Here is a 72089-nt window from a genome sequence, read left to right as displayed (position 1 = left end):
GTAACTTAGAATAAATAATTTGATAAAGAGATACTCCTGCTTATCAATTAGATGATTTTCTAGTGATGCAGTTTACATATGACAGGAAGAATGTTTGATTTGTTTATGCACCAGTGTTTACTGTAATGCATTAGTTTCTCACTCGAAGTGATTAGTTAGTAGTACCAACACGCACACATACACACACAGGGACATGAGTTGTTACTATGTGTTTATATACACATACATGTGAACCCATAGGTTTAAATATTTTTGATAAATTTAAATCCATCGAAAGCATTCTCTTTACTGAAACAAAAATGTTTTCATCTTTAGCCACTGAGAGTCTCTTCAACTTGTTTCTGAAGCTCTTGCAAAAGGACCCTGGATGCTTCAGGCTTACCTTGTAAATTTCCTGCTCTAGACTTAGAATCAATTGTTTTTCCATGAAGTTCTGTTTTCTTTTAGTGAGAAGACATAGTTGGAAACCAAAGTTTAAGTAACAGAAATGCTCATTTTATTTGGTTGTTCATCATTTATACACTTTCACAAGATACTTATATATATTTTGTCCAGAATTTATTTCTCTGCAGGACAATTGCTGAGGTTATTTTCTTAACACATTACAAGAAAATGAAGTCCATTGTCTGCTGGTTAACTGGAGTGTCATACTATATTTCTACATCATGAATATTAATTTAACATTTAATATACATATGCATGGCTAAATTATATTTTTAAAGATGATCCTTTTTAGTTTTTTTATTCCCTGCAAATATTGGATTTCTATAAGCAATGCTTCCTGTAACTAAATATTTGTAAAGTCCTAATGATTTCCTTAGTTAAAGTTTCTTTAGATGCAATTGCAGGTACAAATTTGCAGAGTATTCTAATGGCTTTGAAATAGATTTCAAGCTTCTTTCTGCCTTACGGATAAAGAATGTAGAAGACACGGACCATGGAGCAAGAGTATGCTAATATTTTCCACAGTAAAATAACCGAATAGCAGTCTGTTTTATCCATAAGTAAAACAGGAACTTGGTCAATATATTAGATGCCCCTAGAACCTAATCAGCACTAAGCAAACTGACAAACGTCAATTCCCGAATCTTTCACTAGAAGAAGCAAGCCTTGGATCTAGGCTGATCCAGTTACGGGAGGCTTAGCGAGAGCAGCCAGACAGTACATAAGGCATGTTCCTCTCTTGGCTGGGTCAAGAACCAAAGCGATAAATATGTTGAAACAGACCCTTCAGTGAGGAGGCTCCAAACAGTTACCTATGGAGTCCATGTATGCGTCTCTTCCTCTGCTGCTCCACCACCAAGAGGCCGGTGGGCTCCAGGAGTGACTCTCTCCTCACCCCACTCCTGTTCCTAACCTTTTCTCAGTGCCAGCAACACAGATTTCATTTACTTAGTTGCTCCATGCCCCTCAAATTAGCAGGTGGTAGTGTGTACAAGGGCATGTGTGCACACAGCAATTGGGATGAAAATCTTGCTTTTTCCTTGTCGTGGAGCCCCGAGTCCCGGATGTTAAGAAAGTCATAGATTTCTGAGGAGGGGGGGCATGGGCTCCACATCTGACAGCCTTGTCACAAGGCGCGACATCACGAAGGAAGGGGGTCAGGCATTAACACAGCTGGCAACCCACAGTGTTAAATTGTCCGTAAAAGCGGTTGTTAAAGCCGGAGGAAAAAAATAAAAAATAAAATAAAAATGCAGCCCTTCTGCAGACATTCCATGGGCTGCTTATTCAGGAATTTTACAAAAGCTCAAGGCCGTAATGAGGCCTCTGGTACTCCTCAGCGGCCGGCTCAGCGACCGGCAGGCCATGTGATCCCTGCACATTGAGGCCTAATTGATGAGGTTTTGATGCTTAAATGGAGCGCTGATTGCGGGAGTTTCAAGGAACTGCTGCCAGTTAGGGCTCCGAGGTGAGGGGAGATTTTTACACTTCATTCCCAGAGCTTAGCTAATGACTGTTATGAAATGAAAACTAACTTAGGGAGAAATGGAAAAGGGGAGAGGTAGGAATGCCTCTGGGTCCGATTCTGTAATCTGATAGTCCTTTAGCTGAAAGCAGCTGGAGAACAAAATACCCCTGGAATACCTTTTGCTCATTCTACTCCTGAAGAGCAGTCAGCTTCATTTCAGATTGTAGACAGCGCATTTGGTTCTGGAAGGTTACATTAATTGGAAAAGCAAACACCTTAAAAATGAGGTGCTATGGTCGCATCTTGATGAATTGTAAGATGCTTCCCCTGCGGTGTAGAGGCAGACAAGCTGGTTCCAATGCTGGTTCAGCTGCTTGCTAGCTTTGGGCTGGTTTCTTCCTTCTTTAAGACTCATTTTCCCCTTCGGTGACTTTTGAGGTGAATTGCTCCTTAGACTTACAGCAATTATGACAATTCCTCACCTTCATTTCTTGATAATCAGCACCCAGCATCTATGGCTGAAGGCTCTGCCCAAATCAGCGACGATTCCTTTCAAGACATTGACATCCATCTGGATCAAGCCAAGACACTATCTCTTTTGCTGTTAGTGGTGGCAGGGGAACTGGTTGTTCTGTATGAAGAACAATATCAACCACCAACACAGCAATCACAACTTACTTTTATCTTGTGCTTGCCATATACCAGGCACTGTACTTAAAATGGATTATCCTGTTATCCCAGTATGATTCCAAGATGCCACTGTGTGATTAACACCGTTGTCTTAGACACATCTTGTCAAGAGCTGCGTAAGGTCAGACATAACCAGGTCCATGCATGTTGGTGTCATTCCACAAAATCAGACTCTTATTGTGCAATTTCAATCATAAAAGCCACAAGCTACAAGGAATTCCCAAGAGCATTTCTCTTTAGGACTTCCTGTTCACTCAGTAGTCAGAGCTGTGGTCATACAGTCTCAAGCCACTTCACAGGTCAGTCAGTATTTGCAAACCATACATAACAGTGTACTTAATCCATATATAAATGTTATAGATAAAACATTTCCCATCAAACAGAGTAACATTTAACATGAAGAAAAAATAAGATAGGGAAAAAAGCTTAATAAACCAGTCCAAGGAGAGTGATGTGGATAAGTAGAGTGTATTGGCCTGATCCAGATGGATGTCACTGTCTTGCAAAGAACAGTCTCCGATCTGGGCAGAGCCTTCGGCCATAGATGCTGAGTGCTGAAGATGAATGACAGTAAGATGGGGTCAATCAAGACAGCTGTCTCAAGCTGGTAAAGTCCTGCTGTTTTTATTGCCACAGAGTGCTCTGGTGAGGACTGATAGTGAAAAAGGGTGCCTGTTTATGGTCTTATCTGGTTGTGTGCAATTTTTATTGGTTAGGTGAATATCTGGTCCTAGCTGGCATGATGATAGCATTTGAAATGTAAAATGGAGTATTTTTCTAAGATGGAGTCACTTATGTCAAAAGTGTTCTATACACCCCTCTTCGTACCATTTGCTTTCTCCCTTTCTTGTCTCTCTTCTCCATTCCCGGGCTAGACCTTGCTCTAAGCCTGGGCTCTGGCAGCCATGGTTGCTGTGGGGACAGTTAGGCTGCTGCCATTGTGGTGCTTGACATCCAGGGCTGTGGATGTCCAGGTTTTCAGTGAAGCTGTGTCATGAAGCAAGGGAAGCTCTGAATAACAAGGTCCATGTGTAAGGAGGTTCAGATCTGATGTTAAAAATCTGCAGTACTCAATTGTCAAGGTAGCTCAAAGAGGAGTCAGGGAAGGGTCCTGGCAATATTCCAAAAGCCAGCCATATTCAGGGCACAGGAGTCTTCACGCTGTGTCTGTGGTTGAACCTGTGAGGAGAATGGATCTGAGGTGCTTCGCACAGTAACAAGCTTCCAGACTCCTCGGTGAGACATGGCGGTTCTTCCCTATGCTGATGACTTTCATGATTTGCAGTAGAAGTGTAGCTTGAAGCTTATCTCATTACAGGATCTTGTACCATTGCAGTTTCTTTATTCAAAAGTATCGTCCCCATTCACTCTTCTGCCCACTTCAATTTGGTGTCCCCTACACTATCCAAGCTGCCCTTGCAAGGTTACCAACATCCTCCATGTTGAGAAGTTAATGAGAGTTCTTAGCTCTTATCTCATTAGATACCTCAATAGACTTTACCTTAATTAACACCAGCCTTGCTCTCTTCTGTTAGTTCTTGGAATACCCTAGTGTCCTTCTTAGTTCTTGGAACCTCTTAGTGCCTTTTTTAGTTTAGTTCAGTTATTGCAGAAACGTTAGTTCATTGTAAGCATATTGCATGAAAGGAGGGTTTCTTCAATCTCTCCCCGAGGCTGAACCTTTCTGGTAGACTATGATGGACAATGAAGCCACCTAGATTCATCATCTGCACAGCGTACTCCTATTCACACCTACATCCCTGGAAATAACATTTTAAAAGGTAGCCAAAGGCACTTTCTCACTTTCTCATTTATCTATCGCTACTCAGCCCAGCACCATCTGGGTTCTCCCTCTATGTCTGCTAAGAAACTTTGCTTGCCAAGTTTCTAATGACCAACAACCTAAATCTAACAATTGCGTTTTCAGCTTTATCTTATATGCCCTTGTTGTAGCATTTGAGACAACTAAAGTGAAGCTCTCTCTCATGTTTTCTTTTCTAACACTACAATTTGCTAGTTTTCTTCGCACGTGCTATCCTCTTGACTCACTCGTTCAATCACCTCACAGCCCTGATTATGATCCTTTGGTATCACAAGGACCTCAGATACAGTGACCTGGCTGTGATCATCTATCTTTATACTACTGGGACTGGTCCTCGAATTTCCTCATCTTTGCTTTCCTGTTTTCCATCTCCTTTTTACTTTCTGCTACATATTTTGTAAGAGATTCTCAATGTTGCTTTCAAAATTTCTCTTTAGTTTTTCCTTCCCAGTACGTGATTTTTTAGAATGTCCAGGGCCTCCTTTTGGAGCTCCTAGTGTTTCTTTACTTGACATCTGTTCCTGTTTCATGGTTGCAATTTTTTCTTATTTAAAAGTATAGAGATAAGAGTTTTCTTCTCCTTGCAGAGTCACTGTTTTCTTTGAACTGTGTCTATTTATATTTGTTTTGAACTGTATTTTTCGTTAAGTTGAGTATATCTAATTCAAAACTCTGAAATAGGAATGCTACCAAATCTAAAGCCTTTGAGTGCTGATGTGATGCCACAAGTGGAAAATTCTACACCTGACCTCATGTGATGAGTCTCAGTAAAAATGCAGTCAAAACTTTGTTTCATGCACAACATTATTAAAAATATTATATAAAGTTACCTTCAGGCTATGTGTATAAAGTGCATATGAAACATAAATGAATTTCATGTTTAGACTTGGGTTTCATTCCCAAGTTATCTCATTATGTATATGCAAATATTCCAAAATCCAAAAGAATTTTGATATTGGAAACATGACTTTCCTAAACATTTCAGTTAAGGGATGGTCAACCTGTATAAACTATCCTCAGATGTTTGGAAGTCCTTAATTACCAGATCTTGGTTTAGAGTCATTGTTACAAAGCTCATTGGAGGTTCTGAAATTGCAGCTGTGGCATGTAGACTTGGGGTAAATCAGACTCAGACAGTTAGTGGGAAAATCTCTTGTGTCAATTTCTTTACGTAGTTCCTCTTGGCACAGTGAAATTCCCAGAGAAGACTCTATTAGTCTCTTGCTCAGTGAGTGAAGAACTGATTCTCATCATTTATGCGTCTGAATAGAAGTAAGGACATGCGCTATCAGTTTCCAGTGCTCGTGCATGCACTTAAACCTCTTGTTTTTAGTATACAGACCCACGTCCTAACTGAACCTATAATCCACAAGTACAGAGCTTCTGTTTTATTCTCTCAAAATGCAAGTCTCAGTTCTTTACCAGGGCGAAGAGAAGACTTGCTAGTCTGCTAACCTGAGTTGTTGAGAGGATCTGATTACTTCTCAAATCCATTTCCAACTGATCCCCCCCCTTAATTTAGCTCCTTTCCTTCAAACTGGCTTCTGGCATGGGTGATTTCCTCAATTGTTGAGACTTTTGGAGGTTCTAGTACAAATTGTGTTTGTGTCTGCTGTTGGATTTATCTCCTGCTTGTTTGGAATTCAGTCTTCTCAAGCTCCCCAAATATTGTATTCATTGTCCATCTGATTTATGCCATGCAAAATTTGTTATTGCTTACTCCTTTCTCATTTTTTTCTATCTCTGGAGAATTTTGCTTTTAAAATACATTTACAGTTATTTTCATGAGATTTTGGGAGAAAAAAAGAAGTTGCTGTAGGTGCCCAATCTACTGTCTTTATCTCATCTTCTTTGATTTTTATTCACCTGAATTAGTAGATTACATTCAGAGCTACAAAATTCCTGAGACAATTTCCGAAGATATGTTTAGTTCTCATAGTTGAATGAGAATATGGCTGGGGATAACACATTTTTGTTCCAAAATTATTTTTCTTATTAATCTATAGATAATTTCCATTGTTTTCTTGAAACAAGTAGTGGCAGTAAAAAATCTTATTTTGATCTCATTTTTGTGTAGGTGATCTCTGTAAGCTATTATGATTTTCTTTATTTGCTGATGTTCTAAAATTTCTCTACTTTCCTCTTCTGAATTTGCTGTTGAATACAAAACTTCTGAATCTATCCCTCATAGTTCTAACTTTTCCTGAATTTGGGGGATAATTCCTCAGTGGGAGTTTCCAACTCAGTCATTGGCTCCATAGCTGTTTACTCTATTCCTTTCTTTAACATTGCCTTATAAGTGTCCTAATGGCACTCAGTGTCTCATGACACGAATCCCATCATATCATGTTGCTATGTTAAAAGTATCTCCATCAGTTGATCCCTGTTGAAAAGTCTGTCTTTCTGGGGCTACTCTTCCTCAGATATTGATGCATTATCATACCTTTCTCTTTATGGCTTTAAAATGTTGGTTTTCTGTGATGATGGGAAGATAGTGCTACTTGGGAGCTGCTCAGGTGGCTGCTCTGCTGTGAGCTCATGCTCCTTTCAGTTGTTTGTATTACCAGGCACAGGGCAATGCTCCCCTCCAGACCCAGCCTTCAGTGATACCTGAGGGTAGGGCTGGTAGAAGAGGCAGGAAGAGGCCAAATTGCCTGGCTGTTCTCTCTATTATTCTACAACCAAATACCCACCCACTGGTCTGCTTGCCCTACTTTTAAGATCCACGATCTTAGAGCATGGGAGGACTCTAGATTCACTCCTACCTTGCCTATCAGCACCCTCTTGCACGGTTGGACTTGGTGTTCTTATTCAGTCCATCCCATGTACATGCCATTGTGAAGACATTCTTTATAATTCCTGGCACATTGGTGGCACCTTTTCTCGTTACCTAGTACTGTTAAACATTCTTAAAGTAAATCTTTAGAAATAGATATTTTCTATAATTTTTATGATTTGTGGTATAAGTGTAGCCTGCAACTTACCTCATTACAGGATTGTGTACCATTGCAAAACCTTTATTCAAAAATACATACCCCCTTCACTCTTCTGCCCACTGCAATTTGGTGTCCCCTACACCATCCAAACTACCCTCCTGAGGTTACCAACATCCTCCATGTTAAAAAGTCAGTTAACGAGGGTTCTTATCTCATCAGACTCCTCAGTACACTTTCATTTAATGAACATTGGCCTCGTTCTTTTCTCCTACTTCTTGTAGCACCCTAGTGTCCTCTTCCTCCCACTTCTCTCGTTTCTCTTCCTTATTCTCTTCTGCTGGTCCTTCTGCTCCTATTAGAATGAACCTGGTAGAAGCCTTTAAGATCTCCATTCTGAGACTTTTTTCTTCTCTTTCTTGATGATTTTATTTGAATCATCTAGAATCTGAGGTGATGGCACCAAAGGACACACACACACACACACACATACACACGTATATGTCTATTCTCTCAAATGATTTTCTTCTGAGTTTCAACTCAAATATTTGATTTCCAGGGTCATATAGTCCATCCTTGTCTTTTAGGTTTTTCTTGATAAAATTAGCCAATCAATATTTCACGTTAGAAAATTGTCCGTCTTCTTTTTGTCCTGTTGGTCCCCCAATCCGTCGATACTATGACCACATACGTCTTGAATTAGTTTGTGCCTCCCCCTGCTTTGTAGCACCCATACCCTGGCACAGGTCTTTGTCCTTTGTCATGTTTCCTGGAGACACAGACCTGGAGATGGAGATTGGTGATTAGTGCACAGGTACTTGACTGAAAATGCTTTTGCTATCATCACCTTGGGAAGGAGTGGACAGAAGCAGGGCTGGGCTGGAGGAGAAGCCAAACCTCCATGCAGTCCCAACTTGGGCTGAAGAGACTCCATTATAGCCTGGGATGATCCCTCAGACTTGTTCCAAGTTAGGGGTGGAGAATCTGAGCCTTTCTGCACCACACTGAACAGATGTTAGATGTGAGGTGCTCGTGGAAGAGGGTGTGACAATGGCCACAGCCGTTTTCTCAGCCAAGGCTATCATCAGAAAAGGCTGATAGCTGAGGCCTGTCTTTTGGAAGCACTCTCAGCTGCTGAGGGCACAAGTTCTTGGTCCCTGAAGGTGAGTCTGAGTGGCACATCTTACTGTCCATCACACTTGTTTTCTGAGTCACTGAAGCAACCTTCTAACTGGTCTCTCTGAGCTCCCAGCTTTGCCTCCCCTCCAAACCAATTCTCACATAGCTGCTGGAATGAATCTTTAAAAGGTTATTTGAGCAGGGTGTGGTGGCTCATGCCTGTGATCCCAGCACTTTGGTAGGCTGAGGTGGGCAGATCATCTGAGGTCTGGAGTTCAAGACCAGGCTGACCAACATAGAGAAACTCTGTCTCTACTGAAAGCACAAAAAATTGGCTGGGCATGGTGGTACATGCCTGTAATCCCAGCTATTTGGGAGGCTGAGACAGGAGAATGGCTTGAATCCGTGAGGCGGAGGTTGCAGTGAGCCAAGATGACACCATTGTACTCCAGACTGGGCAACAAGAGCAAAACTCCATCTCACAAAAACCCGATCAGTAAGGGATATTTGGTTATATCATTTCAGTGGTTTCCCATTGCCTTACAATTAAAAAGCTGAAGCCTATTGACAGTATGATACAAAACTCCTTCAGGGTTTGTCACTTAACTTTGTCACAAGTGTATCTGTGCCTCTCACCACATTCACATTCCAGCCATGTGCAAATACTTGTTATTTTCCTAAACTTTGCATATTTTTTTTTACATTCCAGCGCATTTAAACATTCTGCTGTCTCCGATACTAATAATATTTTTCACTTCTCCACTTGACTAACTCCTATTCCCTCCTTTAAAATTCAGCTGGGGCACCATCTTTCCTAGACAGTCTTGTCTACTTTCCATATCTGATCAAATGCTTCTCCTCTGTGCTCTCAAGAATGACCTCTTTCATTACATCTATCACAATATATTTTGTCCCTGTTTGTCTAATTCCTTTGATGCACTGAAATCTCCTCAGGGACAGGGACTAACTCTTTTTCAACTTTGTGTAGTGTAATGAAGTTCATACCTCCTATTTATTTGTTGAATTAATTATCTCCCTTACACCTGCCGTGAATAAAGATGTCATAACCATAGTGAGCTAAGCCCACAGGTAGGTTATCAGTTCAACATACAACATGACATTTCTTTAGAGGTAGTTCAATTTTGCATGAACCAACTATTCTGAGCATACCAAACAATGCTTTATGAATCCAGACCCAGGCAGAGTATTCAGGGTCCTGAGTAGACTGCACATTGTGGTGAAGAAAGATGCAGGATTTTGAGCCAGAAGATCTGATATCATTTCCTCCTTTTTCATTTATTAGTAATGTGTCTTGGCAAGTAAGTCAACTTCTCTGGCTTCTTGTGACCTAATCTGTAACTAAGTGGGATTACATGATTCCTCAGTCTTTATGAAATCTGATGACTGGATTTTTTGTCCAGCAAATGTGTGATTGTCCTCTGTAAAGTTCCACTCTGAACTGAAAACTCCCAACTTCCTGCTGTGTCTTGTTCTGTATGGGCATTGCTCCTATCTTATCTGACAACTCTGGAGTGATTTTCTCTCCACTCAGCCAGACTTCTCTAGAGTGAGGCCACAAACATCTCTGAATTCCAGATATGCCTTTTCTGGTGCAGAAGACACAGCGGCTGTCCTATGATGGCCTGAAACACCTCAGGTCCCAGCGGGTGTAGGCAGAAACTCTACAGAGCTGCAGTATCGCCAAGAGCAATCTGGATGACCCTAGGGATGGCAAGTTCTCTCTGCAGCCACTTGCAGACTCTCTCTCTCCCAGGGAAATCTTATAACTGTTAGACTTCCATAGCATCTGTGGAAACTGACATGCATTGAAAACTCAATAAATAAGATATTACAGTCATGTTTGGTTCCATTCCATAATTAAAGGAAGAAGGGTAATTTATAATTCCAATTACAGAAATGTTCACTATATTTTTACATTTAAAAATACTTAAAAAATGTAAATACAACATATATTCCAAACTCAATGCTTTATTTGTTTGCCACTGTATATAATGCATATGACACATGGGTCACTTTTCCCTTAAATTTTTACAGATGGGGAAATTGAGAACCAAAACTTTATGCATCTTGCCTCTTGTCTTGGTGTTTGTTATGATAGAGATGGGAATATTTCAATTTATTGACACGAAGTGTGCTAACTGGTATGTATTTTTTCCTTAGAATTTTTCTCTTTCTTGGGAAAAACAATCCTGAAATAACTTTGGTCCAGCAGATTGCAAAACATGTTTTTGGCTGCATAGTTGGACTATCACATGAAAGCACAATTCTGGTAAAGAGAAAAGTTGTGAGGAAATCAAATTCTGCTCTCGATTCACTTGACATCCATGTAGCAATATGTCATGGGGTCTTTTGATCACCCACAAGTGTGATACTTTATGTTAACAGTATCTGAGTCTAATGAAGGGGCCCTCTACAAAGTGGCTGTGCCTGAGCCTGGGGGTCACCATGTCTCTCTTCTTTACTGCAAAATGTCCCTATGTTGGTTCTGTGCCTGCTTCTGCCCAGTGAGTAACTGAAGCCTGCAGATTGCGCAATTTGTTCCTGGAGTGGCCTACTTCTGATTACGTGCCAAGAGATAGCCACAGTTATTGGCCCTTAAACACAGTTCCAAATCTGAGACCTAATTCTATCTATCTATCATCTATCTATCTATCTACCTACCTACCTATCTTACACATACACATACAGCCATAGTTAAGACTTACCAGCATTGGCATCCAGAAAGGGAAATAATCAAGAATGTACATGCCATTATCCTTAGTGCATGAAGGCAAAAATGTTAATCTGATGTTCAGGACAGGGGATCACAAATCCCAGCTTAATAACAGTGTACAGAAAGTTATTAGACTGGGGTGTTGGGGATAGGGGAGCATGAAGGCAGTGCTTCTGTAAGAAAAGGAAACTCTCCAATAACCCTGTTCAGGATATAGTGACAATATTAGCTTTTGGAAATGCCCTTTGAGATCATGAATAAAGGTCTGAGATAAGTAGCAATTATAAAACTAAGAGTACATCCTGGATGTAATACATCTCACGTATTAGAGTTATTTAATAATATCCTTGCTGTGTCTCTCCAGCACACAATGTCTAGAATTCCCAAATTAGCCATTGAGGGTTTCAAAGAGTTTTCCCAGACACCTTTATTTCCCTTTATTTGTATGCTGGCTAGATTATTCTTCTGTGTTATCCATTTTATAGAAAGAAAATGTGCCCTACTGTATGACTAAGAGACCAATTTGTAATGTGAGGTGAAATTACCTAAGGTGTCTTTCTGCCATGCACACACTAAACCTACCTACGATGTTGATTTGATGTGTTTGTAATGGGCACAATCTACTTAGGGGATATTCCAGCAGGTTGTAAGATGGAGACACCCAGAGAACAGTCTCTCCCTCCTCCACCTTCCACCCCACAGGGAATCAGGATACTGTGTTTCAGTTACATTTAATACCTATTGCTTCCACAAACCTTAGCCTGTGATTAAATATTGATACTGTTCTTTCAGATTGGGCTTCTGTTTTACTTTTGAGTTGTATTTCTGGAGAAAGAGCGCTTCTTAAATTATTCCCTTTACTCTCAAAAATTACATAAATGAAGCCAGGACACTAACATTTGGCTCTTTTAAAGAAATTGATTCAGGCATCTTTATAACTAACTGTCACTACCTGTAAGTATCCACATTCAATACCATGCTAACCAAGGTCTGTGTTTAAAAGTGAAGTTCTTCATGGCAGGGCCATGCCCCTTCTTTGTACCTTTTCTTTGTATGCTTGCATAATTCCTGGCACATAACAGGTGATCAATAACTCTTCAGTTAATTTACTTAAATAAAAATCCAATATTTCTCTTCTATCTTCCTTTGTCATTATTCTTACAGAGATTTCCACATCATGTCCACCATGGCCAGTTTAATATTTCCATCCTTTCAGAAATGAACTAAGTGACTATCATGGTTAGTTTTAATGTCAACTTAACTACCCTAAGGGATACCCAAATAGCTGGTAAAGCATGATTTCTGGGCATGTCTGGGAGGGTGTTTTCAGAAGAGACTGGCATTTGAATCGGCAGACTGAGAAAGGAGGATCCGCCGTCACCCAGTGTGGACAGGCACCATCCAATCAGCTGAGGGCCTAGACAGAGCTAAAAAGGCAGGGAAGAGGTGAATTCACTCTCTCTTCTGGAGCTGGGACACTCATCTTCTTCTGAGCTTGGACATTAGAACTCCAGGTTCTCTGGCCTTCAGACTCTGACTTGCACTAGCAGCCCTCCTAGGTCAGGCCTTCAACTGTGGACTGAAGTTGTATCATCAGCTTCCTTGGGTTGCCAACCTGCAGACAGCACATCTTGGGACTTCTCGGCCTCTGTAATCATGAGAGTAAGCCAATTTCCTATATAAACTACCTTTCATCTACCTCTCTCTCTGTATTTCTATGTCCTGTTGGTTCTGTTTCTCCAGAGAACCCTGACTAATATAGTGACTTTTCCAAATGTTATATAAATAGTGCTGGTGCCGGGGTTAAAACCCAGGAGCTTCACAGCCTCACAGCTGTACAGCTGTTGTGTAAGATATTGATTTATTTACTAAGCATCTGCTATTTGCTACTCCCTACACAGAGGATAAAGAGATGAATAAGAAATAAACTATTACTGGAGAAGATTATTTCCTAATAGGGGAGATATCAACTTAATATATCTTAATGTCACGTGTATTTCTCTAATGGAAGTGGCACCTAGTGAACACATAATTATTGGCATTCAGTGGATATGCAGTAACTATTTGTTGATTGGTTGTTTTTGAATGTCTGGTTTGGTACAACTGTATCTTGATGTAAATACAGGCTTACTCTGTTTTATTGCATGTTACCTTATTGCACTTTCTAGATATAATTTTTACTGTATAGAAATTGGGAAATTAAAAACTGTGTATTACTCTTTTTATTATGATTGGTCTTTTCACTTTATTGTGGTGGCCTGGAACCAAACCCGTAATATGTCTGAACTATATATGTAGTTAATTCACTTTCACAGAGAAGGAAAATGAGACTCTGGAGGGAAAAAAAATAACTTATTACCATGGAGCCCTTGGTCCTAGAGGCATGGCCAGGGACATGTCCAGTCCATCCAGGAGCCATGTGATAGATACATAAGAATTTCTGTAGAGACTCTTGCATTTGTGATATTTTCAAAGTTTAAAGGCAAAGTAACGATATTAAAATCATTCTAATTAAAATTAGAGAATCATATGAACAGAACTCCAATTAAAACTGCAAAAAAGCCAAAACAAAAACAAAAACCTAATAAACCCAATTTCTTTTATCTCTACAGACCAGCCCCTCTCCACCTCTAACTTCTGCAGTAGATTGTGTTACAGGATCACCATTCAGCATAAAACACTTGTTATTTCTCTTTTTTCAGCATTTGCAGCAAGCTTTTGGTCAAGACTTACCCTGGGCTTTCCAGGAAAGATGCACATCGACTCACCAAACAGCCAGTTCATTTCTAGAGCCTCTTTAAACATTTTTGGTCTGCAGGATATAGCTGAACATTTTATTATGTATTGCTTCCACTAAGATATAGAAAAATACTGATTTGTAACTCCTGCTCTTTCTAAATTCCCCCTTTAGAACGATGAACATAACACGGTAATATATGATTGTTTACTTCTCTCGGCTTTCCTGCCTGTGCCAACATGTTAAGTGTGGGAGGGATTTGTGTTAAAAATAAACAGCCAGGCCAGGCATGGTGGCTCATGCCTGTAATTCCAGCACTTTGGGAGGCAGAGGCAGATGGATCACTTGAGCCCAAAAGTTTGAGACCAGCCTAGGTAATTGGCAAGACCCCATTTCTACAAAAATTAAAAAAACTTAGCCAGGCATGGTGGCACGCCCCTGTAGTCCCAGCTACTCAGGAGGTTGAGAGGAAGTAATTGTTTGAGCCCAGGAGGCGGAGGTGGCAGTGAGCCGAGATCATGCCTCTGCACTCCAGTGTAGGTGATAAGAAAAAGAAATAGAAATGAAGCACCAGTCATCATGGCTTTGGTGTTTGAACTATACACCAGATGAACCTTAATAGGTGCTACCTGCTTAATACACACAACAAAACTAAATGAAACACAATAATCAACATTATTACTATATTAGTACTTGAAAAAGTGACTTCTTTTTCAAGTGACTTCTCCCTTTAATTTTGAAACTTACGATCAAACTTTTAAATTTAAAAGTTTATTTTAAACAGTCATTTAGTCATTTTCTTTAGATCATTCAAGTGTCTCCTTACAGATTATAGATAAGCCACACAACAGAAATGGAGGACAGATACATTTAAAGGTTAAGAGGTAGGTGATGCTTTTAACTGGAAAACAATCAAAAGTGAAGCTAAAATATGCCTTTGCAAATAAATGCAAGTAAATGTAAAGTAGGATTTGGTTTACCAAAATTAAATTATACTTAATATTTTTGTTTTGACTGGATATGCTCTTTAAAGGGAAGTGCCTGTGTATTCATTTACCTAAAGAAGAAAGAGAAAAGAATAAGCTCCTTTAGGTGGCCTATTGATTTGAAATATAGTTTGAAAGTAATTTGTAGGGAAAGGGGCATCTCCAAGTAATTCACAACAGTGTCTGTTCCTAGCCAGTGTAAACAAGCTAGAGCAGTAATGAATTCTTGGTGGTTACTGAAATCAGCTTGCTGTGAAGAAGCAAAATGATTTGCTTTAGTGGATTCCTGATGTGTTGATCGGCTGCCCAGAATTGAGATCCAGTTGCCAGAGGGGTGCAGGGAGTAGAAAACTAAATCTCAGCTTTTCATGGTCCATAAATGTCTTGTGCAAAGACAGGGTGGAACAATTTGCTGCCCCCATGAGATGATATGAAATGAAGGATTGAAATGGTTATGCCTGTACCTGAAATAGGAGCCTTGATTATTAGAGACTGGTCACAACATAGGTTCCCCCTTTCAGATGCCAAGAGCAGCGAAAGGGGAAAAACACCCCTCCATTTGACCAGGGGTGGTGGATATATTCCTGCTGAGCTAGCCTACCTGTTCCCAAAGAGCCTCGACCTATGCCAGTGTAGACCTAGAGGATGCTTGGTCTCGTTTTTCACTCATTCATCTTCCTGGGAAGAAAAGCAATTTGTGTGATTAGTGAGACAGAAATAACTGAGAATGTGCTCCCAGCTCCTTCCTTTTTGTCTCTTTTGGGTGAGTCTGATGGTTGTCAATTCTGAAAGTACACCATCATCACCTAGTGAACTTTTGATTAATCCTCAAGTGCAGGTCCCACTTAGTTCATCTGGGGTGGAGCTCTGAGCATTGATCGTTTCCAGCTGCTTCCAGTGTGCAGCCAGTTCCAAGAAACCATGAGCCAACCTGCCCCCAAGACACATAGCTCCTCTGCTCTTTCTGCAGTGGTAGCCTGAACTTGTGGAGGGCTGTCTGTGATGTTCAGTAACTATAGCATGAGGTTGTCACTTTAGGAAAGGTATTAGCAAACCCAGTGTGGCAACACATTTGAGAAAAACTCTTAAATATATTTTACCTGTAATAAAGCTCAATATCTCCTTGTCTCTCTAACTGCTCTGCTGGGTTTTATTTTATCCCAACCTTAGAAATGTGAGAAATATGATTAACTTTCAGCCTCAAACCTGGGATAGGTACTTGCCATCTTTGGCTTAACTTCTTAAGTTTCTGTTAGTTATTTTTGCCCTTGAAGCTGCTCTACATCATGCCTTGCACATTCCTGAGAGGATGAAGAATGCCAGTCCTAGTGAGGGCTTGGAAATATGCTTAGTCTGTGCCAAGAGCATTTCTCCCTTACATTTAAGAAGTGTAGTAAAAATGGAATACATATTGGTATTCCATTTCTCCTAAAATCTTTAAAAACTTAATACATAGATATTTATGAAATATTTGTATAAAAGAAGAATGCATTTCTAAAGATAAATTAAAATGAAAAAGCTTAATGGCATATGCCATGAGGTAGAAGGCCGCAGTAGGAGAATTATACAATGTTCTTGCCCTCTAAGACATTTCAGGATACACTGCAACCAATCAGAAGCCTTGTATTTATTGAAACAGTTTATTTGAGAAAGTTGTGAGTCTCCTTACTTAACAGAGTCAATAAAGGCCATCCTATTTTTTTTCTTTTGTGAAAAGGCTCTATAACTCTGCTTTAAAAAATATTTACTTATTCTGGAGCTGTAAAGAAAGTCCCATCTTGGTAGAATATGTTTTCAGACATCCAGCCTACATAGAAAATCACAATTGTGTTATCTATGTTGGAAAATGATTGTAAACAGTGCACCAGCTCACTGCAGCGGTGCCAGCCCCTAATTCCATAAGTGGCTGTGCATGCTTTAACCAGGCAGCACTGTACAATGTGTCTAATCTGCTATGCAGCTGCAATGTTAATGGGCCAACTGCGTTATCTCACATTTGCCTGGAAGGAACAGCGGTTTCTAAATGAATTGCTATGATTTCTAGTATAGATAGAAGAGCCAGCCACCATGGGCCCATGTTAGCAACTGACAGACCATACACAATGATGGGGGCCTTGTGTTTATCTTGCTCCTCCCAGACCCTGGAGAATGGCAGATTTGATGCAGGAAGATAAATGAGGAGGAGAGCAGATTTTGAACGGGAGAAGGTTGTAGACTTTCCTTAAGTGCTCAAATGAGGGAGCAAGTTTCCCATTTGTACCACCTTTACAACAGGAGGGCAATTGTCTCTAGCTGATGGTCAGTATGTGTGGATGGATCAGATAATTCTGGTGGAAAAGTGGAAAGGCATTTGTAGTCAGAACTCAGGATTGGCTGTTGATTCTTAACGGTAACTAGGGATAATACCATCATATCTTTTCCATATGTGAAGAAGATATTTGTCTCTCATTAACTCCTGGGGAAATAATACTTATGCTTAATTAATGTTCTTTGTCAAACCTCAGCAGAGGATGAATGTCAGGTAGGTTCAACATCATCACCTGCACATATGGTCATTTCTGCAGCCATGTTTGCTGGCTGGTACTGGGCTGCAAAGGCAGAGCCAATGTCTATGCTAAGAGGAGGCTGGGTTTTAGGAGCTTTTTCACTTTTCTCTCTGACTTTACCTCACTACCACAAACATGTAAAACTTGTTATTCTTTTTAAGACAAAATTAGAGGAAAGTAAACAATTTTCTAGGGGAGCCCTAGAAAAGCCCTAGAATAAGTCACAGATGGCAGGATTCTGAGACGTTTGTACAGGAGGCATGAAGGCTAAGCCACCTATGTTTTTTTGGGTGATGGGAATCAGCTTGCCAACTTGAAGTGTAAATGTCAAGAAGATGAACATCATTGCCTTATCATTGGGAAGCCTTCAGCCTACTCCTTGGGCCCTTGATGAAGGAAGAGCTAGGATCATGGTTACATGTCCTGATAGTACATTGAACATCTTTACAATAATTAGGACATTTATGTTTAAAATATTGTGTAAACTAATTCATGAGGCTACATACTCTTTTTGAAATATTAGTCAACTTGTGTTTTGCATCTAGGTAGTTTTCTTCTTTTCTCTTTTCTCCCATTCAAATATTGCCCCAGGAGGGCTTATGAGAAGGTGAGAATAAAGGAATCTTCCTAGATTTGGTTTCTAAAATATGAATGGCTAAAAAAAGGAAAATCGAGTTTAACAGCATTGGTAAAAATATCATTAAAAAGATGAACCATGTAATCTGAGATAGATAATAATGAAATAATTTAAGATGGATAAGAAAAGAAAGACAAAAAAAGAGATGGGCAACATATTAGTTGAAAATAGATGGTTAATGGACTGAAAGTCTTTATGAATTCAAAGAACATGAATAGTGAGAAGAGGATGGGAGATTCTCAGATACAGCAGTTGTGAGTGATAACAAGGCCTGGGCTGTCATTACAGGAAGGGGTAGCCTATGGGAATGGCAAGCACCATTGGAAATGATGAGTTTTAGAGCCCAGGTGATGCTCATGTTGGAGCAGGTGGTCCACATGAACAATGATGCCTCCCAGTGTCCTGGAGAGCCCGAGGTGGATATGAAGAGCATCCTCCCGTGCTCAATCCCTCAGTAACTTGAAGCTTAGTGCACCCTGTACTGAGATGCTCAGTCTCCCTTAAAAGATCTACTTATTTAAAACTTCCTCCAACAACTTCCCTCATGCCTCCAGGCCCCTTTGAAGGCTGCACACGCTATCTTGCTTTCAGGATCTCCTGAGTATACACATGAGTCTTAAGTCTTTTTAAGCAACCAGTTGTAGAGCCACCCTTGTCTTTCAGTAATTTGTTTCTTAACAATGGTCCATCAATGCAGTAACATGGAGCTTCCAGAAGCAGGAAACCAGGGGAGGCCACTCTGGTTTACTGAACTAGCCCGTCAAACTCTGCTGGGTGAGATAATTTTAAATGTCTTATTATTGGCTTAACATTGAGGAGGTTTTAAAAATCAAGATTATTTTGTAATACTCTACTTTTGGTAAATTGTCCACAGTCTTCGTGCTTATAAGTCAGTATGTGTTTTCTGAATATGGCCACAACAAGCTCTTGTATCTCACAGCTTTTCCTCCAGTGGGACCTTGACATTCTTGCTATTAGGGGTGGTGTCTATGTCCTTCCTTTGAACCTTGGAAGAACTTTTTGGCTGCCACAATCAATAGAAAGTATCAAAAGTGACACTGATTTCTGAGGCCAGATTAAAAAAGAAAAAAGCTATGCATTCCTTGCTTGCTATCTTGGAACCCAGCCTCCAGGCTGTAAGGAAGCCTGAACTAGCCTCTGCAGAGAGACCACATGGAGAAGCCATGTGGAGGTGTTCTGGTTGACAGTTCAGCTGAAGTCCCAGCAAGCAGCCAGCATCAAGTGCCAGATGTGTGATTGCAGGCACTCTTGAGACGACTCCCAGCCCCAGAAAACAAACCACCCAACCCTTGAATTTTCTCAGTTGAGGCCCCAGACACCACGCAACTGAACAAGCCATCCTTGCTGTGCACTGTCCAAATTTCACATGCATCGCTGCCGAATTTATGTATTACATCACACATGACTGAAACTTATTTTGCCATAAAAATCTCAAGTGCCTGTATCCCATTTTGACCATTCTTTTATTATGAGTATCTTAACCACTTACATATGTATGTATCTCAGTACCTCTTTGCATATAAATGCATAAATGACACACAAAGTGACACGTGGGTTGACTCATTTTATATTTGCTTTGAGCATGTCATTGGATAGATAACACAAAACGAAAACTCCTTGGAATAGATCATAACATTAAGACTCCCTTAGGAACAGAGTCTCATGTCTTATTAACTTTAGAGTTTCAAAGACTTTCCAATTGTGTAGCTTAAAGATTTTATTCTAAAATTGAAATATATAGCCTCTTGGCTTGCTCTGAGTGGATACAAAGGAAAGGATCACAAAACCTGCTCACCCGTTCATGCATTATTCCCTCACATGCTCGTACACTGGCATGAGATGTGGTTTCAGAATGCAGAGCATACATAAACTCACTTGAGAAATTCACCCTTACCCAGTATTCCTACCTTGGGTGCATATCATGCTGCAGAAGTACTTCCCAGCATACTGTTCCACTTTCAGAATCTGTACAAAATACACTTAGTCCGTCACTTAAAAAAAAAAAAGCCTAAGAGAAATAATTCTCCTTCTTAGAAAGAAGCACATCACTGCAGTTATTAATGATATGCAAAGAGAAGAACAGAGGACAAACCTTTGTATTTTGACCGATCTATTCTTGAGAAAATCCCCAAGAGTTGTTGTTTGTCTGTTTTTTAAGGGTGGAGGACTGTCACTAAAAGGAATAAGCCCTAGCAGAAGAAACAGATGAATATTTCAACCTGGTGCTATTTTGCTTTGGCTCGGAAAGGCAAAATACACTTTTGCTAATAGATTTTTTTTTCTCCTGTCACATGTACAGCAGGTTATAGAACGTAAATTATGGTAAATCTCCTGCTCTTTGCATTAGAAACAAATAAACAAAAAATGCCAACCAAACAAAAGAATATGATTTATAATTCTCTACAATTGCATCTCTTTCCAGCAACATATAATCACACTGCCTCTCTCATTTTACAGCTTGGGTTGGATGAGAAAACTCACATTTTTTTTTAACTTTTGCTGATAAAAAATCATAAGTAGAATAATAAAAGCCATTCATTTTACTGAGTGTATTGTAGAGAAAGAGCAAAATTCTATGGCTGTTTATTAATCAGCTGGATTTGTAAATGCAGGGTATTTGACTTAAGCTCAATCTGCTCCCAAACAAATACCCTCACAGCAGGTTATGCATTAGAGCCATTTTTCTAGGATTAAAATCTTCCAAGTGGAGCCTTCAGTGCTGTCATCATTCAGGAACCTGAAGGCTTACTGGAGACTTTTGTTCTCATGGAAGTGGCACTTTCCTCCAACTGCCATTCCCCTGGGCTGCCTCAGGCTCATCCGATGCCCAAAGTACTCTGATCTGTTGCTCCATCCAGAGCCCTAGCTAGAAAGAGTGCTGTGGTTTCAGCTTCTAAAGGGTGGTGGGAGGCTATTTGTAGAAAACTTGGAAATTAGTTGAAAACACAGTCAATATTTCCATTTAATGTTTTATATAGGCTCTTCGTTTTTGTCAGATTCTAATCAGGAACATCATATATTACCTGCTCTGCAGTATGTTCCATCTATCTATACATCTTGCTTCATTCATTCACTCAAACATATTTATTGATTACTTAGCATATGAGAAGTTATGTGAATACGTCAATGAAAAAGATAGACAAGATCCCTGTTTCCCTAAACCTTATTTACTGAGGTGGAGACCAACAATTAAACAAACTCATGCATAAGTAGACCACATATAGATTGTGATAAGATGATGATGGCCATAAAGAGATTGATGAGGAGGAAAGTAACTGAATAAAGTCATTTCAAATAGAACAGCAATGGCCTTTGGGAGAAGGTGCTCTCTGAGTTGATATTTGAAGAAGGTACCAGCCTTGATGCAAAAGGCTGGAGGAAGGGTGTTTCAAGGACAGTGCATGGCCAGTGCAAATTTCCAGAGCTGCAGGGAAGGTGGTGGAATTAAAGCATGGTTAGTGAAAGGAAGAAATCTGAGATAAGAAGAAAGAAGTAGTCTATAAAACTGAGTGTTTGACTGTATGCTAAATGCCATGGGATAGTGTTGAGAGCATTTAAGCTAGGGAGTGATGTACTCTGATTCACAATTCTAAGAGATGACATTGGCTGCCCTGTGAGTAGATGTCATAACACTAGAACAGGGAGATTATTTGGTGTCTGTCACAGTATCTGCAGAAACAATGGTAGCTCAGGCCAGAGTGACGGCCATCAAGTTGAAGAGGATTAAAAGTATTTGACATATAGTTTGAAAGCAAAACCAATGGAATTTGATGATGAAAGAAAGGTGGAGAATGAGGGCACAGTATATTTATGTATAATGTGACAATGGTATTTGGTTTGATGCACTGTGATGCCATTTTGTTAAACGGGAAAAGAAGAAGGCAGGAGAAAGATGTCTGGATAGGAAAAGGTTATCAACAGCTCCACATTGGACAGATTCTGTTTGATATGTCTATTAATATTTTCAGGTAGAAATGTACAAATTTGGTACTTAGGTCAGCATGGGAGATTTAGATATGGCAGTCATCAGTGTAGGGATGGTTGTTAAAGGCACTACACTGAATAAGAGTGCCTAGGGATTGAATGTAATTCACAAAAGAAAAAGGGCTCAAGACTGCACTCCAGGACATTTCAGCATTTAGAGGTCAGCTGGAGAACTATCACAGGGGCAATTGAAAAGGTGCAGCCATTGGGTGGAAAGAAAATCAGAAGAGTGTGTTGTCATGGAATCCTAGGGAGGAAAGTAGTTCCAGGTGCCAGAAGTGCTCAAACTGTGTCAAACATTAAGATCTGGCAACACTGAATACCCTGATACTTTCAACAAAGTTATTTTAATGGAATTGGGAGGCAGGAAAGACAGATTTGAATGAGCTTCATAGTAAAATGGTGCCAATAATAAGATAGATAACTTTTATGCATGTCCAGGTCCTTTGCTTGAAATGGTTATGAGCTCAGACTGTACTGATCTGAGTTTAGAATCAAGGTCTCAGGCTCCCTTTCTTTAAAATATGGATATTGGTATTGCATTCTTCATGGAATTATTTTGAAGCATACTTTAGATAATACATCTAGAAGACTTATAAGAGTTCCGGGCTCATCATTTGTGCTCAATAAATGCGGATATTGAATTAGAGCTTTTTGACCATACCATCAAGATACAATCAAAATGAAATTCCAAAGTGAGTTGCCGGCTTACTGTGGGACATTTGCAAATTAGGATTTCTTCGTGTGCCTCTTGAATTTTCCTCACCCACGGAGCAGTTATAAAGGAGTCACATATTTAGGAGATTTTTGTAAAAGGAATTTCTGAGAGCGCCATGGGAATCCTGTGGGCCCATGTCCAGAGGCCTCTTGCAAAACTCCCTGTATGTTTTTGGCAGTTGTGGGATATGATGGATGCTCTTCTGACTCACACTTAGAAAATCAAGAGGGCATCAGCGGAGGGCTTGCGAGCTGCTTTGGAAAAAGAAGACCATAGCTGCTTCATTGAGATTATGAGTAAGACTGTAGCACCATAGAATAAGACCCAGCCTGGGGACACTGAAATTCTTTCCTAGCAGACTTTGAAGGAATGTAGATCCCCATAGAAAAATAGTCCGTGTGGGGTGAACTGATAACTCTTCTAATAAAGGAGCAGAATGTATAGTCCTCTATATGGAAATTGCCTTGCAGAACCTCAGCTGGAGACACTCTCAGAACCCTGGAAAACATCTGGAGACTATAGAATCAACTTAGACATTCACCGCCTTAACACAGTTCTATGAGATAAGCAATTTTCTTTCTTTTTTTTTTTTTTTTTTTTTTTTTTTGAGGCAGAGTCTCATTCTGTCACCCAGGCTGGAGTGCAGTGGCGTGATCTCGGCTCACTGCAACCTCCGCCTCCCAGGTTCAAGCAATTCTCCTTTCTCACTCTCCTAAGTAGCTAGGATCATGCTAGGCACATGCCATCACGCCTGGCTAATTTTTTGTGTTTTAGTAAGGACGGGGTTCATCATGTTTTCCAGGCTGGTTGTGAACTCCCGAGCTCAGACAATCGCCCACCTTGGCCTCTCAAAGTGCTGGAATTACCCATGTGAACCACTGAGCCTAGCAGAGATAAGCACTTTTCTATGCACAAGTTTATCATTCCTCTCTTCTTCCTGTTCCCCTCCCCAGGCCCCAGCAGAGTTGAAAACAACAGTAGTGAGTGAAAGACATAAGCAGAGGAGCTAGATGCAATGAACTACCCTGCCTTTCTACATGACAGGCAGGTCCCCACCACAGAGAGGCTGAGAGAAAAGAAGTGTGATTTCTGCATGGAGAGTGGAGTGTTGATTACCATGTTGGATTAGACTTCTGTGAATAAATCTCTGTAGGTGAGCCTGCCATACACACATCTTGGGCTGCTATAGCAGCCCCTGGTGGTCCTGGGTCTTGGAGCTCTGCTGTATAGCTTTAAGCGTGTCAGCTCTGGAGAAGACTTGATTGCTTAGGATCCCTGCTGCCTTATTTACTATGAGGCTTCAAAAAGGTTGTCTAACCTCTTTGGTCTCAGTTGTCTAATTAAAGAAATGGGGGATAATAGTATTTTCTACTTCTTGGCACTTAAAGGAGAAGTAAACAAAAAACGGTAGAAAAAGTTTAGAATATTTGTTCTAAACATAGCTAATAAATATTATCTATCGTTACGGCTTTCACTGATGGTTCAACAGAGGCAATATTAATAAACCATCCTGGGATTTCTAACCACAGCAATAACCTAAGGAGGACTGAGCAAAGGTGTTGGTGAATCCTTATAACAGTGCTGTGTAATACAGATTTAGGGGCCAGTTTAGGTGCTCACAATGGGCAGGTAATCACTTGTGACCACTCCAGACCTCATATCTCCCTCCCACTGTACTCAGCCCATCTTCACCCTCATACTCTGCTCCAGATCATGTAGATCAATTTCAATTTGCCCTTTCTTCCCAGTGAATGCTCATGTTAATTCATCTGTTATTCCTTTATTAATGATCTCAGCCCCTGTTGTAGATGACAGTCTTCCTTAAACACAGAGGCCCTAGGACCATGTCTGTTCACCAGCAGGCATTGCTGTTACACACAATTCTCCAACTCACTGTACTTGTTGACTCAGCAAACATTTTCCCCAAACACTTGAAGCTTCAGAAGAGAGGCCAAGGGCTGGAGTGGTGGTTTGGGGATTCAATTCCCCTTTCATCCCTATAAATAGCTGTTTTAATTTGAGGCTGGGGCCCTTTTCTATGGGAACTTGGCACTTTCACTGCCTATAAATCAAGGATGTCAATCTTTCCTCCTGTCAACCTTTAACCAGAGCCAATTGCACAGGGATTCGTGTTGCCCACTTCAGTGTCCTTGGGCTATTTCCTTTCTGGTTTGCCTGGTCTTGGCTAAAAGTTCTGGATTCAATTCCCAGGCAACATTAAGCTTCCTCTCTCATACATGTTCATGCTCACAAGCCCTTAGAGTTTGACAAATTGTTTCCGTTCCCACCAAAGCCAGCTTACCTTGGCAAATCCATCAGACCTGCCAGCCTTTCAGAGTGAGTGTAGAGGGGAGGATAGCTTGTCTGAACTGGGAGCTCTTTTCTAGGCAGAATACTAATACATTTGTAATGTTCTAAGTCATGATGCGTGCCTAGCACATTGTAGGCAATAACAATGACAATAGTTGATGCTGTTTTTGGATGCCTATCCTCGGAAATGCGTTTTAGAGGCATCCACCTTAGATATATTTTACACTTTGCCATTTTAGTTGTTGCTCAGGCTCCTTGGATTTAGTAGCTAGTGACACATTTGGTACACTACTTCAACAAATTCATTGAGTATTTAGGGAGCCTAATATGTGAAGACATTGTGCAAAGCCAACAGGGGATACCAAGATGGACAACATGAGGTTCTCATCCTAGAGAGATGCTGGTGTGGTTTGGCTGTGTCCCCACCCAAATGACATCTTGAATTGTAACTCCCACAATTCCCACGTGTCGTGGAAGGAACACGGTGAGAGGTGATTGAATTATGGGGGGTGGGGGGGCGGGCCCTTCCCACACCGTTCTTGTGATAGTCAATGAGTTTCATAAGGTCTGATGATTTTAAAAAAGAGGAGCTCCCTTGCACAAACCCTTGCTCTCTTTGCCTGCTGCCATCCATGTAAGACATGATTTGCTCCTCCTTGCCTTCTGCCATGATTGTAAGGCCTCCCTAGCTACATGGAACTGTGAGTCTAATTAAACCTCTTTCTCTTGTAAATTTCCCAGTCTCAGGTATGTCTTTATTAGCAGCATGAAGGTGGACTAATACAGATGTATAATCTAGAAGGTAAGTACACCAACAACTACGAACAAGCCTTGACTAGAACAAGAGCCATGAGAGCTATAAGTGGTGAACTGCATGAGTTTAGAAGAGGGGGAGATATTATGACTGGTCCCACAATCAGCAAAGCATTTTTAAGGAGGTGGCATTGGTGAAGAAGGATTTTTAGGTGAGAGACAACCTTGGTAAACAATATGTAGGAAGAATTTCCTTCCTAAAGGAGAGAAGAACAGGTTGCAGTGAGTGGAGGGTATTGAAGAGAGATAAAAATTAAAGCCTTGGATTGAGAGTGAAGAAACAGTTTTTTCTCAGTCACTAAAAGACTATGTGAGCTTAATGAGTCACTGGAGGGCATAGTGCCTAGCTTTATCTATTAGATAAGAAGTTTGAGTTTTGTAATCTTAATGTCTACTGGTCTTTTGTTTTCCCTTGCTAAATAACTAGGGCTTTTTAATTCTCTCTAGTTGTGAAATATGTATTTCTATGGAGTGGTAAGTAGAATCTCTCTTTTATCTAATAATGGGACGTTCTCACCACTTCCCCTTCAAATTGTAATTAAAAAAAATTTTTTTAACGTCCTAGGTTTGAAAGAGCAGGAACATTTTAGTTTTGTCTTCAGCAAACCCAGCCAGATTATACCCTTCTGTCAGACATTTTCCCCAGTGTAGGCTGACCTTCTCACTGGCTTGTGAAGCATTTCATGAGCCATTTTTCTTCTCACCTTCTTACTGGTTCTCATGTTGATAGGTCCTCCTAATATCCACCTCATCCAGCTGTGCTTCCCCAACAAGAATTCTTCATGCTGCAGCTCAAACTTCACCTTCCTTAAAAATCTTCACTCATTTCTTCAGACCCGTGATTTCTTCCATCTCTCCTTAAGTAGAGAAGCTATTCTCACTTGCATGCAACTGAGTTGTGGGAATTGTCATTTTTATATTTTGTTTCAGGAGCATACGTCTCCCAGCACAACAGCCTGCATTCTCCTCAGCGGGGCATATCCCACACTTGCTTAGTGTCAGCAATGCCTTATTTAGTTCTGAAACATCTCACTATCAATGCTTACTGATAAACCATTGTATCATGAGAGCCATAAGACCTCTCTAACTGTAAGTACAAATTCAGATAAGCAAAGAGATTCCTCTGCATCACCATGTTACTGTGGAAAACTGTCAACCAATTTTCCAGGGAAAACTTGATTTTTTTTTTTTTTAATCTCTGGGAGGGAAGGAAGAAAAGAAGAGGCTAGATATGTTTCCTTAGGAAGCTCTTCCTGTTGACTGCTGTATGGAGGTTCACCATGCCCTTCCTTCCTGGGATGGACAGATTCTGAGAATGTAAGTCCACCAAAAGGAAGAAATTAACACTTCAGGACTTTCACAGATTTTCCATGAATGGAAATCAACCTGTTTGGTTCATTAAATGAGTTGTAAATAAGGGGAAGGCAATAGTCAATTAGACAAGGTGGTGGGATATATTAATTGACATTGTTTAAGAGGATTCAAAAGGGCTCTGCATCTGAAAGTTCCAGGGCTCTTCCAGGACGTGTATTCTTCTCATGGGGCTAAAAGCTAGGATGGCTAAAAATCCCCATGTGAGTTCTGTGCATTTGAAACAAGAGAACTAAAACCCTGAAAACATCCACTGCTAAAAAAAAATACGTCTTAAAAATAATTTAATACATATTTAAGAAAGGAATTAGCTTCCCTGAAGGAGGCATAATCAGTGGTGAAAGCCACCGAGTCTCGGCCCTAATTTATGCTAAGTGGACAATGATTGATGCCAAATTGCAGAGGAATACCTAAGAAATTACCTACCACAGTAACACAAATATCAAAAGAATTTATCATAATTAATGGTATTGCTTTGACAACCAAAGGCAGGGTGAGGAGTGTGCATTTCTTATAAAGTGCTGACTATATTATTTGCTTCAGGTAATAATTACAGCACCCAGGCTTGCTAAATGGCAACAGTTAATATGCAGGAGTTGTAAACAAAGACGCCAGCTATAGGCAGGTTCAGTTTAATCTTTAGGCTGAATGCAAGCTGCCTGTTTGTATAACATATCACGTGCCACCAGGTAGCACAATCCTATGTTTTGGAGGACTGGGGGTTAGCAGGAGCAAGAGAATGTAAATCCCTAATGCGATCCCACATCACCTGCTGGGGCTTTTCTAAAGACGTCTTCTGGGTATCAGAATAAAGTGAGAGAGCTCAAATCATCGCCTTAGATTTCTAAAGCATCTATCACTTCTGACCTCGAAGTTTACAGATCAGGGGATGTGGTACACATTTTTCAAATAAAAACAAAACAAGGGAAGGCCACTGGCATATTTTTATTTGTATGTGCCATCTGGGATACTTTATCCCTAGTCTCTTATTTAACCCTCGTGACCATCCTGTGGTGGCAGAATTACTATTTCTTTTTCACAAATAAAGAATTGAGGTGAGGGAACATCCTGTAAACTTGTACTAGGTCACACAGCTGGTAAGAAGCAGAGAGAGGAATACATCCAGATTCAGGACCTTCCCGTCCTCCCATCCAGACAGATCAGCCTGCTGATCAGGACAGAACTGTGGCTTTGCTCTCGTGGGCCACCTATTTACTGACAATATTTTGATTTTTACTTCTGCACTAACGCAGAGTGCTGTGGAGGTCATTCCTATGCCATATGACTCAGTGCTCTCATTTGTTAAATGTGTGAACCCTTATTCCAAATACAAATTCCACAGGGTAATGCGACCAGAGAATTTTTAATAAGATTAATACTATATTATGAACAATGCTATGTATCTAACATTTGTATGATATACAACAAGTGTGTGTGTGTGTTTTTCAGAAGTGGTCAATTTACACTGACCTATTCACACTCTATCATCTCATAGGTATTGACACATAGATACTGACTGTCTCACTCCGTGGTATCAGTGGTAGGTCATAGTTTTTATGGCTGTGGTGCTCACAGGAATCAGGCTGGGGACCTGCACTGGTCCTCACTAACCCCACTAACCCTAATAGGTATTTGAAAGAAGGACTCCTGGCATAGGCTGAAGTCTATCTCAGAACTTTTCACTCACTTGGAGCTACTTTTGTTGAAATTCCCAAGTTGTGACATGGCTCTAACCTCAAAGGGTGGTGGAATTCTCCACAGCTCCTCCAGGATGGTTTTTATACATGTCTCTCGGAAGGACCACGTCATATTTCACAGCATGTGTCTCCGTGCATGTGTGCATGACGTCAGAGCCTCTGGCAGGCTGGTGAGGCCCATAGTTTCTTCACTGGATAGCTAATTCATCCTCTGAGGATGCTCCCATTTCCTGACAACAGGTAAAGCTCAAGAATGGTTCCTCTGTGCCGCCATCAAAGCACTTTGATTATTCATCCTCTGATGACTGATTCTGTCTGTGTTACTTTATTGTCATTGTTCTAGTTTCATTAAACTGTGAGCTTCTTCTGAGTAAAAACAGTGTCCACTCATTTTTTTCTTTTTTTTTTTTTTTGTTTGAGACCGAGTCTCGCTCTGTCACCCAGGTTGAAGTGCCGCAGCACAATCTCAGCTCACTATAACCTCTGCTTCCTGGGTTCAAGCAATTCTCATGCCTCAGCCTCTCAAGTATCTGGAATTATAGACGTGTGTTACCATGCCTGGCTAACTTTTATATTTTTAGAAGAGATAGGGTTTCATCATGTTGGCAAGGCTGGTCTAGAACTCCTATCCTCAAGTGATTCATCCACCTTGGCCTCCCAAAGTGCTGGGATTACAGGTGTGAGCCACTGTACCTGGCCTGGCCCCTTTCAGTTGTGTACTGCCTTGCACTTGATCTGACACTTAGTAAATGTTCAATAAATGGCTATGGAATGAATGGAAAGGGACAGAACACGCCTGACTGGGCATCACTGGCATCAAACCCACAAACCTGGCCTTATTATTACAGTGTCCTAATCACCAGAGCTAACCGGCCATGGCCCAGAGACATCTAATTCCCCCCACCAAAAAAAGGATATAAGAGCAACACCACAGAGGTCAGAAAATTGGCATCTTGTATCGAGTTAGAATTCACTGACTGCAGTCAATGGCTGCCTTGTGTTTTCTTTGCTAGTTGTACTTTGGTGTGAAAAATGAGCAGAGATAGCGAAAAGAGAAAGTGCCTCAACTTGTAAGGTTTTTGGGTTCCCCCCTCCCCCCGCCACTGAGGAAGCAGTTCTGTTGTCTTCAGAGCGGCTGCTGCTGTCATCCCGAATGTTGTTCTTTTTCTCTGATAGATACCATGCAGCTCCTTTAATGGAGCGTATACTATATGCAGAGAGTTGATAAACCTAATGACCAGGAAAGCCACTGTTGGCTTTCTTGACTTCGGACTGACTTCCAGAGCCTAGAGCCTAAAGAAAGTCAGGCAGCATTCAAGTTTATCCTTAGCATAACTTTGCCAGCCCTTTCCCTAAAAGTTTGAAATAATGGCAAAGAAAACAGAGAGCTCCACAAGAGATGATATCCCACCAGAAAGGAGTGCGGGTGTGTCACAGCTTCTCTAGGTAGACCCATAGTCATTTCCTAAAAGAAACTGAATTTGGTGCTCATTAACTGATGACCAGAAAAGAAATGCATGTGTTGGGAGGAAGGCAGGCAACAGCAAAGGAAGATATTTGCTCCTGAATTTAGTTTCCCATGAAGCGGGATCAGCTGAGACATTTTTGCAAAATATATGACCAGAGAGTACTTACAGCAGAAAGATTAGATAGACTTTGGGCATGGTTTCAACTTCTGACACAACTCTTACTGTGTGGCTTTAGGCAGTAACTGACCCTCTCCAAACCTCAGTTCCCTCCCATGTCAAATGGAAAAATATGGCTCTGCAGTGCATGCAATAGGAACTAAGCAAAATAATATATTCAAAGTCATAGTGAAATGCCTGTCACCTAATGGGTACTCAATAAATATTTAGTTCCCTGTACCTAACTATAGTTGTGAACATGCAACTTCATATTCTTTCTACCTTGAACTCCTTCCTGCTTTTGCATGTGACTGGGGCCTCTGTGTCTATCAAACCCTACAAAGGAGGATCTATCTCTGTGAAACTTTCTTGACCCTCTGAACTGGGTCACTTTCCTTCCTCAGGTCTACATCCCAGTTTTGTTATCATACTTATATTATTGCAGGCAACACCACATATTGTAATTGCTTGTATATTGCCTTACCTATAATGCGTTCTTTGAAACAAAAGCCTCTTGTCATATTCTTCTCTATGATATAAGGCAAGTAGGGGTTGTGTTACGAATACTGGCTAAGTCATAAGTAGGAGACAACTTGCTAGTTTGGTTGTTTATTTCAATATGGATAAATCTGGGAAAGTGGAATGCTTTTGGTGGGGACTGCAATGGTGAACTGGAAGGGAATAGTATGAAAAGATAATGTGGTGGTCAGGGCCAAGGTCAGCCAAATCAAAGCTAGTATTTTTAATAAACTGAAATTGTAGAGAACTGGTTGTACTTTCACTACTGAAGGGAGATATTCATTCACATCAGGCCTCAGATTATTTAAAAAAACTTGTATGCTCTATTGGGAAACTAAGAGATATAATTAAAATATATAAATATGTCCTTGAAAACTAACTCAGCAATATTTATGGGTAATTAGGCAAGCGTAAGGGAAAAAAAGGAGGAGTAAGGAATGAGTTCAGTGGTTTCCATCTGTGATTCAGGTGAAAAGGCTGTGTGGAGAGATACAGGGGATCCATCTGGGGTCCTGGGGCTTTGTATAGGAGTACCATTGTTTCATGAAGAAATAAACACACCTGTGCTCTGAGCTTGCCAGCAAAGCCAATCTGTTTCACATTTCAAACTCTACTCAATTATAAAATCTATGGGTCTCTCTGGAACAGAAGTGTGTCAGGACCACATCCCCCCATCTCCAAATTAGTGGCAACAACCCAATACCATTGCCCAAGCTAATGCTTTTATCAAATGTATGTGTCTGCAGAGCTTGTCAGCCTGGATAGCAGCATGAGGATTTTAGTGTAGTTCCCATCTCATCCCATTGACTAGGACCTACTATCCTTAGTAATGTAAAATCTGAAGTAAAATCAATGTAAATTAATAAAAAGGCTTAGAAATTTTGAATAGTGTTTGCCTTTCAAAGTCTGGGAGAGTAAAGGCAAGGAAAAATCATCGTAAGGGTATTTTGTATAAAAACAAAGCAAAAGAAGAAAAAAGCCAAACCTGCCGTGTCATTTTCTTGGGATTTTTTTCACTAGTGTATGAAAAACCATTGTGTATATGTGTGTGTGCATGCTGAGAGGACAGTGGACTTGGTGATAGTGGACTCTAGATCCAACTCAATGTGTTCATTCAAATTCTCATGCAGCAAAAGCCCACCGTTTTTGAAAGCCTGTTTTAAAAATGATTTTTAAGCTACTCATTTGCTTCTTCAACATAACGTGGCTTTCTTAAGGTTAGGCTATAAGTCTAATATAGTACCAATGCTCCTTACAGTGCCTAGAACATGATAGAGAGCCAATAAATGATTATAGATTAAGTAAAAGATTGAGAGGAAGTAAAAAAAGAAAAAAAGGAGAGAAAGAGAGGAAATGTCAATAACTAAAAATCTTCTGATAATTCCTAAAGGTTTTTGCACTTTTGGAATTAGCTATCCATAGAAATTTATTCCTCTGTGTCCCATGATCTAGGATAAGGGTTGACAGTCTGTAGTGCTCATGGAGGCATTCAAACCAACTGACACTAGTGTAGAGTCTGGCATAAACTATATATTCACTCTCATGTCCTGATTTTCCAAGATTCAGAATGTGAACTAACAATTTGACTTCTCTCAACTAGAATCTCCCGAATCTCCCCTGATCCATCTTGCTCAAGACTGTCTTTCACATTTGGTACCCCCCTCACCTTCCAGGGCATATAGTTACAGGATTCTTTCCACATAAGTCATTTGTATTCTAATGTGATGTCTTAGAGAAAATGGCCCCATGCTTTATTGTGTAAACCAAAGGGGTGACTCCAGAGATGCCCATTTCAATCCAGGTTGTGGAAAAAGAGGCACCAAGATTTATTTGCACATCTTAATGTATCTGCAGTTATTGGCTTGTTCACTTAAGTATAGTCAGACATTGGTATAAGTGTCTGCTCAGACTGTTTTAAAAATCGGAAAGTCAGAGAGTCTGAAGCAGAGGCCAGTCTTTCCCATTAGCCAAGTCATTCTGGCATTATCTTGAGCTGCCCAACATAGTAATCTCTAGACACATGGGGCTATTTAAATGTAAATATAAGTGAACAAAATAAAATTAAATAAAATTTTAATTTTCAGTAGCACCAGTCATATTTTAAGTACTCTGTAGCCCCATGTGGCTAGTGCTACCATATTGGAGACAGCACAGATGAAGAACACTTTTATTATTGCACAAAGTTCTGTTGGGCAATCCTGTAGAACTTGTGTGCTTTGGAAAATTTGAAAGAGATAGAAGATACCTTTAGGAGACCACCATAATATTTTTGGCACTTGTGACATCACTGGGAATAAGAAAAAAATTGTGCTTTTAAAATTCAGGCTAGAAGATTTTCATGATGTTTGAGACCTCTTATTATTAATAAGATAGATAACCATGGCCAAATAAACTTGTGTTTACTTTGTATTTTATTTTTTTTCCAGCTCACCATGCTGTGCTTTTGTTTCTGGTTTTGCATTGTTGGTCCTTGGCCTGAAACTCCATAGAACGTAGAGCTGATTTCCCATTCCGTCATCTGCCATGATAGATGCAAAAATGGGAGGCCAGTAGGAGGCACATGATGGAACAACTGGGACCTGAATTGTACTCTGCCCATTTATTTTTATATAAGCAAAACTCTGATGGGGGTTATGTGACCCAAATGATCACAGAATTTATGGAACCGAACCACCTGAGAAATGTTTTAGCTGTACAGTCAGCTAAGGAGTAACCACAAGTTGTCCTTTTCTTTCTTCTTACCTGTTTCCTTTTCTTCCTTATTCCTTCCTCTGTTTTTTCCATTTTTATCTTCTTCCCTCCACCCCTAAAAACATATTTGTTGCATGTTGCTGAGACTCTGGGAAGAGGTCAGTAGATATGACAGACATGGTGCCTATTCTCATGGAGCTCACAGTCCGGGAAAAAGACAACAGAAAATTACCTTCGAAATTAATTGCTCAAGAATATTCTGATAAGTGTAATAAGAAAAGAATGTAGGATGATAAACAAGCAAAAAACCGTGATGACGGGGAAACTTGACTCTGCCTGGAAAATAAGACAAGAAATAATAATGAACACTGATAGGTGGATCTTCGGTTCACCCTTAATTAAACGAATGGGCCTTTCTTCTTCCTACAGGCCAGGCCAGGCGAAGAGTGCTGTGCAACCACACAGCACTGCTGATATTTCTTTCACGAAGTCTGAGCCCCTCTGGGCCTTGTGACCTAAATTGTAAGGCTGTTCTCGTGAAGCTGTTCTCAGAACAAGAGTCAAGAATTACTGCAGGTGAGAAGTCTGGAAGCCAGTTGGGAATGGATGAGGAGTGTGAAGGTGCTACTGTGAGCCATTTTCCATTACACAAAAATAAATTTGTTCTACCTAGGGCTCAGGAAGGGAAAGATGAGGGCACACACATATTTCTTTGTCGGCAGTTATGTTTTCTTGGCAGCTTTGTTACTCTGGACCCGTCAATGTCAACTCATTGATCCCAACTTAGCTTGTTGGCTCTCTCCACTGGTTAAAAAAAAAAACGTTTCTAAATTATACTGGACCCCATGATAAAATATATTCAGCTGTCCCCATTGCTGTAGGCTTTCCCTGACTTCTGTGGCTACATTATGAGTTATGCTTTTGTCTTTATTCTTATTCTTTTTTGTCTTTATTATTGCTCTTTTTTATCACCGCATCTTCATCTTTTACCTCCGTCCTGCTCAGATTCTGACTTTGATAAGGAATGTGCTGTTAGTTGCAGATGTCTATGAAATTCACAGTGATTGCTTATTAAAAGGTTCAGGGTAATCCTTTGATGTCATTAGATTTAAGAAATATGATAATGTGCTGAAATATATGTAACATCTTTCTCGATTGTGTGTGTGCTTGCATGTGTGTGTGTGCATATGGTTGGTCTTTCCTCAAATGTGCTCATGCAGTGTCACTTTTGGAACGCAGTTGTCTCCTCAAAGTGGCTATCAAGGGAATTAGGACTCAAATTAAGGATTATTAAAAAGACATTCACACTGAAATATGTTATTACTGCAAAAGCTGTTCTTGCATTAACAAAATGAAGTTAGTGGAACAACTGGCATTTACAGCTGAGTCTCTAAATCAAAATTCTGCAAAGCAGCCTTGTTTTTCCACTCCAATAGCATCCTTCTCTCCTCTGCAATTCTGTCATCATGAACTTTGGCAAGCACCTCATTTTATAGAACACCAGGCAGGCTCAGAAACCAGTAGAATGTTGGCCACTGCTTCCCACATTTCCCCTTAACTCTGTTTCCTTTTTGGCTTTTGGGATCTTGGCACAGCAGAAACTTAAGCCTTTGGATGCTGGGTCTGGGAATCTAGCACTATTGCAATTTGTCCAGTAAGCTATTTGACTGGCACTGTTATATACGTTAGGGCTACTGGATGGAAAAGTCACATGCTTGATCTTTAAGAGCAAAAATGTTGCAGCTTCTCCAAAACTCAGCCTTTCTCTGATATTCTCTAGCTCACTCCTTAGTTCAGGTACTACTGGGTCCTTCTGTTGGCAATCAGGGCCTTATCCTTGCTTCCTCCCTCGTCTCATTCACTGCTCATGATATCACCCACCTCCCAGACATAACATAACACCTCCTGTTGCCTCCTCAATCTTTCTCCCTCTACTGTTTGCTTCATCATCTCATATTGTCGTCATTTCTTGCCTTTATTATTGCAATGATGCCTTAATCAGCTACTCTGTCTTCAGTCTCATCCTCCCCTCTCTTCTCTCTGCTTCTATTGTCCCCAATTAATTCATCAGAAGTAAACCAAAACTCAGAAGTAAAATTGCAAATTTGGTCACATTATGTTTTTTACCCAAATTCCATCAACAGTTATAGTGGGCATAGGATTAATTTTGAGAGCTCGTTTGAAGGTTCGAGCAGAGAAGCACAGCTATTCATATGCCTTTGAGCAAAGAACGGTCCTCCTCGACAAGGGATAGTCATCCTCTTTGAGTGATGATGCAGCTTCAGGAGGAACACACATGGAGTGGTGAGGGGGGAAGGGGACTTTCACCCGGCTAGCCAGATCAGCTGAATCAACCCTGGTGATCAACGGGATGACATATGTTATAGTTAGATCACCCTCACATCCACGTTTGAGTAATTTAACTCTATTAGGACCTTGGCTAACTTTTCATCAGATTCTATACTACTTCTGAATTTTATGTTGTTGTCTGTGGAATACTCCACCGCAACATGGTCTCTCTCTCCTTCTCCTTCTCTCTCACTTTCTCTGTTTTACACACACACACACACACACACACACACACACACACACACACACAGATGATGCCTTTAAATTCAATAATTGTTGCCAGAAGAAAGTCTTCACTGAATCCCCAGATGTCCAGGCTGAGCTGGAGATATTTTTCCTATGTTCTTAGAAAATGGCTTTATTAAGATACAGTTTATACCTTATATTTTACCCATTTAAAATGTACAATATAGTGTTTTTTGTTTTTTGTTTTTAGCATTCACAAAGAATTGCTAAAGGCATTGCAAAAGGAATGTTTTAGAACATTTTCATTAACTCCAAAAGACACTTGGTACCCATTGAGAGTCAATTCCCATTTCCCACCAAACACCCGTCCCTATGCAACTACTTGCTATTTTACATCTTTCCCAATAGATTTTCCTATTTTGGACTTCCCTTATAAACAGAATCATAAAATACGTTATCTTTGTGACTGACTTCTTTTTCTTTGCATGAGGTTTTTAAGGTTCATTTGTATCGTAGCACATGTCATTTCTCATTTCTTTTAACTACTTTTAAATTTAAATATTACACTGTATGCATATTCCACGTTTGATTTATCCATTTATCTGTTAATGGTTTAACTTTATCTAGTTTAACTTTATCTAGTTGGGTTATTTTGCTGCTTATGCCTTTGGAATCATATCTAAGAAACCATTGCCTAATCCAAGGTCACAAGACTTATTTGAATATTTATTTTAAAACTTAAAAAAAAATGTTAGCTTCTATACTTAAGTATGTGATCTAATTTGAGGTGTATGTGTGTGTGTTTGTGTATGTTTGTGTGTGTTTGTGTGTGTGTGTGTGTGTGTATTTTATAAGGCAGAGATCTAGCTTTGTTTTTGTACTTGTTGGTAATCTAATTACCTAGCACCATTGATTAAAAAGATAATTCACATACCTTTCTCCCCATTGGATTGTCTTGATAGCCTTGCTGAAAATTAATTGACAATAATATAAGGTTTTATTTCTGGATTCTCAATTATTTTCTATTGATTTATATGTCTATTCTTAGAGTATTAACACACTCTCTTCATTACTGTAGGTTGTAAGTAAATTTTGATATTGGGAAATGTGAAGACTCCAACTGTGTTTCCTCTTTTCCAGAATTATTCTGGGTTCCTTACACTTTTATATAAATGTTAAATCAGTTTGTCAATTTTGGTAGAGAAATCAGCTGAACTTTTGATTGAGACTGTATTTAATTTGAAGATTATCATTATTATTTTGAGAGAGTATCCTGCTGTCACCCAGCCTAGAGTGTAGTGACACGAACATGGGTTACTGCAGTCTTGATCTCATAGGCTCAAGCAAAAAGATCAGTTTTGGAAGTATTTTCATCTTTACGACATTATCTTCCCATCCATGAAAATGGAATGTCTTTCCATTTATGTAGGTTTGCTTTAATTCCTTCCAATGTTTTGTAGTTTTTCTTTAGAGCATATATTTTTTCTTCTTTTATTAAATTAATTGTGTTTTATTCTGTTTGATGCCATTATAAATAGAATTGTTTTCTAAACGCCCCTTCTGTATTGTTCATTGCAAGGATGTAGAAATTCAATTGATTTTTGTATATTAATCTTCTTACATCCTTCAACCTTTATGCACTTGTATGTTAGTTATAATAGTTTTTTAGTGGATTCCTTAGTATTTTTTGCATGCAAAATCATGTCTTCTGCCAATAGAAATAATTTTACTTTATCTTTAAAATCTGGATGATATTATGTCTTTTTGTTGCATAATTGCCTTGAACAGAACATCGAATACAGTGTTGGATAGCAGGGGCAAGAGCAGGCATCCTTAGTTTGGTCCTGAATTTGAGGGAAAAATATTTTGTCTCTTCACTATTAAATGTGGTGTTAGCTATGTTTTCTTTTTTCATAGATATTCTTTTTCAGTTAGAGAATGTTTCTTTCTAATCATAGTTGGTTGAGTGTTTTTGTCATGAAGATGTGTTGAAGTTTGTTAAATACTTAGTTTAGCATCTATTTGGGTGGTCATTTCTGTTTCTACTGAGAGAGTATGTCACATTAATTGATTTTCTTGTTAAACCTATTTTACTTTTCTGGGATAAATTCTACAAAGCCATAGAAGTAATCTCTAGATCACTAAATCCAATAACTTTTCATTAGGCCTCATTTTCTGACTTCTCTAAAGAATCTTGATACAGATCTGTGTACATTTTCTGTTGATTCTGTAGTTTGTATCTTTCCAGGAATTTATACATTTCATCTGGATTTTCTAATTTGTTGGTATATAGTTGTTCATAGTAAGCTCTTATTTTTTTTTATTTCAGTAAGGTTGCTAGTAATATCTGTATTTCTTTTTTGATTTCATGAGTGTACCACATTTGTGACCCCATTGATCACCAGGGTTGATTTGGCTGATCTGGTTGGCTAGGTGAGTGTTCCCATTATCCCTCCTGAAGTGCTCCACATTTGTCCCTCCTGAAACTGCATGCTCAGTCGAAGAGGATGACCATTCCCGATAGAGGAGGACTAGTCTTTGGTCAAGGGTATGTGAGTAACTACAGTCCCTTGCTAGAACCTCCAAACAAGCTCTCATTCTTGATACTATTATTTTACATCGTCTTTCTTGTTTTTCTTGGTCAGTGTAGCCAAAGTTTGTCAATTTCGTTGATCTTTTCAAACAACCATCTCTTGTTTTGGTTTACTTTCACTATTGTCTTTTTTTCTGTGTTTCATTACCTTTCATACTAACATTTATGATTTGATTTCTATGCTTGTTTTCGGCTAGCTTGCTTTTCTTGTATTAGTAATTTATTTGGAAAATCAGGTTCCTGATTTTAGGTTTTACACATTTCTTCTGCTTTCTTCTCAATTTATAGCTATAAATACAGTAAGTTGAGAAGAAAGAATAAGAAATAAACATTTATATATTTTTTATAATTATATAATTAACTTTCCTGGTACTCTGTTTTATAGTATTTGTAGCTATCAATTAAGAAGAAAGCAGAAGAAATATACTTTTTATAGTTAACTAATTTACTTTTCTGGTACATTTTTGTTTTATAGTATTTGTAGTTATAAATTGTGAAGAAAGAAGAAATATGCTTTTTTATAATTACATAATTAATTTTTCTTTTTTTTGTTTTTTCATGATGGTTCAGTTTACTTTTTGAGGTTGGCATTTCTTGGAAAAATTGCATTTTCAGCCTGAAGAACTTCCTTTAGTATTTCCTCTATGATAGGTCTGCTAGCAGTGAATTCTCTCAGATTGTGTTTAACTGCACATAGCTTTCTTATGTCTTAACTTTTGTAGAATTGTTTTTCTGGTTATAAGATTCTTGGTTGACCTTTTTTCTTTCAACATTTTGGATATGTAATTAACTGCTTTATAACCTCCATTGTTTCTGATAAAAAGTTAAATCTTAATCTTACTGGGATTTCCTTGTCCATGACAAGTCATTTCTTTCTTGATGTTTCTAAGATTTTTATATTTTTATTTCAGTATTTTTACAATAATGTGTTTGGATATTGATATCTTTTCATTTACTCTACCTGGAGTTTCTTGATATTCCTAAATGTGTAGATTAATACTTTTTGTCAAATTTAGGATGCTTCCAGCTATTGTTTTTTGGAAAAATTTTGGAATTTTTTCCTCCTTCTTTTTTACTCATCTACTTCTGCTAATCCTGTTACAAACATTTTAGTACACTTTATATCATCATCCATTTCTGTGAGGCTCTTAATTTCTCTTCATTCATTTTCTCTCTGTTATTCAGATTATATATTGTATATTTATCTTTAAGTTTGCAGATTCTTTCTTCCCTACAAGTTTAACTGTACTGTTGTTGAGCCTTCTAGTGAAACTTTCTTTCAGTTTTTGTACTTTTAAATCCAGGATTTCCATTTGGTTCTTTTTTGTTTTAATTATTTATATGGCTTTTTTATAATCTCTATTTGATGACTGATTATCATCATACCTTCTTCTTCTTCTTTTTTTTTAATCATAAATACTGTGCCCACCTTTCTAGGGCTTCCTGTCACTGTTTTCTTGTTTATTTTCTTAGTGATTTGGCTAAACTATTTTTTTTTTTTCATGGTGTGATGCCTCTGATGTCACTCTGTAGAGAGTACAGCCTTGGGCATGTGCACAGTCACCCTGGGATGACAGCATTTTAGCAAGCTTTCTTTGACTGTTTCTCTTCATGTTAATATCTGCCTCTTCTGGCATTATACCCAGCTTAAGCTTCACTAACTGCTAGTTAATTGTTTTGTTTTTGACTATAGGCAGGGCATAAATTGTTTCACAGTTTTATCCAATTAAACTTGTGACCCTGTATAGGAGTACTTTTGAAGCCAGTCTTTGAGGTTAGTTTTGACCTAGAAGGGCTCCTCTTAGTTGTTTCTTTCTGGTTTTCTCTAAAATAAAACAGCTGAACTCTACTTTATCTTACTGCTCTTATAGAGCTACCAATATTTTCCTAATTATTTACCACAAAAATCTCCATGGTTTTCAAGGCTTGAACTTTCCTATGTTCTGTTTCAAATAAAATTTGTTTCTTTGGGAAAGTTTTACATGTTCTGTTCTTATGACCTGCCTTTTTCCCTGAGCAAAATCTTCACACCACTGATCTGGAGCTGGGGTCAGGCACAGTGACCTGCTTACACAAAAGTGATACCTTGCTTTATAGTCATGGTGCTGGATGTAGGCAGTAGTGTCTGTTCTGGGCTTTTCTCTCACAGCATGGAACCTCTTCCTGATAAACAAGCTGTGGCAAAGAGAATCTAGTTCCCCATGTTCTCAGATGGCCACGCCTAGGCACATAGCCTCCACTCTATGAGTGGGGGCTCGGGGAGAAAGGGAGCTACTGACCTCTTGGCCATATTGATCTAGAATTTAGCTTCTTTAACAGGAAGTTATGGATAATGAGGAATGACCGTGGGGTGCACCTCCCAGAGAAGCACTGTAGCCTTTGATTGGAGTTGTAGGAGAGTACAGTCTGTCTTCTTAGCAACCTTCCACAGAGTGGGGCTTTCATCATGCTGATCTGGGCCAGGGGAGCAGCGGGAACATGTCATGGTTCAAGTGCCACAGCTCCTGCTGTTCTTATCAATATTTAGTTGATTTTCTTGAATCAATGTTTCCTTATTTGCTGCATACCTTACAACAGTTTCCAGAGACTTAAAATGGTTGTTTAAAAAATAATTGTCAGCAGTTATGATTGTTTCACTGTGAAGTGGTCCTTCAAAGCTCCTCAAACTGTTACGGGATCTTTTCTGGCCAGAAACTTCTGTGGCTGGTGACACCACTGCCCAAGTTTTTCTCAGGCCCACTGACTTGTTTCTCCCACTCAGCCTGGCAGGCTGTGGTTGGGTTATTCTATCAACCTGGGTCCCATGCCTGCCAAGGGCAATTCAGGCATGGAACAGTGAGGGATGTAGGAGCAAGTCAGACATGCTGACTGCTGCAGCAGGCCAGGAAACTCCAGGTGCCGGCACAAAAGCTGTCTGTCTCCAAGGCTGGGGTCAGACTAGGCATACCACAAGCAGCTTCCACGGCTGCCATTGGGGAGCATGGAGATGCCAGGAACCATAGGGCCTCAAAGAGGGAGGCACATCCCTGACTTGGGGAGCTCCCAGGTCTAGCCTCTCTGAAAGGCCACATCTCTTCTTTCCATCTCTTCACCCACAATGTGGCAAGCAAGGGGCATGTCTCAGCCCTGTTTGTGTTACAGCTCTTTTATCCTCACCATTGTCTTGAGTTCTTGTCCTGTGACCAGGAAGAATGAGGTATGCAGACAAGTGAAGGGTGAGCAACTCAAAGAGGAGCTTTATTGAGTGATAGAACAGCTCAGAGGAAACCTGCAGGGGGCAGCTCCTTTCTGCAGTCAGTGTCCTGATGGGTGTTCAGCTCCTAGCAGAGAGGGTAGCTTCCCTGCTAGGCAAGTTGCCCTGACAAGGGTCAGCTATCAGCAGAGAAGGTAGCTCCTTTCTGCAGCTGGCTTTCTTATCATTCTCACAGCTCTCAGCAGAGAGGATGCCCTAGAGTGGGTGGCTCATCTCTGTAGGCAGGTGTCCCCTCACCTGCTACCATTGTCTCTTTGTTGTCTGTGCAGCTCTCAGCAGATTGGAGGCCCTAGAGTGGGTGACTCCTCTCTGCAGGAAGGTGGTCCCATTGTCTCTGCAGCTCTCAGCAGAGAGGAGGCCCTAGGGTGTGACGTTCCTCTCTGCAGCTGGTTATTTGAATGCCTGCTCAGCTCTGGCTGACTCTGTGGCTTTTATGGGCCCCATAGGGGATGAAGCACACGTAAATTGGTCCATAGGTGGCCATGGTTGGGCTCAGAAAAGGCACCACAAGTTTCTACTCTGGTCCATGGGACTGGCAGCCTGGCCCCCAGCCTTCAGGCCCTCTTTAGCCTGAAGGTGGAGCCTCACTGGAGACCCACCCCCTTCTGCTCAGGAACCTGTCTGCTTCCTGCTGCTATTCATGGCACCCACGCTGTAGGTGCCAAGGGGAATCTGCAGGCCAGTATAGAGCTGCCTTCAGCTCCACCCCTCAACTTTCCTCCTATGCTCGTCAGTGCCCAAAGTCCTGAGGGACCCAAGGCAGCACTGCCGTGAGCATGTGCACACCCAGCCAAGCTGCAATAACACCCAAGTTTGGCCCCAACTTTGCTCCAAGATTGGAGTGGGCACTGACAGCAGGGAGAAGCCAAGCAGGGAGAGCAGGAACTTCTGAGCCTTTGAGGGTGGGGCACTTCCTGGGCCCCAATAGTGCAGGGATTCCTGGGTCCACAGCTGTGGTTTGGGTGGCTGCAGCTGCACTGGCGGGACAGGGCTCCTGCCTGCTCCCTGGAGTGGGAGGCTTGGGTCTGCAGCCGAGGTTTGGGTGGCTGTAGCCATGACTGGCTTCTGTCTGCTTTATGGAGCAGGAGGCCCAGGTCTGCAACCACTGTTTGGACAGCTGCAGCTGTGCCTGGGAGGGTGGGGCTCTGGCCTGCTTCCAGGCCCTGAGTGCATAGATTTGCCCAGGTCTACAGCTGTGGCTTGGGCAGCTGCTGTGGCACCTGGGGAGCTACCACTCCAACTGGGAAGGGATGGGGTTCCCACTTGTCCCCAGCTTCCACTGGCTCCATGGAGTTTGCAGCCCTGGCTGCACCTACATGCTGCAGCTAATGTGATGGAAGCAGCCACTGCAGATGGCCCACCACTGCCATCAAAACCACTATTCTGGACATCGTATCTGTGTGTGTGTGTGTATGTGTGTGTGTGTGTGTGTGTGTGTGTGTGTGTGTGTGTGACAAGGTGCACTGTTAAACTCTATTACTGCATTTATTTTTAGTGTTTTCTTTTACATATTCCAAGTAATCCTGGTAGTTGTTTTCAGTACAAATATAAAGTTTTATTTTAAAAGCAAATTAATTTAAAGTATTTGTCTATGTAATAGACTCAATAGTAATGAAAATCCTAGCTGTTACTAAAATAGAGAACATTAATTATTATGTTAAATTGAAGAAAAAGGAAAGAAATGAATGACCTCTTTTAGTTCTGACTCTAAAATGAACCAGCATCAGCCACAGTGCCTTTGCCTGTCACCAACATTTATGTTTGCTCCTAGCACACAGGCTTTGGTTTCTAAGGTTCCCCACTAAAGAAGGATCAGAAATTTCAGAAAAATAGTTTGAGACAAGAAAAATGAAAAGAAATATAGCTCTAGAAAAGACTATTATTAACAGAAAACAGGTGTATTTTCAAGATGGTCAAGGGCAGTAATAAAAAAACTGGCTTAAAAAACTTTACTGGAAAAGTTATAGTAATTTGGATATTAAAGGAATTAATAACATGGTTAATTACAAATATTATGAGAAGCTAGAATGTTTAATATAAAAGAAAAATAAAATAGAAAGTAGTTGAATTTTACTTGTTTAATTAGCTGACAAATACTATCATATTTGAGTAATTTATTTGTTCTTTTAAGTACGTAATTGCAAGGCACTGATAGGTACTTGTTTTTATGTTTTTAAATAGAATTTTGTAAATACAGGAAACTTGAAGTCAGTCAGATAGTCCTAGGGAAATTAGGAACTATACCAAGAACTCACTAAGAATTAATCTATAAAATTTATCATACAAATCTTGGTAAACTATCAGTTATAAAAGGGTCTACTGGCTGATAAGCAAAATTATAACTTATTACCAAATTTTAGTTTGTTTCAGGATAACATATGAGTCAAACACCCTATACCTCTGAAAGTAGTCTAAATGTGCAATAGATTTCACATCATCTGTGACATACAACCTCCAACTGGCACCTCTAACTAGAATAAAGTGCTGGTGAGGTATTCATTTGCTTTCAAAAATGATAATAAAATGAGTAAATATATTATGATGGCAGATAAATATATTATGGTTGCAGGACTGTCAGCAATGCCAGGTAAATGACTGCAAGAGATTATCATTCTGTGGAAAGGTCCCAAGTGGCACAAGACTCAAAGCTAAATAGAAGATGTGGAGTCCACAGGCTTTATTGACATAATTAATGAAGTTAAGACATAAGAAGGATGCTGAATCTGACATCAGGTGCCTCAAGGCTGTGTCATATTTGGAAAACGCAACTACATGTTGCATCCTGATGACTAAACCATTGACTTATAACCCAGGTCTTGTAATACTGGCTGGTCTCAAATGATATTATTTATTCTTTTTGTCTGGTAAAATCTTCAAACTTGGAGAAATACCTGAATAAGTTTAACAATCTTAGGTAGGTATCATAATAACTACAGGGTAGGTAAGTATTTTAAAAGTCCATAAATAATGACAAAATGAGCTAAACTTTTAGAATAGTTTTTAGACTAAGCATGGAGATTTTTTTCAGAACACACAGATAATATCTATATTTTTGTATATTTTACTTGCTATTAAAGTATTTAAAGCATCTAAAAGAATCAGTCACACTAAATTTATAAATGTGGCTTAAATTGTTTAAGAAAATATTAATAATATGTGTCCAGGCTGGACTCGGTAGCTCACGCCTATAATCCTAGCACTTTGGGAGGCTGAGGAGGGAAGATCACGAAGTCAGGAGCTTGAGACCAACCTGACCAACATGGTGAAACCCCATCTCTACTAAAAATACAAAAATTAGGTGGGCGTGGTGGCACATGCCTGTAATCCTAGCTACTCTAGAGATGAGGCAGGAGACTCGCTTGAACCTGGGAGGCAGAGGTAGCAGTGCGTGGAGATTGTGCCACTGTACTCCCACCTTGGTGACAGAGCAAGACTCTGTCTCAAAAAATAAAAAATAATAAAAATAATAAGCCTGGGCATGGTGGCTCAAGCCTATAATCCCAGAGCTTTGGGAAGCTGAGGCGGGGGGATCATGAGGTCAAGAGATCGAGGCTATCCTGGTCAACAAGGTGAAACCCCGTCTCTACTAAAAATACAAAAATTAGCTGGGCATGGTGGTGCGTGCCTGTAGTCCCAGCTACTTGGGAGGCTGAGGCAGGAGAATCGCTTGAACCCAGGAGGCAGAGGCTGCGGTGAGCTGAGATCGTGCCATTGCACTCTAGCCTGGGTAACAAGAGTGAAGCTCTATCTCAAAATAATAATAATAATAATAATAATAATAATGTGTTCATTCATGTCTATATAAACTTGTTTAAAGATTATTAAATATATGTTTAACAAATTTCATATTCAACAAAGTACAATTGGTATGTGTTTTTGTTTATGCAGATAACTCCTTGGACATGAATCTAATCTACAGTGAAAAAGCAAATTTATTGAAAAAAAATTAAGTAAATATTGATAAAGACAGTTGAGGGTTTAAGGCCAAAGGAGTGAAGGGAACATGTAGATAACTGATATTTGGATAAACTTGTTTTAAGGGTTAAAAAACAAAACGTAGTTATTGTTGCTGGGCAGATTTGGGTTGAATCATTTATTAGCTGTGTAATTTGAGAGACAGTTATCTAACCTTCCAATCCCTTAGTGTCCTCGTCTGTAAAACTGGGATAATAATACTTCCCTTCAAGGGTAAGGACAGCATGCTTAACACAGTATATGAGAAGCGATGACATTTTCAAAGATGGTTGGTGTTATTTTTACCATTCTTTAAAAATGCAAATACTCTTGGGAAGGATAGTATAATAAACTAAACCAATTCATGCTTATTTTTATTCTACCATGCTTCTTCCTCTTTTTTCTTTCTCAGTCTAGCCCCTTAAAATGCGTATGTGCATAACTCTTCCCCTCCCCAACCCTTCCTTCCCTACATTCACTTTCAGCCTACTGCAATCTGGCTTCTAGTCTTACAGTTTTGATGAAATGTTCTCTACGCTTTTCAGGCTTTATTAAAAATCACCTATTTGTAGCATTTGGCAATATTACTATATCTTCCAACTTAATGTAATTTCCTTTCATCGTCCCCTTGCTGACACCCTTTGCCATCTGTGGTCTTCCTTTAACCCCTTCTCTTCAGTCCTTTTGGCTGAAGCATTTATTTTTGCCAGTCATAAATGAGGAAATTCATAAGAATCCCATCTCCTGATTTCTTTATTACCCAGTTCACTCTTAGGGAAGCTCATCAAATCCCAAGAGAATTCTAAATTCTCTATTCATGGACTTGAATTGTCCCAAGTTCCGTACCTACATAACTAATTAATAAATCATCTAAAAGATGAGCTTCTCTAACTTGACAAATTATAACTCAAGTGCATTATCTTCTCCGTTTTCCTTAACTTAATTGGAGATCGCACTACTCAAAAGGAAAACCTGGGGTTTTTTCTCACCTTTTTTCCTTACATTATGAAAACCCACTATGTGCCAACCACTATGTGAATGTCTTAGATTACACTGGTGTGTGTGTGTGTGTGTGTGTGCGTGCATGTGTGTGAGTGTGTGTGTGCCTGTGTGTGTGTGAGAGAGACAGAGAGAGAGGCCACTTCTGTCTCTATAGAGCTTGCTGCCTCTGTGGAGGAGACACACAAACCTACAGAAATAAAAAAATAAATGTGCACTGTGAAAACATTTTATGTTGATAATTGACATAAAAGTCAAGGAAGGTTTTATTAAGAAACTGATTATTGAGTTGGGTCTAAGAGAAGTGTAGGAGTTAGGCAAAGTGAATTACATTCCAAGCAGAAGGAATAGTATGTGCAAAGGCCGTAGGGAGAGAGGGGTCTTGGTGAAGAACAGAAACAGAAAGAAGCCCAACTGTAGCAAGAATAGAGAGAGTTCTAGAAAAGACAGGAATGGTAGGGAGAGAAGAGGACTTTAGCCTTTACATAAAGGCTTGTTTTTTTTAAAATAAAAATTATATTTATTTTCGTGGGTATATATATTTACAGGGTAAATGAGATGTTTTAACACAGACATGAAATGTGTAATAATCACATCAATGTAAGTGGGGGTATCCATCCCCTCAATAATTTAGCCTTTTTGTTACAAACAATCCAATTACATTCTTTTACGTATTTTAAAATGCACGATCTAAATATTATTGACTATAGGCATACTTTATAGAATCAAATATTAAGTCTTATTCATTCTTTGAGATGACATTTGGTGCCCATTAACCAGCCCCATTTCCCTGCCTCCTCACCTCACACCCCACTTCCCTCCCCAGCCTCTGGTAACTATCTTGCTATTGTCTATCTCCATGAGTTTAATCTTTTCATTTTTCGCTCCCATAAATCAGTGAGAATATGCAGTTTGTCTTTCTGTGCCTGTTTTACTTTACATAACATAGTGACCATCAGTTCCTCCCATGTTGTTGCAAGTGACAGGACCTCATTCTTTTTATGGCCAGATAGTGCTCCATTGCGTATATGTATCATATATGCTTTATCCACGCATCTGTTGGTAAACATAGGTTGCTTCCAAATCTTGGCTATTGTGAACCGTACTGTAACAAACATAGGAGTGCAGATATCCCTTTGATATACTGATGTTCTTCTTTTGGGTATATCCAGGGGTGAGATTGTGAGATCATATGGAGCTCTATTTTTAGTTTTTAAAGGAAGCACCAAAGTGTTCTCCATGATGATTATACTAATTTACATTCCCAACAACAAGAGTTCCCTTTTCTCCTATCCATCAGTACTTGTTCATGCCTGTCCTTTGAATAAAACCCATTTTAACTGGGGTGATATCATATCCCGTTGTAGTGTTGATTTGCATTTCTCTGATGATTAATGATGTTGAGCACCTTTTCATATGCCTATTTTTATGTCTTCTTTGAGAAACGTCAACTCAGATCTTTTGCCCATTTTGAAATCAGATTATTAGAATTTTTCCGATAGAGTTGTTTGAGCTCCTTGTATATTCTGGTTATTATTTTTTTTGTCAGAGTGTCAGTTTGCAAATATGTTCTCCCGTTCTGTGGGTTGTCTCTTTACTTTGCTGATTATTTCCTTTGCTGTGCAGAAGAATGTGAAGTAATCCCATTTGTCTATTTTTGCTTTGATTGACTGTACTCAAGAAATTTTTGCCCAGTCTAATGTCCTGGAGAGTTTCTCCAGTGTTTTCATGTAATAGTTTTATAGTTTGAGGTCTTAGATTGAAGGCTTAAATCCATTTTGATTGAATTTTTGTATACGGCAAGAGATGGACGTCTAGTTTCATTTTTCTGCATATGGATATACAGTATTCTCAGCACCATTTGTTGAAGAGACTGTATTTTCCTCAATTTATATCCCTTGCACGTTTGTTGACAATGAGTTCACTGAGGTGTGTGGATTTGTTTCTAAGTTCTCTATTGTGTTCCCTTGGTCTATGTGTCTGTTTTCATTCCAGTATCATGATGTTTTGGTTACAATAGCTCTGAGGTATAATTTGAAGTCAGGAATGTCATTCTTCTCATTCCTCTGGTATTGATCTTTTTGCTCAGAATAGCTTTGGCTATTCTGGGTCTTTTGTCGTTTTATATAAATTTTAGGATTTGTTTTATTTCTATGAAGAATGTCTTTAGCATTGCAATGTATCTCTATCTATAGATACATTGTTTATATCTATAGATACATTTTCTTTGGGTAGTAAGGACATTTTAACAATATTGATTCTTCTATTATCACTGAATATCTTTCCATTTTTTTGGTGTCCTTTTCAATTTCTTTCATCAGTGTTTTATAGTTTTTATTGCAGAGATCTTTCACTTCATTTGTTAATTCCTAGGTATTTGATTTTTTTGTGGCTATTGTAAATGAGATTACTTTTAAAATTTTCTTTTCAGATTGCTCAGAGTTGGCATACAGAAATACTATTGACTTTTGTTTGTATGTTGATTTTGTGTCCTGCAACTTAACTAAATTTGTTTAACAATTCTAATAAGATTTTGGTGGAGTCTTTAGGTTTTTCCAAATATAAGATCATATCATCTGTGAACAAGGATAACTTGAGTGCTTCCTTTCCAATTTCATGCCTTTTCCTTCTTGTCCAATTGCTCTATCTAGAACTTCCAGTACTATGTCGAATAGCAATGGTGAAAGTGGGCATTCTTGTCGTGTTCCAGGTCATGGAGGAAAGGCTTTCATTTTTTTTCCCCATTCAGTATGATAGTAACTATTGGTATGTCATATATGGCTTCTATTATATTGAGATATGATGTTTCTTCTATATCGAGTTTTTTTAGAGTTTTTATCATAAAGGTATCGAATTTTATCAAATGCTTTTTCATGATCAGTTGAAATGATCATATGGTTTTTATTCTTCATTCTGTTGATGTAATATCATGTTGACTGACTTGCATATTTGGAGCTATTCTTGCATCTCAGAGGTAAATCCCACTTGTCATGATGAATGATCTTTCTAATGTGTTGTTGAAATCTATTTGCTAGTATTTTGTTGAGGATTTTTGGATCAGTATTCATCAGAGTTATTGGCTTGTAGTTTTCTTTTTATAATATTTCTTGTCTGGTTTTGTTGTCAGGGTAATACTGGTCTTATAGAATGAGTTGGGAAGTAGCCCCTCCTTCTCTATTTTTCAAAATAGTTTGAGTAGGATTGGCATTAGTTCTTTAAATGTTTGGTAGAATTCAGCAGTGAAGCCATCAAGTCTTCAGTTTTTGTTTCTATTTTGTTTGTTTTGTTTTTACTGGGTTATTATGGCTTCGATCTTGTTATCTGTTATTGGTCTATTCAGATTTTGAATGTCTTCCTGATTCAATCTTGAACAGTTGTATGTATCTAGGAATTTGTCCATTTCTTCCAGGTTTTTCAATTTATTTACCTATAGTTACTCATTGTAGCCACTAATATTTTTTGAATTTCTACAGTATCAGTTGTAATTTCTCCTTTTTCACTTCTGATATTATTTGAATCCTCTCTCTCTCTCCCTCTCTTTAGTTAATATAGCAAAAGGTTTGTCAATTTTGTTTAGCTTTTTTAAAAAATAACTTTTTGTTTCTTTGTGCTTTGTATTTTTTTTTAATTTCAATTTCAATAGTTTCTGCTTTGTTCTTTATTATGTTTTTTTTTTCTGCTAATTCTGAGTTGGGTTTGCTCTTTTCTAATTCTTTAAGATGCATTGTTAGGTGATTTACTGGAAGTTTTTCCCTTTTTCTTTTTTGATGTAGGCACTTATAGCTATAATTTTCTCTTTCAGTACTGCTTTTGCTGTATCCCATAGGTTTTGGTATGTTGTGTTTCCATTATCATTGGTTTCAAGACATTTTTCAATTTCCTTCTTAATTTTTTCATTGGCTCACTGGCTATTCTGGAGCATATTGTTTAATTTCTGTGGGTTTGCATAGCTTCCAAAATTCCTCTTGTTACTGATTTCTAATTTTGTTCTTTTGCAGTTAGAGAAGACACTTGATATTATTTCAATTTTTTGAAAGTTTTAAGACTGTTTTGTAACCTAACATAAAGTTTGTCCTTTAGAATGACCCATGTGCTGAGAAGAAGAATGTGCATTCTGCAGCTGTTGGGTAAAATGTTCTGTAAATATCTATTGAGTCAATTTGTTCTAGAATGGAGATTAAGTCTGATATTTCTTTGTTGATTTTCTGTCTGGAAGTTCTGTCCAATGCTAAGAGTGAAACATTGAAGTCTCCAGCTATTACTGTATTGAAGTCTATCTCTTTCTTTAGCTGGAATAATATTTGCATTATCTATCTGTGTGCTCTGGCTTTGGGTGCATATGTGTTTATACTTGTTATATCTTCTTGCTAAAATGAACACTCCTTCATTATGAAATTCCCTTCCCTGTTTCTTCTTACAGTTTTTGTCTTAAAATCTATTCTGCCTGATATAATGATAACTATTCCTGTTCCTTTTATTTTCCATTGGTGTGGAATATCTTTTTCCAACTTTTTATTTCAGCCTTTATAGGTGAAATGTGTTTCTTGTAGGCAACATTTTGTTTTTAATCCACTCAAGCACTCTATGTCTTTTGATTGGAGATTTATTTCATTTGCCATCAATGCTATTATTGACAAGTAAGGACTTACTCTTGCCGGTCTGTTATTTATTTTCTGGTTGTTTTGTTGTCTTCTCTTCCTTCTTTTCTTCCTTCCTGTCTTCCTTTGAGTAAAGGTGATTCTTTTCTGGCAGTATAATTTTATTTTTTGTTTTTACTGCATGCTTTTCAATTTGAAGTCATCATGAGATTGCAAATACTATCTTATAGCCATTATTTTGAACTGATGACAACTTAACACTGGTTGCAAAAGCAAACAAACCAGCTAAAAGAAAACGAATAAAAACTTTACACTTTAACTTCTTTCTTCACTTTTTAACTTGTTTTTTTTTCTCTTTATGTCGTATTGTGCTGTCGATGTCTTGAATAGTTGTTCAAGTTATTATTTTTGTTTAGTTTACCTCTTAATCTTTCTGCTTAAGATTAATTTATATACCACAATTACAAATTTATAATGGTCTGTGTTTTTCCGTGTGCTTACTATTACTAGTGAGTTTTATACCTTCAAGATGATTTCTTATTGATCATTTACTTCTTTTTTTTTTTTTCCGGAATGAAAAACTTCCTTTAGCATTTTTTGTAAGACACGTCTGATGTTGATAAAATTTCTCGGCTTTTTTTTTTTTTTTTTGGTTTAAAAAAGTCTATTTATTTTTCATGCTTAAAGGATATTCTTGCCAAATATACTATTCTAGTGTGAAATTTTTTCCCTTCAGCACTTAAAATATGTCCTGCTACTCTCTGTTGGCTTTTAGGTTTTGTACTGAAAAGTCTGCTGCCAAACATATTGGAACTCTTGTATGTTATTTGTTTCTTTTGCAGTTTTTCTAATCTTTTCATTATCCTTTTCCTTTGGGAGTTTGATTTTTAAATGCCTTGAGGTAGTCTTCTTTGGATTAAGTCTTCTTGGTGTTATAAAACCTTTTTGTACTTGAATATTAATATTCTTCTAGGTTTGGGAAATCCTTTTATATTACCCTTTAAATAAACTTTCTACCCCTATGTGTTTCTCTATCTCCTCTTTAAAGCCAACAACTCTTAGATTTTCCCTTTTGAAGCTATTTTTCAGATCATGTATGTGGGCTTCATTCTTTTTTATTCTTTTTTTTCTTTTGCCTTCTCTGCGTATTTTTAAATAGTATGTCTTCAAGCTCACTAATTCTATCTTCTGCCTGGTTAATTCTCCTGTTAAGGGAGTCTAATAGAGTCTTCAGTATTTCAGTTGCATATTTTGATTCCAGAATTTTTTTTTGATTCTTTTAAATTATTTCAATCTCTTTGTTAAATTTATCTGATAAAATTCTGAATTCCTTCTCTGTGTTATCTTAAATTTATTTGAGTTTCTTTTCTCAACACAGCTAATTTGAATTCTCTGTCTGAAAGGTGACATATCTCTGTCTCTCCAGGATTAGCTTCTAGTGTTATTTAGTTCATTTGGTGAGGTCATGTTTTCTTGGATAATTTTGCTGCTTGAGGAGGTTTGCTTGTGTCTGGACTTTTAAGGTTACTATATTTATTATAATCTTCACAGTCTGGACTTGTTCATTCCTGTTTTATCTGGGAAGGTTTTCCAGGTATTCAAAGAGACCTGAGACCCAAGCCCAATAGTACTGTAGTTCTTATAGACTCATAGAATTACCACCTTGAAGGTCTTGGATAAGATACAATCCAGAAAAAAATTCTCTGGATTACCAGGCAGAGACTCTTGTTCTCTTTATTTACTTTCTTCTAAAAAATGGAGACTTTCTGTCTGTGCTGTGCTGCCTGGAGCTGGCGCTGGAGTGATGCAAGCACTGCTGTGACCACCAGCACTGGGATTGTGCTAGGTCAGACCTGAAGGGGGCACACCAGTGGATCTCACTCAGAACCCACGGTAACCACTACCTGGATACCACCTATGTTCATTAAAGGTCCTAGGGCTCCTTCCTTCAGGGCCCAGGTGGGTCCATAGATGATGTCTGGGAGCTAGGGATTGAAATAAAAAACCTTAGAAATCTACCTAGTGTTCTATTCTATTGCAGCTAAGTTGGTCCTCAAACCATAAGACAAAGTTTTCTCTGCCCTTCCCTCCCCTTTTCACATGCAGAAGAACCTCTCCTTGTGGCCACCACCACTGGCCCATGGGAAGTTCTGCTGGGCCACCACCAACGTTCACATAAATCTCCAGGACTCTTCCCTCAGCTTGTGGTGAATGCTGGCAGGCCTGGGACTCACTCTTCAGGACAGTGGACTCCTCTCTGGCCCAGGGCATGTCCAGAAATGCCATCTAAGAGTCTACATAGATATAGGGACCCCAAATGTCCCCTTAGTGCCCTACTCCAGTGTGGCCAAACTAGTACCTGGTTTTTGGTTCTTATTATTGTACTCTGTATGTAGTTAGCTGTTAAAATTTGGTTTCTGTTGAGTAGGGAGGGATGATTCGTGGAGGCTACTATTCAGCCGTCTTGCTCTGCCCTCTCCTGAAGGTTACTTTTAAGCAGGAATGGCATAGAGAGGACACAGAGATAAAAAAATGTATATTAAAAATTATACAAATGGCTTTGGAGAAAGACTGAAGTAAATGTGAGGACCAGTTAGAAGTCTATCTCATTATTCAAGTGAGAGGTGATGGTTCCTTAGACAGGGCAGTAAATGAAAATTCAGGGAGAGAAAAAGAAGACATGAATGAATCCCCCAAAAATTTTTAGGGTAAATTGAAAATGATGTTTGAAAGACTGACTATGGGAAGTGAAGGCAAGAATGACTAACATTAGGAGAAGACCAGGATTTTTGTTGTTTTGTTTCTGTTTTTATTTGTTTTATTTTTGTTACATGGGGAATAGGAAGTGGGAGCACTGTGAGTTTGGCTTTAGATACTTTAGGAATTCATCCTTAGTATATTTATTAAGTCAGCTCAGGTACCATACATTTGTCTAGGCTCTTGAGATATATCAATGAAAACAATAGACAAACCATCACTGCTCTCTTGGAGCTTACATTCTTGTGAGAGCAGGTGGGCAATACAAATTAAGTACCATAAATAAGTAAATCATATAGTGTCCTGTAAAGTGGATGCAATGGAAATAGAACCATAGAGGGATAAGAAGGATTGAGGACATCAAAGTGAGGAGGATACAATGTTAAATAGTGTAGTTATAGAGGTCTTCATGGAGAAAGTAATGTTTAAGCAAAGACTTGAAGAAAGTAAATTAGCTACTGAAATGAACATCTGCGAGTAGAGTATTCAGATTGAGGGAAAACCCAATACAAAGACCCTGGAACAAAAGCCTGCTTGATATGTTTATGTCCAGGCAACGGCAAGAAGGCTATGTGAATTGAGTGGAGTGAGTGAGGGGGAGAATAGTAGGAATCGTGTCTGAAATTAATGAGTGGGTATCCATATTATATAGGACCTTGTGGGCCATTGCAAAGTGCACTGTGGGCTTTCTTTTCAGTTACAGGATCTTTGGTTGAGTTTGTGGTTCCTTTCACTTGTTCCAGTGGAAATGTCACTTGTCAGTCTGAAACTTAGGGGAGAAGTCATGGATGGATACGGATGATTTTTGATTCATCTCTAGGTAGACATTAAAGCCATGGATATGGAAGATATTATCTAGAATGGGGTCTGGCAAATCCCCTGGGACAAACTGGGCTTGCTATTTGATTTTGTAAACAGTTTCATTGGAACACAGCCATGTCTATTAATGTATATATTGTCTGGGACAGCTTTTATTCCACAACAGTAGATTTGAGTGGTTGTGACAGAGACTATACGGCCCACAAAGCCTAAAATATTCACTATTTGGCTCTCTACAAAACAAGTTGGCTGACTCCTTGTCTGGAGGCACAAAAAACTGTTCAGTGGAAAAGCCAGCCTATGACTGAGTCTTGGGTAATTCTAACATTTACTGTACCGGAAGAGTAAGCTCAATGTGCCAAGGAAAAAGAAATCAAATAGCCAGAGGAGTAGGTGAAAAAGCAGCACAGATTTCACATAAGTTAAAGAAGGAGTTTCAGTTTTTAAACTGTGATCAATTAAGAGGAGCACTGAGCACGCTTCTTTGGATTTAATAACTTGAAGATCATTGGTTTTCTTAGTGCAAGCTGTTTCAGTGGAGAATTGTTAGAATTATAGTCAAATGGAAGTGCCTTGAGGATTGGATGAGACATGAAGAAATTATATATAGGGATTATAAACATCTCTTTGATATCCTTTTCAAGAGGAGGATAAAGGCAGCACTTTAGCTGAAGATAAACTTGAGGACAAGACAGGGTGTTATTGTGTTTTGTTTCCAATTTGTTGTTTACACTGGGGTAAATTCAACTTAATTAAAAGTTGGTGGCAGAATTTGAGGAGATCTTAACTGTTGCAGAAAGAAGGGTTAAAAATAGGGCTAGTTTTTTTTCAGATGGTCAGAAGAGATGGAATTGAAAGCAAAATGTTGCAGGGGCTTGGACAAGCTTTCTCCTGTAACAGAAGAAGAAAAAAGGAAGGGTTTAGAGAATGGAAGATTATTATGTCTGAGAATGAAAACATGAAAAGGTTCCTATCTGATAGCTTCTGTTTTCTGTTTCAAACAGGGGTGGAAACTTGGAGAGTGAGAGAAAGAGTTGAGTAGAGAAACAAAAGTCTTGTTGAGAATTCATCTTAGTTTGAAGAAAAAAGGTTTTATTTTGGGTTTTTTTTTTTTTTTTTTCTGTCTGTGCTCAGCAACTCAAGTGCAGCAATGGAGAACACATTTGCTTGGGGTTTTTCAGTGTTAGGGGTTTGAAAGAGACAAGAGGCAAAACATTGAGGAAAATAGTGTTATTTAAATGACAGATTCTGGAGCCCTAAGATAATAAGCAAAGAGTGGAATATAGATGACTATAAGGTTGAAGTAGGAGTAATTTAATAAGCAAAATGGAAAAAAAAAAGGTGTTTTTTTGTTTGTTTGTTTTTTTTTTGAGACAGAGTTTCGCTCTTGTTACCCAGGCTGGAGTGCAATGGCGCGATCTCGGCTCACCTTAGCCTCTGCCTCCTGGGTTCAGGCAATCCTCCTGCCTCAGCCTCCTGAGTAGCTGGGATTACAGGCACGCGCCACCATGCCCAGCTGTTTTTTTTGTATTTTTAGTAGAGATGGTGTTTCACCATGTTGAGCAGGCTGGTCTCGATCTCTTGACCTCGTGATCCCCCCGCCTCGGCCTCCCAAAGTGCTGGGATTACAGGCGTGAGCCACCGCACCTGGCCCCGAAAAAAGTTTTGATTAGAGAAGTGGATGCTTGACTTAGGGATTGATTTTTGAATGTGGAGAAGTCTACCATATGACCAAGTCCAAGGAATAAACTTGAATGGATTAGAGAGGATCATTTGTAGATTATGAGGCTAAAGAAATGACCTAAAGTGCTCAATAAATCATTCTTGGGGAATTTGAGGTAATGGGAGTTGATGCAAGAATTGTGGCAGAGCTTGGGTTGACTATAAAGAGAATGGGATGGAGTATTTAATGATTAAAAGTGTATGGGGCAGACTACTTGATGATTGAAGAGAAATACATTGGAGGCCAATAGGTAATATTTAGAGAATAGTGTAGAAATTTCAAAGGAGACAATTTAATTTTAATAGGGGAGCAATAGGATGCCACTGGGATTCAGAAGGACAGCATCTGTACTTCTTTATATAGAGTTAAAATAGATGTGAGAAAATAATCATTTATCATAGAAAGGGGCCTCAAGGGAGATGAAGTGCCAACTAAGACAAGAAGATAGTATGTGGCGTGCACACACACACACACACACACACACACACACAGCAGTATTAACAGTTTCAGAGGGTACAGCAGAATGGTTTGTAAACGGGAGCCCGAGAAAAGAGTAAGGGATTACACAGTATTATGTGATGATGACACAGTAGAGTAGATTTTGATTCAAGGGTCAATTGGAAATAGGTAGGCTGTTTACATCCAATCTGTTTACATCCAATAAGCCAGGCATCCTATGTCAAAACAATGTCAAAATCCAGATACTATTAAAAAATACACTCAACATTTATCATTATTTCTACCCTTGATTTCACCTCTACTACTTTATCACCTCTAGTACTCTCATTTGCATATCCTACCCTATTCTCCCAATCAGCCTTCAGGTCTTCATCTTGATCCCTTTTAACTCATTCTCTACAAAACTTTTTGAATAATCTTTATGTAAGTCAGTTTGATCATACAACTGTTCTTCAAAATACCTACTAGTGCCTTCCCAACATAAGGTTCTGCTTAATAGCATGCCTTTTTTCCCAAATCACTTCTTTCCTTCCATCAGGAATGTTATGCATTTTCAATATAAGACCATATATTCCAGAATTTACCATGTTACTTCTTAACCCCTGAGTGTTTGCCCAGGTGTGTTCTCTGCCTGGAGCTTCCTTTTCCTCTCTTCTGTCAGACATTTTCTCTCCAACAGTCAAGCATCTAGCTCAAACCTTTCCTTGCTTTTAGTTTTCCAGGAAGAAATCATCAATCCCTCCTTTGTATCTTGTATATATGTCTATTCAAATTGCTTTGAAAAATGTTTGTTGGATTTATTTTTTTTTCTTCACATTTTTTTTTATCTCAGACAATAAACTCCTTGAATAACAGAGGACCTAGAAGATGTCTGTAACACAGAAGATTCTTAATAAACGCTTGCCAAATTGAAGTGGACTTAACACACTTGCTCTTGCCATAAGCACATTGCTTTCATGAAAGTTTTCTCTCTTTTGCCTCCACTCTTGAAATACAAATTGACCTTTCAGAATTTTTCCTCTAATGCCCTTGTTGGAAAATGTTAATAACTGGTCAGTGACAAGTGTGATTAAGCCTTCCCTTCTCTCTTATTTAGATTGGTGTCACTGCACTGGCTCTGAGAGAGCTGTAAAGAACATTAACACTGCATCCACCTTGACAGAACAAACCATCCCCTAGAAATTGATAAGGGTTTTTTTCTGGAAATGAATTTGGTGGTGGCAAAACAAACGGTTGTCCAATTGCCATCCATCTCCCTTTCTTTAATAACTTTCATTTATTTTACAATGTTCCTTTCTCCGATTAATGTAATGAATGCATTTATCTTTGAAGGATGGGGATTAGCAGAGTTTTTGAACACCGGGAAAAACAATGTTCCTTATCCAAGCCCTCTTACATACTTTAAAGTGACATTGTTTGGGGATCTTCATTAACCACTTGGAATTCTGGTTCCTATTTGTCTAAAGGGAATCAAGATCCTGAAAAATTATTTAAAGGCAAATTTTAATCCCTTGGCTGAAATAAAATATTAATACTTATAGTATTAAAGACGTTATCAAGATGGTTTCATGTGAGTGCTGTTGGATGATATGATTAAAGAATAAAATAATCTCTCTCTTCTGGTCCTGGGGGAAATATAAAATGCAACAAATTGGTATCTTAAAACCACGAGTTTAATAAATCTGGCAAATGTATATCAGACAAGCATTTGTAAACCCAAATTGCTTACTAGAAAATGTGTATCTTTTGTTCTTTTGAATTTCAATTGCCAACAAGGAGTTAAGAAAAGGAATAAACAAGCATATATTATTGCAGTGACGGGTTTACCCATTTTCACCTTAATTTAAATATTTTCTGTTTTTTTTTTAAAACAAAACTTGAAGAGTAGTCGGCCTCAAGCATCCTTTTTATTTCTCTAGAAAATGAGAAACTTTAGGGTTCAGCAGAAAAATAAAAGATTAAAAAATATTGCTCATCTTTTTAAACACTCTGCCTTAGTTAGATTCTTTCAGGCAAATGATTTGAAAAATAATTAAATCAGGAAAAGAAAAATACACCAAAAAACAAGAGTAAAGCAAGTGACCAAAACAATAGCAACCACACAGTCTTATCATTCCCTCAATTTAACCCAGCACTGGAAGTCTTCTATAGAACTTGTCAATGGAATTATTTGTTTTAGAATTTTAATGTTTAGTTTAAAAATGTAATTATACAAGTAGTCTGGGGTAACTTACCAACTCTGATGACCAGCTCCTTAAATGAAAATAATTTTTTATGCTTTATAATACTATTTTTACATCTGAAAATAGGAATAACCAAATAATTCAGTTTTCCAAGACATTCTCCAGAGTCCTTGTGACATGCTTTTGATAGACACTTAGCAAGAACTTGTAACCCCATCCTGAAAATGAGAAAACTTGTTAGTGAAGGAGTTTTAGTCCCAGGTCACTAATTTCAACTGGGAACAGAGGTCAGGAACATGAATATTTGGGTGAATTGTTTCATGGGACTCATAACAATATTTATTTAATAGATCATTCTACATTCATATACCAGCTGGTAAACAGAACACAATGATGCCTTATTAATCCAGAATGATCAGAGACAAAGTGTCATACATAAATGTTCAGACGATAATTACACCTCACACTCATACAGAGCTTTTCCATATGCACAAGGCTCACATTCATTATTTCACTTCATCCTCACAACTTCTGTCATTTCACAGTTGTGAGAAAATTGAGATTAAAAAAACTTGCCCATGTTTACAAAATCCTTTGTCATCAGGGGTGAGGTTAGAACCTTGGTATTTTAACTTATAGTCAAATGTTCAAAAGAAAAGAAAAGAAAACTTGAAGGAGCTATCAAACATAGGAATTATCTACACAAGTGCCAACATAAGTTTTAATCTGTAGTTGTTTTACAACATCTTTTAAAAATTTACAATACCTTTCCTGGTATTAACAGAAAAAGGGCACTGAATAAAATTTAAACTTTTTTTGTGACTCAGGATGGGCATAATTAATTTCCATGATTTGTTCTGCTGTGGTAAATATGGGTCTACATCTATTTTTTAGTGTTTCTTTCCTATTTCTCAATAGCAGTTTGTCAGATATCATCACTCTTGATATATGTGCTAGCTTCAAAGAGCTTTTTCTTTTCTTTCCCTTTTCATCTTCTAATGTTTTGCTTCTAATATACTCTAGGCAGAGAGTTTAGGTCATTAATCTTATTAAATGTGTTGGTCATAGTTAGGTAAGGCAAATCAGTGACAGACTAAAATTCCCAAACTTTAGTGTCTATAAATACTGCTTGGGGATTGTATAAAATACAAATTCATGGAACCTACTGACAGAGATTCTGATTTGGTAGCTCAGGATGAAGCTCAGGAATCTGTATTAAAAATTTTCATTCTTTATTTTAGATATAGGAGGTTCCTGCATAGAATTGTTACATGGGTATATTGGACCTAGGTAATGAACATAGTACACAATAGGCAGTTTTTGACTCCGTTTCCTCTATCATTTTAGTGGTCCACAGTGTCTCTCATTTCCATGTTTATGACCACGTGAACTCCATGTTTAGCTCCCACTTATAAATGAGAACATATGATGTTTTGTTTTCTGTTCCTGCATTAATTCACTTAGGATAATTGCCTCCAGCTGCATCCACATTGCTGCAAAAGACATTATTTTATTCTGTTTTATGGCTTCATGGTAGTCCATGGTGTATACAGAGCACAATTTTTTTTTAAATCCAATCCACCACTGATGCACACCTTGGTTGATTCCATGTCTTTGCTATTGTGAATAGTGCAGCCATAAACATACTCATGCATTGTCTTTCTGATATAATGATTTCTTTCTTTCTTTTTTTTTTTGGATATATAGCCAGTAATGGGATTGCTGGGTTTAACAGTAGCTCTGTTTTAACTTCTTTGAGAAATCTTCAAACTGCTTTCCACATTGGCTGAACTAATTTGCACTCCTACTAACAGTGTATCAGCTATCCTTTTTCTCTGGAGCCTCACCATCATCTATTACTTTTAGACTTTTTAATAATCGTCATTCTGACTGGTGTGAGATGGTATCTCATTGCAGTTTTGATTTTCATTTCTCTGATGATTAGTGATGATGAGCATTTTTCATATGCTCGTTTGCTGTGTGTATGTCTTCTTTGGAGAAGTGTCTGTGTCCTTTGCCCATTTTTTAACGAGTTGTTTTTTGCTTGTTGAATTGTTTAGGTTCCTTATTATTCTGTATATTAGAACTCTGTGGGGGACTGCTCCAAGATGGCTGAATAAGAAAAGCTCTGGAGGGCAGTTCCCAGAGAGAGTGACACAGCAGGTGAGTGATTTCCACATTTCCAGCCAAAGTACCAGGTTCATTTCAATGGGACTCGTTGGACAGTGGGTGTAGCCCAAGGAGGGCAAACTGAGGCAAGGCAAGGCACTGCCTCACCAGGGAAGTGGAACTGGCCAGAAGATCGGGGCCTTTTCTCCTCCAGCACTCTAGTTCAGATACTGCACATCTCCCATGTACCTTGCAACCCGCAGACCAGGAGATCCCCACCGGGCTGAAAAGCGAGTTACCAGCACAGATCTGAGCATCAGCTCTGGCTGGAGCTGCAGGTTGTTGGCAAAGATTTGGGCAGACGTTTTGACTAGCACTGACATTGCCTGCGGGACGGAGCTTCCTGCTCCCCAGAAAGAGGAGGAGCTGAAAGCAGGGAGACAGGTAATATGGCTTGACAGTTTCCAGCCCCTAGAGCTCTCTCACTTGAGAGTTTCGCAGCTCTCTCACTTGAGAGTTTCGCAGCCAGCACATCAGTTTGAGGTCAACCCAGGATGATTGAGCTCCATGGGGGGAAAGGCATTCACCATTGCTTAGGCAGTTCTAATCTTACCTGTGTAAACAAAAGCCAGAGGAATCTTCCACAGCAGCTGCTTAAGCCTGTGGCAGCTGAGCAGCACCTCTGCAGGCAGACAAAGGATAAACTGTCTCCTCAAGTGGCTCCCTGACCCCTGTATAACCAAAAATTTGCCTCATACAGAAGAGCTCTAGCTGACACTTGGTGGGTACCCTTCTGGGGCAAAGCTACCAGAGGAAAGATCGGGTGGCAATCCTTGCTGTTCTGCAGTCCCTGTGGGTGATTCCCAGCAAGCAAGATCTGGAGCAGAGGCCTGACTGTTAGAAGGAAAACTAAAGAACAAAAAGAAATAGCTTCAACATCAACAGAAAGGACGTCCACTCAGAGACCCCATCCAAAATCACCAACTTCAAAGATCAAAGGTAGATAAATCCATGAAGTTGGAAATAAACCAGAGCAAAAAAGATGAAATCGTCAAAGACCAGAATGTCTGTCCTCCTCCAAGGGATCACAACTCCTCACCAGCAAGGGAACAAAACAGGATGGAGATGAGTTTGATGAATTGACAGACACAGGCTTCAGAAGGTGGGTAATAACAAACTCTGAGCTACAGGAACATGTTCTAACCCAATGCAAAGAAACTGGAAACCTTGAAAAAAGGTTAGGTGAAATGCTAACTAGAATAACCAGCTTGGAGAGGACAAATGACTTGATGGAGCTGAAAAGCACAGAAGGAGAACTTTGCAAAGCATACACAAGTTTCAATAACTGAATTGAAAAGGAGAAGAAGAAAGGTTATCAGAAATTGAAGATAAGCCCAATGAAATAAAAAGAGAAGGCGGGCTTAGAGAAAAAAGAGCGAAAAGAAATGAACAAAGCCTCCAATAAATATGGGATTATGTGATAAAAGCTAGTCTATGCTTGATCAGTGTACCTGAATATGATAGGGAGGAAGAATCTAAGCTGGAAAACATTCTTCAGGATATTACTCAGGAGAACGTCCCCAACCTAGCAACATTCAAATACAGAGAACACTGTAAAGATATTCCTTAAGAGCAGCAACTCCAATGTACATAACTGTCAGATTCACCAGGGTTGAAATGAAGGAAAAAATGCTAAGGTCAGTCAGAGAGAAAGGTCAGGTCACCCACAAAGGGAAGCCCATCAGAATCACAGGGGATCTCTTGGCAAAAACCATAAAAGTGAGAGGAGAGTGGGGGCCAATATTCAACATCATTAAAGAAAATAACTTTCAATCCAGAATTTCATATCCAGCCAAACTAACCTTCATAAGTGAAGGAGAAATAAAATCCTTTACAGACAAGCAATTACTGAGAGATTTCATGACCACCAAACCCACCTTACAGGAGCTCCTGAAGGAAGCACTAAACATGGAAAGGAACAACCAGTACCCACCACTGCAAAAACATACCAAATGGTAAAGATCAACCATGCAATGAAGAAACTGCATCAATGAATGGGCAAAACAACTAGCCAATAACAAATAGCAGGATCAAATTCACACATAACAATATTAATGTTAAATGTAAACCGCATAATTCCCCCTATTAAAAGACACAGACTGGCAAACTGGATAAAAATTCAAGATGATTGGTATGCTATATTCAGGAGACCCATCTCACATGCAAAGACACATGAGGACTCAAAATGAAGGGATGGAAGAAGATTTACAAAGTAAATGGAGAGGAAGAAAAAAAAAAGCAGGGGTTACAATCTTAGTCTCTGATAAAACAGACTTTAAACCAACAAAGATCAAAAGAGACAAAGAAGGTCATTACATAATGGTAAAAGGATCAATGCAACCAGAAGACCTAACTATCCTAAATATATATGCACCCAATACAGGAGCACCCAGATACATAAAGCAAGTTCTTATTGACATACAAAGAGACTTAGATTCCCACACAATAGTAGTGGGAAATTTAACACTCCACTATTAGACAGATCAGCAAGACAGAAAATCAACCAGGATATCCAGGACTTGAACACAGATCTGGACCAAGCAGACCTAAAAGACATCTACAGAACTCTCCACTCAAATCCACAGAATATACATTCTTCTCAGCACCACATCACACTTACTCTAAAATTGACCACATAATTGGAAGTAAATCACTCCTCAGCAAATGCAAAAGAATGGAAATCATAACAGTCTCTCAGACCACAGTGTAATCAAATTAGAACTTAACATTAAGAAACTCACTCAAAACTGCAAAATTACATGGAAACTAAACAACTTGTTTCTGAATGACGACTGAACAAACAATAAACAGAAGGCAGAAATAAAGATATTCTTAAAAACCAATGAGAACAATGACACAACGTACAAAAATTTCTGGGACACATTTAAAGCAGTGTCTAGAGGGAAATTTATAGCAATAAATGCCCACATAAGAAGAGTGGAAATATCTAAAATTGACACCCTATTGTCAAAATTGAAAGAGCTAGAGAAGCAAGATCAAAAAAATTCAAAAGGTATCAAAAGACAAGAAATAACTTAGATCAGAGCAGAACTTAAGGAGATAGAGACACAAAAAACCCTTAAATCAGTAAATCCAGGAGCTGGTTTTCTGAAAAGATCAACAAAATAAACAAACCACTAGCCAGACTAATAAAAAAGAAAAGAGAGAAGAATTGAATAGATGTAATAAAAAATGACAAAGGGGATATCACCATCGATTCCACAGAAATACAAACTAACATCAGAGATTACTAAAAAAAACTCTATGTACATAAACCAGTAAATCTGGAGGAAATGGATAAATTCCTGGACACTTACACCCTCCCAAGACTAAACCAGGAAGAATTTGAATCCCTGAATAGATCAATAACAAGGTCTGAAGTTGAGGCAGCAACTAATAGCTTACCAACCAAAAAAAAAAAAGTCCAGGTCCAGATGGGTTTACAGCTCAATTCTACCAGATGTACAAAGATGGGCTGGTACCACTCCTTCTGAAATTATTCCAAACAATACGAAAAGAGGGAATCCTCCCTAACTAATTTTATGAGACCAACATCATCCTGATATCAAAATCTGACAGAGACAAAACCAAAAAAGAAAACTTCAGGACAATATCCATGATGAACATTGATGCAAAAATCTTAAATAAAATACTGGCAAACTGAATGCAACACAAATCTATAAATGTAATCCATTACATAAACTGAACCAAAGACAAAAACCACATGATCATCTCAATAGATGCAGAGATGGTCTTCAACAAAATTCAACAGCCCTTTATGCTAAAAACTCTCAATGAACTAGCTATCAATGGAATGTATCTCAAAATAATAAAAGCTATTTATGACAAACCCACAGCCAATATCATACTGAATGGGCAGAAACTGGAAGCATTCCCTTTAAAAACTGGCACTAGACAAAGATGCCCTCTCATAATTCCAATTTAATATACTATTGGAAGTTCTAGCCAGAGCAATCAGGCAAGAAAAAGAAATAAAGGATATGCAATTAGGAAAAGAGTAAGTCAAATTGTCTCTATTTGCAGATGACATGATTGTATATTTAGAAGACCTCATTGTCTCAGGCCAAAATCTCCTTAAGCTGATAAGCAACTTCAGCAAAGTTTCAGGATACAAAATCAATGTGCAGAAATCACAAGTATTCCTGTACACCAATAACAGACAAACAGAGAGCCAAATCAGGAGCGAACTTCCATTAACAATTGCTACAAAGAGAATAAAATACCTAGGAATACAACTAACAAAGGATGTAAAGGACCTCTTCAAGGAGAACTACAAACCACTGCTCAAGGAAATAAGAGAGGATACTAACAGATGGAATAACATTCCATGATCATGGTTAGGAAGAATAAATATTGTGAAAACAGCCATACTGCCAAAAATAATTTATAGATTCAACGCAATCCCCATCAAGCTACCATTTACCTTTTTCACAGAACTGGAAAAAACCACCTTAAACTTCATATGTAACCAAAAGAGAGCCCACATAACCAAGACAATCCTAAGCAAACAAAGAAACAAACAAACAACAACAAAAAAAGCTAGAGGTATCACACTATCTGATCTCAACTATACTGCAAGGCTACAGTAATCAAAACAGCATGGTACTGGTACCAAAACAAAGATATGGACCAATGGAATGGAACAGAGGCCTTGGAAGTAATGCCACACATCTACAACCATTTGATCTTGGATGAACCTGAAAAAAAGAAGCAATGGAAAAAGAATTTCCTGTTTCATAAATTGGATTGGGGAAACTGGCTAACCATATGCAGAAAGTTGAAACTGGACCACTTCCTTACACCTTACACTAATATTAACTCCAGGTGGAATAAAGATTTAAACATAAGACCTAACACCCTAAAAACCCTAGAGAAAAACCCAGGCAATACCATTCAGGACATAGGCATAGGCAAGGACTTCACCACTAAAACACCAAAAGCAATGGCAGCAAAAGCCAAAATAGACAAATGAGATCTAATTAAACTTAAGAGTTTCTGCACAGCAAAAGAAACAATCATTAGAGTGAACCAGCAACCAACAGAATGGGAAAAAAATTTTGCAATCTATCTATCTGGCAAAGGGCTAATATCCAGAATCTACAAAGAACTAAAGCAGATTTACAAGAAAAAAACCAAATCCATTCAATAGTAGTGGAAAGATATGAACAGACACATTTCAAAAGAAGGCACGTATGAAGCCAACAAACATATTAAAAAATGCTCATCATCACTGGTAATTAAAGAAATGCAAATCAAAACCACATTGAGATACCATTTCATGCCAGTTAAAATGGAGATCATTAAAAAATCTGGAGACAACAGGTGCTGGAGAGGATGTGGTGAAATATGAACACTTTTACACTGTTGGTGGGAGTGTAAATTAGTGCAACCATTGTGGAAGACAGCGCAGCAATTCCTCAAAGATCTAGAAATAGAAATTCCATTTGACCCAGCAATCCCATTACTGGGTATATACCCAAAGGATTATAAATTATTCAGTTATAAAGACACATGCACACATATGTTCATTGCGACACTGTTTACAATACTAAAGACCTGGAACCAACCCAAATGCCCATTGATGATAGACTGGACAAGGCAAATGTGGCACAGATACACCATGGAATACTATTCAGCCATAAAAAAGGATGAGTTCATATCCTTTGCAGGAACATGGATGAATCTGGAAACCATCATTCTCAGCAAGCTGACACAAGAACAGAAAACCAAACACTGCATGTTCTCACTCATAGACAGGTGTTGAACAATGAGAACATGCGGACAAAGGGAGGAGAACGTCACACATTGGGGTCTGTTGTGGGGTGGGGGGCTACAGGAGGGACAGTGGGGTGTGGGGAGGTTGGGAAGGGATAACATGGGGAGAAATGCCTGATGTAGGTGACGAGGGGATGAAGGCAGCAAACCACCGTGGCATGTGTGTATCTATGCAACGATCCTGCAAGATCTGCACATGTACCCCAGAACTTAAAGTACAATTTAAAAAAAGAACTCTGTCAGATGCATAGTTTGTGAATATTTTCTCTCATTCTGTAGGTTGTCTGTTTACTCTGTTGATAGTTTCTTTTGCTGTGCAGAAGCTCTTTAGTTTAATTAGGTCCCACTTGTCAGTTTTTGTTTTTGTTGCAATTGCAGGTTAACCAACATCCTATGTATTTCTGAAGGAGGTGTTCTCCTGTCCAGAATTTAATGAACACTGATTTAGAAGCAACATTTATATGGTTCATGAGTGAAATAAATTACATCAGTTCCTTATCTTTTAAAATGTTGACTTCAGTTCTACGAGAGACAACATAGCCCACACAGAGTACACTGAACTTGGAGTCATTAACACCTGGATTGAAATCTAGTTCTGTTACTTTCAAGTTAAGGGACCTGGGCAAAATTTCTTAACTACTCTAATCCTCCATTGCATCATCTGAAAAATAATTCCTTATCTCCTCATCTCATGAGATCATTGTATTTGATCAAATGAGATAGTACCTGTGAACATATTTTCATATACCATATAATTTCATACAATTGTTTAGAGTTTTACAGTTTGTTGGTGCCAGAAGATGTATTGATACAGTAATAATTGCTTTTCTGAAGTTATATGGCTTTCTGTTGAAACAGCCAAACTGCTGCTGTACTGTAATTACTATCTGTATCAGCAACCAACCCGCAACATTCAAAGCTAGTAGACTGGCCACCAGCATTTCAGGACACATCAGATGAAAATTTTGCCCAAGATTCGGCTAGAAAGTGGAAGAAAAAAAAGGAGTTCAAGAAAGGAAGAGTTTTCTCTCAGAGAAGTAGAAATTGGGAGGTATCATTGCAGTAGACTCTTCCTCCAGGTTCAGCACCTGTTCAATCACCCAACCCTCCCAATTTGAATAAGTGATTAACAACTCATTAACTGATCATTAGCTAAATCAGCCCAACATAGTGAAGAGAACCCAGGTTCAATAATTCCCCTGGATTATCATCAAATGTAGACTCAAAATTAGATGTCTTATACAAAATGCTAGTATTTATGATATTTTTCTATCCCCATAAAGTGGTTTGTGGAAAATGACCCCTTTACACTCAGGAAAGCATTATTATTGTCCTGTATTGTACCCTCTGAGTAAAATTTGGAGGGAGTCTGATCCCCAACCCCCTTTCCATCTCATATTTTCCCAGGTTGTTGGGTAGATTCATGATTGCTGCTGGACCGTTGGCAATTTCAGTTTCATGTCTGCTTCCAACAGCCTCTTGTTTTGGTCAGATATTGATCAGAACAGGTCAGATGTTGGCTTGGGTTACTCAATGACCATTCTTTGTACTTCATATGAGAAATTAACTTTCTTCTCATGGTTACAGTCTGGTGAAAAGATGACACACAACACAAATGAAGCCGGTTGGAGACTATCATGTTGAACTCAATTTCTTAAGCAGAGATTTTAAAAGATTGATAATGGTTGGCCAGGTGCAGTGGCTCACGCCTGTAATCCCAGCACTTTGGGAGGCCAAGGCGGGTGGATCACAAGGTCAGGAGTTCAAGGCCAGCCTGACCAACATGGTGAAACCCTGTCTCTACTAACAATACAAAAATTAGCTGGGTTTAGTGGCATGCGTCTGTAATCCCTGCTACTCAGAGGACTGAGGTAGGAGAATCACTTGAACCCGATAGATGGAGGTTGTAGTGAGCTGAGATCACACCACTGCACTCCCCAGCCTGGTGACAGAGCAAGACTCCGCCTCAAAAGAAAAAAAATATATATATTGATAAACGTTGTCATTCCAATTCATTACAGAGGTAGCTTCTAATCTGTTGTGGTTTCTGCCTTTACAAGTGCCTTGGCTTCTGCCTGCATCCAAACCTGGGTCTTCAGTTTCCCCTTGCTTCTGTCAGTCCCCATTATCTTTCCCATGCTTTGCCTTTGCCTAAACTATCCTGAGTCCATTTCCGTTGCTTTCAACCAAAGAACTCTAACTGATAATGTGGGAGTTTGAGCTCCTGCTTTCACACTGGTGGAGAGAAATTGAGTTAATTTTTTGTTGTTGTTGTGGTTTTGAGACAGAGTCCTTCTCTGTCACCCAGGCCGTAGTCCAGTGGCGTGATCTTGGCTCACTGCAACCTCCTAGCTTCAAGAAATTCTCCTGCCTCAGCCTCCTGAGTAGCTGGGATCACAGGCACGTACCACCGCGTCTAGCTAATTTTTGTATTTTTAATAGAGACGGGATTTCACCGTGTTGGCCAGGCTGGTCTTGAACTCCTGACTTCAGGTGATCTGCCTGCCCGGTCTCCCAAAGTGCATGGTGACTGGTCAAGTTAGTTCTTAAACTTGAAATCAGTAACTCGTTGTTACTACTTGGATGGCTTCCTATTTGAAAGACTTCTTCATCTCAGACATGGCCACTGCTATCCATTCATTGGCACATTCCAGGAAACTAGAAGGCATTTTTGCTTCCTTTCTCCATCAGTCCCTGCCTTTAGCCATCCACAGGTCTTACCATTTTACCTCCAGATGACATGTAGACTCTGTTCATCTCAATCTTCATTGCCATTCTTCCCCTTCTGTGGAATACTTTTCACATAACAACCATAAAAATCCACATTTTTAACATAAATTGGATAATCTCATCGGGCTACTTAAACACCTTCAATAGCTTCCTATTACATTTAGAATTAAATTCTGCATGACCTGCTCACTGAGTTCTTTTTCTAGCCTCCTCTCTTGCCATTCTTCTTGCAGGGGTGCTTTAGCAAAACGGCACCCCATTTAGACCTTGGACTACCTGCCCTATCTCAGTTTAGGGTTTATTAAACTACCCTGCTATTTCCTCTTCACATGAATCTTTGGTTTTTGCCCTTCAGGTATTAGCTTAATCACCTCCACAAAGAGTCCTTCTGTGATCTTCCTATTCAAATAAATTTTGTTTCCTTTAAAGGACTCATAAACTTATAATTGCATATGTATTTGTTCCTTTACTAATTTATTGTCTATAATCTCCATTCATAGGATGAGCATAAATTATAGTCTGTTTGGAATAGTTCTATTCTATGTCTGCTATCCCAGCAAATTATTAAAGGTGCTCTCTTTCACTCTAAAATGTCCAGGTTTAGACAATAAATTAAAGGGTCACCCCAGTCTTTAGACTATAAGCATTATGAAAGGAAAGACTAATGCTTTTCCATCTTCTTCTTTAATTTCACCAATATATATCAAGTTTCTCAAAGAAAAACTCTTGAGGACCTCACTAATCTATGATTAAATTATCATCATCAAAGTCTTCACAAAAGGGACATTCCAAAACATTATAACACTCAGGTGTTACAATGCTCATAACTCACCTCTATTTTACTGTGGCCCATGAGATATATTTTTCCCTCTCTCCCTATGAAAACTTTTATTTCTCCATTCTTCCTAAACTGCTAAAATTAGGCTAAACACAACCACTAGATGAACAAAATGACACCATGCTTCTGTTATTCCTATTCACTACTTCTCTCTCTCTCTCATTTTGAAAAACTTTATACCATTTTTATCAGGCCACCTGAATTTTTTCTCTGTCTTCCAAAATGCTGTCATCTCTCTATATGCTCTCTTTTTAAATTTATACTTTGGCTCCTAGGTCTACACTCCTGATTCCTTCCCACCCTATTTTCAACAATTGGGGCTTCACAGCAAGGTAATTGAAAGTATTCATGGGTTTTATAACACCAAGATCCAGATTACCATCATTATTGTGCTACTCTCTAGCTTTGTGACCTTGAGTGGGCCACTTCAACTTTCAAATCTTTAATTTCCACATTTTTGTAATGAACATAATATTAAAGAGTTATTTTTGAGGATTGAATTATATCTGTATTTCCTAAAACAAGCTGATCACATAGTTGATGAGTGCCATTATTACTGTCATCATGACTGCTGTGTGAAGCATTTAGCCCAGTGCTTGAGACAGGCAGCTCCCCTACACCTGCTGTTGTTTTAGTCCATGGCCTCAGCATTCATCCTGATCACCAAGATGACACCCAAGAACTCTCACATCCACCACCTCCTGCATCTTCACTTAATCTCGACTTGAGTCTTATAGGACCAGCACCAACAGACTCCAAATCCCATCTTCACCCACAATAGCTCTGCAGCAAACATTTAAATGATCTCTTTTCCCTTT

The sequence above is a fragment of the Sapajus apella genome, unplaced genomic scaffold, assembly GCF_009761245.1.
Source record: "Sapajus apella isolate SASKATOON/1434 unplaced genomic scaffold, GSC_monkey_1.0 scaffold16, whole genome shotgun sequence".
Taxonomy (NCBI): Eukaryota; Metazoa; Chordata; class Mammalia; order Primates; family Cebidae; genus Sapajus; species Sapajus apella.
Note: the sequence above shows the minus strand (reverse complement) of the source record.